The 72,089-nt window shown below is 45.9% G+C and overlaps 1 protein-coding gene and 1 long non-coding RNA gene across 2 annotated transcripts; one reads left to right on the top strand and one right to left on the bottom strand.

Annotated features, from left to right (window-relative positions):
- The first annotated feature begins 27,685 nt into the window (after nt 1–27,685).
- Nucleotides 27,686–29,535, top strand: LOC121003269. The gene is made up of 2 exons (XR_005779450.1): nt 27,686–29,373; nt 29,405–29,535. It is a non-coding gene; the product is annotated as an uncharacterized LOC121003269 (long non-coding RNA).
- A 1,093-nt stretch (nt 29,536–30,628) lies between these two features.
- Nucleotides 30,629–54,091, bottom strand: CABLES2 (Cdk5 and Abl enzyme substrate 2). Its single transcript, XM_040434972.1, has 10 exons — nt 53,668–54,091; nt 44,262–44,333; nt 42,944–43,036; nt 42,786–42,863; nt 40,672–40,780; nt 38,035–38,191; nt 37,216–37,316; nt 36,325–36,431; nt 35,992–36,196; nt 30,629–34,081 (listed from the first exon to the last, which is right to left on the bottom strand). Exons 1-10 carry the CDS (start codon nt 54,048–54,050, stop codon nt 33,941–33,943), a joined length of 1,446 nt encoding a protein of 481 aa, XP_040290906.1. The 5' UTR covers nt 54,051–54,091; the 3' UTR covers nt 30,629–33,940.
- Between the last annotated feature and the right edge of the window lie 17,998 nt (nt 54,092–72,089).

Here is a 72,089-nt window from a genome sequence, read left to right as displayed (position 1 = left end):
GTTTTGGCGGTTGAAGTGTCTAGCAGGGGATCAAGAGTGAAGTTTAAGTCGCCTCCCAGTATGATTGGACCATCGGCAAAGAGCTTTAGCTTATCCAGTCCGTCCAGTAACCATGGGACCTGTGCATGATTGGGAGCTTATATGTTTGCTAGAGTTAGTTTAGTCATGTAGATTTGAGCCCTCAAGAACAGTATTCTACCCTCTGAGTCTGCATATTGTTGTATAACTTTAAGTGGTAAAGAGCGGTGGATCGCAATGGAGACCCCTTTGGAGGCCGAGGTAGCGTGGCATGAGTGGTACCAGCTGCTGAAGTGTCTAGTAGGTAGTTTGGGGATTTTGTTTTGTTTAAAGTGGGTCTCCTGTAGAAAGATAATGGATGCTTTAAGTTTCCTGAGTATGTCTAAGACATGGTATCTCTTGTTGGGGGGTATTCAGCCCACGTACATTAAATGTGGCGTATCTGATCTCCCCCATGTCCGCGGGAACTCCTATCACCCAATGTATGTAATGAAGTTGGGGAACAAGTAGGTAAATGAGAGGTGGATGAGGAAACTATAGTGATAGAGGGGAAAGGAGTTGAAAATAAAGAGAGGGAAGGGAGGGAGAGAAGAGGATTGGGTAGACTTCTGTGCCCTGCGGAGAGGGATTGTAGGAGGAGAAGGAAGAGAGTGTGTTAGTGCCAGAGGGGGGGGGGGGGGGGGGGGAAAGTACACAGACAGTTAAGAGGATTTAGCGAGTGAGCAGGGGGGGAGGGTAATGCTCAAGCTCGGAGTTGTACCTTGACCTGTGGTGTACAATCATATAGCATCCAATATAACAGGCATCCTCAAACTGCGGCCCTCCAGCTGTTGCAAAACTACAACTCCCAGCATGCCCGAACAGCCTACAGGTATCAGCCTACAGCAGGGCATTGTGGGAGTTGTAGTTTTACAACAGCTGGAGGGCCGCAGTTTGAGGATGCCTGCAATATAACAAGCAAAAATCGCCATAATAAGGCAACACATGCAACAAGGGTAATGGTAAAACGAAGAGGGTACGAGCCACTATATGAACGGGCCAGACTCTGGGATGAGTCTCCTATGCCAATTTTCAGCTAATTGCCAAGTGGCCAGCAAAGCCCATACACACAGTGGCCTGTATTACCAGTGATCTCTACAGTCAGGTAACGCGTTATGAAGTGGGACACAATTGGGAGAGAGCACCATCACCAACTAGATCATGACCATATATTCATTAAAATAACAGACATATTCCTTGGACAGAGTCAGTTTGGGTCATTTCCTTCCGCCGGTGCTCCATCTCAGATTTAGCACTGCCGTGGCCTCGTATGAGTCATTCCAGAGGGTTGTAACAAAAGGAGTTTCGGAAACCACAGCGAGCAAAGATGGGGAGGGGGTAACAGATGCAAGAGTAACCAACCGCTATTAGGCCCTCCCGGGGGATAAACCTATATTGGTAACCAGACTGGGGTGAGGGGAAGTATTCGTCGACCTAGGGTCAGCCGCTTGATAGATATGGAGTGTAAACTTTCTCTCCCTCTCAGGCAGTGGTCATTGGCAGAGCAAGTTGGGTTTGATGGAAACCGCAGCAGCAAGTTAAGAGACAAAACCTTGAGGTCAGCGATGTGGCGGATTAGCAATAGAGGAGTACTTCTTGGATCATTGAGGTTTCGGGCGGTAGATCTGCCATGTCCATAACTGGGGACCAGGATGGTACTTCTACAGGATCTATTTCCAGAGTGGCCCACACATCTTCAAGGTCTGACGGGGTTCTTAGAACAATGCGCCTGCCATTCTTCATTATGGATATTCCGAATGGAAAGAGCCATGCGTACTGAAGAACCTTCTCTCTCAGCTTGTCTAGTAGAGGTCGCAGCAAGCGCCGTTTCTGGAGTGTTGAGGGTGCAATGTCCTGATAGAGGGAGATTTCTTCTCCTGCATAATGGGTAGGACTCTTTTCCCTGGCCGACCGGAGAATAGCAGCTGTGTCTACAAGCAGGCCACAGATAACATCTCATGGCGGCTCATTTGGTTTGGATTTCGGGCGAAAAGCTCTATGTATGCGCTCAATCACTATCATCTTAGCGCGATCTGGACCCAACAGATCAGTGAGGATCTCCCGCGCCACTTTAGGGAGTGCGTCTCCTGCCCATGTTTCAGGGATCCCTTTGAATCTAATGTTTTTGCATCTGCTTCTGTTTTCCTGGTCCTCAACCAGTGTGAGAGTAGTATGCGCTTCTAGTTGTTGCGTTCTAGATGCCAGTACTGAGGCGTGGGATACTAGCACCTGGGATGTCGTCTCCAGGGCCTCCGTCCGGAAACCGAGAGCATGTAAGTCCGTTTTTATGTCTGCTAGGTCAGCTCTCACCGGTTTAAGGGCCTGGGATAAAGCTTTCTTCAGGACGGCCGTAGTGAGCATTTCGTCCAGTGCTTGATCTTCGTCATTGCTGAGGTGGTGTTAGTCTTCTGACTCATGCTGAAGAGCAGGCTCCAGCACCATCTTGGTTTGAGTAGTGTGAGATTGCATGTTTCTCTTAGTGAAGAGTTTAGTCACTGCAGCCTGATGCATCGTCTGCTTCACAGCACCCTCTCCGCCTCTAGGCTGATAGCGACCTATTTTGCTCATATTTAGGCGACTAAAGAGGAATTAAGAGGCTATATGAAGGTACGTGGCGTGAGAGCTCTGTCTCACACAGCCATTCCAGTCCTCGGTCAGGCTCCGCCCCCAGGGATGTTATATATTTTTTTGTCCCAGAGTTTTAGTATCCATAATTGAAGAGTCCTGAAATGAAATTGGGCCCAAGGAACCAATGTCATGCAGGACGTCAAAGCCCCCAGGAGGCTCATTGCCTCTCTGATGTTACATAAATTTTTTCCTCTGGAATTTTTTAATTTTTTCTTCCAGCCCTAAAACTCTTTCTTTTGGCAGAAAAGAGGATTGATTTTGAGAGTCTAGGAGGATACCTAAAAATGTTATCTTGTTTTGGGGAAGAAGACATGATTTTTTTATATTAATGATCCAACCCAGCTGTTCTAAAAGGGATAGAAAGGATCTTAAGTCCCTTTCTAATTTTTCTTTTGAATCTGCTAATAACAGAAAGTCATCTAGGTATGGGATTATTACTACAGCTTGCTTCCTTAAATGGGCCACTACTTCCACTATTATTTTGGTGAATATTTTTGGTGCTGTGGAAATGCCAAAAGGCAGAGCTTTGAACTGAAAATGATGCACCTTCCCTGTTGTGTCTTAACGCAAACCTCAGGAATTTTTGTGATTTCTTTCTGGTATGTGATAATATGCGTCTTTGAGATTTACAGAACACATTAAAGAACCTAGGCTTATTAAAGGGATAGTTGATGTAAGGCATTCAATTAATTTTTTTTTGTAGAGTACGGTATGTTTTTGTTGAGTTGTTTTAAATGTATTATTGTCTTGAATGTTCTATCTGGTTTGGACACTAGTAACAATGTGAAGTAAAACCCCTGTTTTTCTTGAGGGGGGAACCTGCGTTATAACCCCCAGGTTCAACATTTCTTGAACCCCTTTCCAGAGTCTCTTTTTTTGTAGAATGGAAGGGGGCGTTGTTATTACAAATTTCTTTGGGGGAAGGGATGTAAACTCTATCTTGTATCCTTCGGCAATTATGTCTAGAATCCAAGGGTTTCATGTGATTTTTTTCCCCATTGGATTAGGAACTTTGATAGCCTTCCCCCGACTCTGGCGTCATTTATTTTCAGTATTTCTATTCTGGGGATTTAAAAGGAAACCCCTGCCTCTTCCACCTTTGGGGTAACTCCATCTTCCCGTTTTCCCTTTTCCCCTATAGGACCTATCTTTTGACCCATAGGAACGAAAGGGAAAGTTTTTTCTTTGGGGTTGCTCTTTAGGGAACGCTTTTTTATTGTCGGTTGCCTTTTCCAGTATTTTATCTAGAACAGGGCCAAATACATATTCCCCAGAGAAAGGAATGGAGCAGAGTTTCAATTTATAGGCAAATATAACAACTTTACAATTAACTCACTTTATCTGCAGTGCCTGGTTTATCAGATTTGACTGAGGGTCACATGACCTGTGATGTCCGCTTCTCTCCCCGCTCTGATAAAGTTCGCCTGTAAACGAAACGTCACTGTGCTGGCCACGCCCCCTTCACTGCCGGGCTGTCTGCTCTCTCCTAGGATTCTTAACCCCTTCAGCTGCACAGACTGGGTAGCTGCAGGCAATGACAATTCTGGGCACAGGAGCCAGACTAGAGAGAGCATTGCACAAGAAGGTAGGGGGAAGATCCTGTGTGTATTAGCAATGTCATTATACAGGTGGGACAAGTTTTGAGAATGACATAAATATTGGAAATTGGAAAAGTTGCTGCTTAAGTTTTTATAATAGCAATTTGCATATACTCCAGAATGTTATGAAGAGTGATCAGATGAATTGCATAGTCCTTCTTTGCCATGAAAATTAACTTAATCCCCAAAAAAACTTTCCACTGCATTTCATTGCTGTCATTAACCGCCTCACGTCCGCCCATAGGATATAAACGTCCTATGGGTGGACGTCTATTTCTGACAGCACGTTTTAAAACGTCCTGTCAGAAATAGCAGCTGCACGCTAATCGTGCAGCTGCTGATCGGGTTGCCCGCTGTCAGTGACAGCAGGGCAACCCAGAGAGGAGGCAGGGACAGTGCCCAGGTGTCCCTGCCTTCACGATCGCTGCAGACACAGCGCTCACCGAGCGCTGTGTCTGCAGAGCAGGAAGCGCTGTGCGCTTCCTGTTCCGGCCCGGCGGTCATGTGACCGCCGTGACCGGAGTGTGCAGGAGCTGTGTGAGGTCTCTCAGAGACCTCGATCAGCCCTGCACTGAGGCTGTACAGCGCAGGATTGCTGCTGTACAGCCTCTATAGGGGTGCATTTGTCCTGTAACTGGGGCTACTATCTCAGCCCCAGTTACAGGAGAAAACAGTGTAAAAAAAAATAAAAAGTGAAGTAAATGTCCCCCAGAGGTCTTGTATGACCTTATGGGGGACGAAAAGTGTAAAATAAAATAAAAATAAAATAAAGGGTTGAAAAAATAAAATAAAAAAAAGTTTCACATGTAAAAAAAAAAAAAAACCCAAGTAAGGAATAAAAAAAAAAAATTAAAGATAGAAAAAATAAAATAAAATAGACATATTTAGTATTGCCGCGTCCGTAAAAACCAGCTCTATAAAAATATCACATGACCTAACCCCTCGGGTGAACACCGTAAAAAATAAATAAAAAAAAACTGTGTCAAAACAAGCAATTTTTGTCACCTTGCATGACAAAAGGTGCAACACCAAGTGATCAAAAACGCGTATGTCCCACAAAATGGTACCAATAAAACCGTCACCTCATCCCTCATGGTTTCAAAAATGCTATTATTGTGTTAAAGTGAAACAAATAAAAAAAAGTATACATATTAGGTATTGCCGCGTCCGTAAAAACCAGCTCTATAAAAATATCACATGACCTAACCCCTCGGGTGAACACCGTAAAAAAAAAAAGAAAAAAAAAAAAAGGGTCAAAACAAGCAATTTTTGTCACCTTGCATCACAAAAGGTGCAACACCAAGTGATCAAAAACGCGTATGTCCCACAAAATGGTACCAATAAAACCGTCACCTCATCCCGCAAAAAATGAGCCCCTACATAAGAAAATCTCTCAAAAAATAAAAAAAATATAGCTCTCAGAACATGGACACATTAAAACATAATTTTTTGGTTTCAAAAATGCTATTATTGTGTAAAACTTTAATAAATGAGAAAAAGTATACATATTAGGTATCGCCACGTCCGTAACAATCTGCTCTATAAAAATGTCACTTGACTGAACCCCTCAGGTGAACGCTGTAAAAATAAATAAATAGAAACTGTGCTAAAACAACCAATTTTTTGGTCACCTTGCCCCATAAAGTGTTATAATGAATGATCAAAAAATCATATGTACCCAAAAATAGTACTAATAAAACTGGCACCTTATCCCCTAGTTTCCAAAATGGGGTCACTTCTTGGGAGTTTCTACTGTAAGGGTGCATCAGGGGGCTTCAAATGGGACATGGCATCTAAAAACCATGTGGAGTTCCTTTCCTTCTGCGCCCTGCCGTGTGCCCATACAGCAGTTTACGACCACATGTGGGGTGTTTCTGTAAACCGCAGAATCTGGGTAATAAATATTGAGTTTTGTTTGGCTGTTAACCATCGATGTGTTAAAGAAAAAAATTGATTCAAATGGAAAATCTGCCAAAAAAGTGAAATTTAAAAATTTGATCTCCATTTTCCTTTAATTCTTGTGGAACGCCTAAAGGGTTAACAAAGTTTGTAAAATCGGTTTTGAATACCTTGAGGGGTGTAGTTTCTACAATGGGGTCATTTATGGGGGTATCCACTATGTAGGCCCCACAAAGTGACTTCAGACCTGAACTGGTCCTTATAAAGTGGGTTTTGGCAATTTTCTTAAAAATTTGAAGAATTGCTTCTAAACTTCTAAGCCTTCTAACGTCCTAAAAAAATAAAATGACATTTCCAAAATGATGCCAACATAAAGTAGACATATGGGGAATGTTAAATAATAAATATTTTATGAGGTATCACTTTCTGTTTTAAAAGCAGAGAAATTGAAATTTAGAAAATTGCGAATTTTTCAAATTTTTGGGTAAATTTGGGATTTTTTCATAAATAAAGGTGAAATATTTTGACTCAAATTTATGACTATCATGAAGTACAATGTGTCACGAGAAAACAATCTCTGAATGACTTGGATAAATAAAGGCGTTCCAAAGTTATTACCACATAAAGTGAGATATGTCAGTTTTGCAAAATTTGGCCTGGTCAGGAAGGGGGCAAAGGGCCCAGATGGGAAGTGGTTAAAGGACCTGCTGAGATCATTTCAGTAATCGTCTTGTTAACTCAGGTGAGAATGTTGACAAGCACAAGGCTGGAGATCATTATGTCAGGTTGATTGGGTTAAAATGGCAGACTTGACATGTTAAAAGGAGGGTGATGCTTGAAATCATTGTTCTTCCATTGTTAACCATGGTGACCTGCAAAGAAACGCGTGCAGCCATCATTGCATTGCATAAAAATGGCTTCACAGGCAAGGATATTGTGGCTACTAAGATTGCACCTCAATCAACAATTTATAGGATCATCAAGAACTTCAAGGAAAGAGGTTCAATTCTTGTTAAGAAGGCTTCAGGACGTCCAAGAAAGTCCAGCGAGCGCCAGGATCGTCTCCTAAAGAGGATTCAGCTACGGGATCGGAGTACCACCAGTGCAGAGCTTGCTCAGGAATGGCAGCAGGCAGGTGTGAGCACATCTGCACGCACAGGCGAAGACCTTTGGAAGATGGCCTGGTGTCAAGAAGGGCAGCAAAGCAGCCGCTTCTCTCCAAAAAAAACATCAGGGACAGATTGATCTTCTGCAGAAAGTTTGGTGAATGGACTGCTGAGGACTGGGGCAAAGTCATATTCTCCGATGAAGCCTCTTTCCAATTGTTTGGGGCATCTGGAAAAAGGCTTGTCCGGAGAGGAAAAGGTGAGCGCTACCATCAGTCCTGTGTCATGCCAACAGTAAAGCATCCTGAGACCATTCATGTGTGGGGTTGCTTCTCATCCAAGGGAGTGGGCTCACTCACAATTTTGCCCAAAAACACAGCCATGAATAAAGAATAGTACCAAAACACCCTCCATCAGCAACTTCTTACAACAATCCAACAACAGTTTGGTGAAGAACAATGCATTTTCCAGCACGATGGAGCACCGTGCCATAAGGCAAAAGTGATAACTAAGTGGCTCGGGGACCAAAACATTGACATTTTGGGTCCATGCCTGGAAACTCCCCAGATCTTAATCCCATTGAGAACCTGTGGTCAATCCTCAAGAGGCGGGTGGACAAACAAAAACCCAGTAATTCTGACAAACTCCAAGAAGTGATTATGAAAGAATGGGTTGCTATCAGTCAGGAATTGGCCCAGAAGTTGATTGAGAGCATGCCCAGTCGAATTGCAGAGGTCCTGAAAAAGAAGGGCCAACACTGCAAATACTGACTCTTTGCATAAATGTCATGTAATTGTCGATAAAAGCCTTTGAAACGTATGAAGTGCGTGTAATTATATTTCACTACATCACAGAAACAACTGAAACAAAGATCTAAAAGCAGTTTAGCAGCAAACTTTGTGAAAACTAATATTTGTGTCATTCTCAAAACTTTTGGCCACGACTGTACACTTACAAGTTGCTGTTGATTCTCCCAGCATTCAGGGCAGCTCTTGTATCCACTCCCTTAGCAGTGTCATTATACAGCTGGGACTTGTAGTCCTACACATACAACATGCTGCTGATTCTCCTAGCAGGCAGACATGTCACTCAGGGCAGCACTTGTATTCATTCCCTTAGCAGAGCAGGGGGAGGGGCAGAGATTTTTTTTATTGCATGTAAACAAAGGGCCAGAAAAGAACCAGGGAAATGAGGAAATATATATATATATACATATATATATATATATATATATATATATGCACTGCTCAAAAAAATTGAGGGAACACAAAAATAACACATCCTAGATCTGAATTAATTAAATATTTTTCTGAAATACTTTGTTCTTTACATAGTTGAATGTGCTGACAACAAAATCACACAAAAATAAAAAAATGGAAATCAAATTTTTCAACCCATGGAGGTCTGGATTTGGAGTCACACTCAAAATTAAAGTGGAAAAACACACTACAGGCTGATCCAACTTTGATGTAATGTCCTTAAAACAAGTCAAAATGAGGCTCAGTAGTGTGTGTGGCCTCCACGTGCCTGTATCACCTCCCTACAACGCCTGTGCATGCTCCTGATGAGGTGGCGGACGGTCTCCTGAGGGATCTCCTCCCAGACCAGGACTAAAGCATCTGCCAACTCCTGGACAGTCTGTCGTGCAACGTGACGTTGGTGGATAGAGCGAGACATGATGTCCCAGATGTGCTCAATTGGATTCAGGTCTGGGGAACGGGCGGGCCAGTCCATAGCATCAATGCCTTCGTCTTGCAGGAACTGCTGACACACTCCAGCCACATAAAGTCTAGCATTGTCTTGCAATAGGAGGAACCCAGGGCCAACCGCACCAGCATATGGTCTCACAAGGGGTCTGAGGATCTCATCTCGGTACCTAATGGCAGTCAGGCTACCTCTGGCGAGCACATGGAGGGCTGTGCGGCCCTCCAAAGAAATGCCACCCCACACCATTACTGACCAATGCCAAACCGGTCATGCTGGAGGATGTTGCAGACAGCAGAACGTTCTCCACGGCGTCTCAAGACTCTGTCACATGTGCTCAGTGTGAACCTGCTTTCATCTGTGAAGAGCACAGGGCGCCAGTGGCGAATTTGCCAATCTTGGTGTTCTCTGGCAAATGCCAAACGTTCTGCACGGTGTTGGGCTGTAAGCACAACCCCCACCTGTGGACGTCGGGCCCTCATATCACCCTCATGGAGTCTGTTTCTGAATTCTCTTGAAATTCCTAGACGTTTCTCCGGATCCGACCATTCGTCTAAAATAATTTCCTTTATATTTTCATTTATGGGGAAGGCTCTTGAGCTTTTTATTTTTAATCCTCCAAACATTTCATCCTGGATTGTTTGGGGTTTTTGTACCTCCTCAATTCCCATTGTAGTTCTAACAGCTTTTAGTACATCCGCCATTTCTTGCGAGGAAAAGTAGAATATTTTTGCGTCTTCCACTATTTCCCATTGGATTAGTAGAACTACAGGTAACAGTACTCTGCTAGTCAATTGCACAAAGATATAAGCAAACACTGAAAGAATAAATGCTTGGTGGTCATACTTACTGCAAATGCAGCTAGAAGCTCTTTGCGAATATAATTGATCAAAAATATTTCGGGCCCATCTACCGGTCGTCAAGGTTGCTTCTAATCAGATCGGTCCTACTCTAACATGCCTCTCCTGGGCTTACAGCCTACAATCTGGGCAAAGTAGTACCAAGCTGCATCCTACGCATGCCTCTTCCAGGCTGTGAGCCTGCAGTATGGGCTGGGTAGAATACAGCTGTACAAGCTATCTGATTAAAATAGCACATGGTAAGCCCAGGAGAGGCATGTTAGAGTAGGACCCATCTGATTAGAAGCGACCTTGACGACCGGTAGATGGGCCCGAAATATTTTTGATCAATTATATTCGCAAAGAGCTTCTAGCTGCATTTGCAGTAAGTATGACCACCAAGCATTTATTCTTTCAGTGTTTGCTTATATCTTTGTGCAATTGACTAGCAGAGTGCTGTTACCTGTAGTTCTACTAATCCAAGTGTGTTTTAGCCAAGGTAGCGTGCACCTGCGTTCTTATATTCACTTATTGTGGAGGTGCTGGTTCGTTTATTTTTTCCACTATTTCCCCCTCAGAAATAGAATCCTCATCCACTTTATGAGCAGAAGGTCCCCCTTCATTCATTTCATCTTCAGATTCGGAGGAAGAAGGGACATAGGAGGAGGAGGGTCCTGACGGGTGTCCTTTTAAAGAGCTTAAAGTGGATTTTACTTAGTCTCTTATTAATGACTTAATTTCCTCCAACATAGATGGTTGTTCCTCTTTCATCACTTGAGAAATACAATCTTTACATAATTTTTTTGAATACGACTCCGGGAGTCTTTTAAAGCATGAGATGCACTTGACACTTTTTCTGGGTCTTTTTTGTGCCTCCTTAGATGCCTCTTGAAGAGAGAGGAGCAATCAGCCACCAACAACCTTACATATAAAAAGTGGGATCTAGAATCTTATCTAGAGGTGTACACTAGTTGAGACTTTAGTACATTATTCCCCTAGGGGGACTTACTGTCACCGGAGCAGGAGTGTCCAGCTCTAATTGCTGATCTGCTGCCGACATGTTTGTGGATGTGATCCTCCGCCTCGGATCAGAATCCAAATGTGGCTTACTGCAAATGAACTTGCCGCCACCGCTTTATTTCTGGAACGCCTCCCTGCGTTCCACCATCACCGAAAGTGACGACCGACGCTTAGATCACGTGGGGGAGAGTTCTGGCTTGATTCTGCTTAAGGTCATATGAGAGCAAGGAAGACGCGCGCACACGCGATATACGTGCCGGACACAGGCAATTGATCAACAGATACGAGGTCCCCCCCCCCTTCCCCCTCCTTCCTCTGCTCAGCATTAGAATAATACCGCCGGCGAGCAGAGGAGTACTTTACAGCCGAATAAAAATCATAGGAGGCCTGGCCCCCGATGACCACCGCTGCCAGGTACTTTGGTTCACCTCTCTTCAGAGAGGTCCTTTCTCTGCCCTGTCTGCTGTAGGGGCAGGAAAACACTGAAGAGGATGAAGGGCAGGGGCAATTTAACCTCTCTGTGTCCTGCCCCTACAGAGGTCAGGGGTCAATCTCCTCCTGCCATCATGGTGGTGAATTAGGAAAAATATATTTACAGAGGGCAACAAAAAGGAAACGAATTCCCTCATATTTCTAAAGCATTGGCCTAACTGCCTGCCTAACGTAAAAAAACCAAAAAAAAAACACACACACCTCAACTAAATCAAAATAAGGGTGGGGAAAAACCTTGGGGTGTTATCATGGGCTTGCAGAAAACCCATTACCAGCAAGTGTAATTGTTGTTTTCCCTTCCCCTATGACAGCACATATGAGAGAAGAACCCAGGAAAGGACCCTACTGTCTGAAAAACAGTTATGTTATCAGAGATAACATAAGACACATTTTTTTTTCTTTTTTTAATTTAAAGTTTAACCTAAAAATTGAAACCCCAACCAAATGCTCATTGAGGCAGAGATAAAACTAGAGCTCAGTCTAAAACCGCCGGGAAGAGCTACCCATTTACTTGTGAAACACAGGAGGAGGCCGCATGCCCAGCCAAAAGATGGCCAAGCAAAGAGGCCAATGGTTTGCACCAAAACACCTGGACTAAAAAACAGCATGCACCCTCAGAGCCCTATAAACTTAGTGCACCATGGAACCAACTCTACTCCAACAGACAGATGAACCGGAGAATTGAATTGACGCAACTGACTTTTGCAATGTATGGTACCCTGTATGCTGCCAAAGGTTCTCAGTGCTGTCCCCTAGTGCTGAAGGACTGTTTTGCTCCGCCATTGCCAATTTATAACATGCTTGTTGTGCCCTCTTCTACCTCCACCCCCCCCCCCCCCCGCCCAAAAAAAAAAAAAAGCGCCGAAATCTTGCGATGCGCGAGCTAGCGCATGCGTAGTTTGTTCCCTGTGCTGATGCCAGCACAGGGAATGAACATGATGCCGACACTGAGCATGCGCTAGCTTGCGCATCGCGAGATTTCGGCGCTCCAGCTCTGTGACATCAGCCAGCAAGGAGGAGATTCGGAGGACGCGGGGCGGTGCTGGGCTCCTTTCCGCTTGACTCATCTCCGGACACAGGACACATATCAGGTTCATTTGCATATTGATCAAAACAGTTTTTAACACAATAAAAGCGCAGAGAGCTGTGGGGACTGGGTATTGCAGATGAGCTAGTGGCCATCTAGCAGCCCATGTCCCCAGCTCTATGCACAAAATCCTGGTGACAGGTTTCCCTTAATTACTGTTTGTGTATGTCTATGTTCTGTGTAACCTACTTGTAATAATCATTTTCTGCTGTGGTTCCCACAGAATCTTTGGTTACGGACCCGATGGATTTCAGAGCGAGAGAACGCACTTGGCAAACTCGCCTTGCAGAGGTTTTTAGAGATGTGAATTCTTCAGATGTGTGTGGCGCTCAGAGAAATGTTAGCGAACTCCAGGGTAAGCTTAGGGGATTGTTCCACCGTAGGATGAAAAAATGGTGGAACAAGGCTTTCTAGGAAAACCATGTCCAGCGGAAGCTCATTCCTAGGGGCTTGCGGATCCAGGCTTTCCCGTCGTTCCCAGTCCTAGATGAGAGCTTCATTGAAAAATGGGAAGAAATCTGCACCAATAGCTCCTTGCAATTGATGGAACTCCTTATTGATCTGGATACCAAGGCCCTGAGTTCACTGGATCAGGAAATTATGTTGATACAGGGCCAACTGAGAGAGACCCTCACTAATGAGGAATGGGCCTCTTTCAATCAACAGCTGGAACAGTTAGACATATGGGAAAAGGAGATTGAAGCCATGAAAACAAAAAAATTTGATAGGGACTCCAATGACGTGCAATCCAATAGAGTGTATCGTTGGAGACGTACACAATCAACACATACACTGTCCCGAACAGCGTCTATATCCTCAATATCAACAGTGAGTGACGGTGAAAACCATGCTGATTTCGGTGTAACTACACGGTGGAGAGGAAAGAACAAGAGGAGATGGGATAACAAGGGACAACCGAACAAGATGAGGCAAGATGATAGAAAAGAGGGTGCACAGAGCAGTAACAGTTTGAAGGTAATTAATTTATCTGATCATCATCTCTCTGACACGGATATGTCCGTGTTACAGAAAGGATTGACCTTTTCACCCTGTTCTCTCCCTGATATATTCACAGCGGTAAAGGACCTCCATCTTTTTGGATGCCTACTGGTTTTTTAAAAATGGTTCCATGTTTCTGAGGAGGATCCTGTTTTTAACACATCAGCTGAGAAGGAGGCCCTCAATGCCTTGGAGAGCCTCTTACAAAAACAACTGATACATCAGGTGAGATTCCCATAATATTGAGGAAACGCTCAGAAAAATTTCCCCCCTTGACTGTCTGCCCAGCTGTGGATCTCTTTGTGAAATCTGTCACTAATGAACTCCACAAGCTACCCCGAAACAATATACGGAACAACTTGACATTTAAACAACGTGCAAGTTTGAGAAAACTACAGTCCCTTCCGGACGTAGTTTTCAAACCGGCAGACAAGGGCGGCAACATAGTTATCTGGCCTCATAAAATGTACGAGTCAGAGGTCCACCGCCAACTTAGAGATGTATCCTGCTATAAAAAAAACTCACGTTTAACCCTCTCCTGAATAGAGCAGTTGACGATGGCATAATCTCCAAACAACTACAGGAAGCATTAACTATGAATGGTCCCACAATACCGACTTTGTATCTCCTATCAAAAGTTCAAAAAAAAGTGTGAAGAGGCCCCCGGGCAGGCCCATTATATCTGGCTGTGGGGGACCATTTGAAAAGGTGTGTAAATTCCTGGATTACAAATTGAAACCAATGGTTGAGTGTCTTCCCTCATACACACGAGACACCGCTGATTTACTCGAGAAAATTGATGGGGTCCACTTAGACACGGACATGTTACTTGTAACATGTGATGTAGAGTCTCTCTACACTAACATCAGACATGTGGACGGAATAAAAGCTACATCTTATTTTCTGTCTATGAGTGATAATGATAGTGTGATGACAGGATATCTCACAGACCTACTGTGGTTTGTGTTAACACACAACTTCTTTACATTTAATGGCTCCTTCTACCTGCAGCTCCAGGGCACGGCTATGGGGGCGGCCTTTGCGCCCTCGTATGCCAACCTGTTCCTGGGGCTGTGGGAGAGGGAGCTATTCATGTCAGATCATGGTGTGTCGATGGACCGGGTCATCTTTTGGACCAGGTACATCGACGACATCCTCTTGATCTGGCATGGATCATCGGATGGACTTAAAACCTTCATTGACGAACTTAACAATAACGGATATAATATCCATTTAACATACAAGTACGACCTCAAGACAGTGGACTTTTTGGATGTTAAGATTAAAGTCGATGACTTTGGTTATTTGCAGACGGATGTACACAGGAAGGAAACATCTGTGAACGCCCTGTTGCACGCCTCCTCGTCACACCCCAAACAGACCATCAAGGCAATCCCGACCGGTCAATTCATCCGAATAAGAAGGATTTGTTCCAGTGACGCTGATTTCGAACAAGCAGACACTTTGAAAAATCGGTTCCTTGAAAGGGGATATAGCAAGAGGTCCATCAAGAAGGCGTATAACAGGGCCAGACACAAACCACGGGAGAGCCTGGTGCATCTGAAGCCAAAGAACCAACCTACTGAAATGGTAAGATACATCACCAAATACCACTCACAGTGGAAAGATATGTACCAAACGTTGAAAAGGTTCTGGCCCATCCTTAGGACGGACCCAATTTTGGAACAATTCTTGTCCCCCACTCCATCACTGGTTGCAAGGAGATCAAGAAATTTGAGAGATGACCTGGTAAAATCATATTATACTCCAGGTGAGGCAGGGGCAATTTTTGGGTCGAGTAGACCCAAAGGGGGCTGCTATCAATGCGGTAAATGTGTGGCGTGTCCCAATGTGGAGAGGGCCACGGATTTTCTAAATTCAGCCCAGACAAAAACATATAAGATCAAGCACAGTATATCATGCACTACAAAAGCAGTGATATATTATGCAACCTGCCCGTGCCAAAAGATCTATGTAGGTCTCACTACCAGAGAATTAAAAGTGAGGGTTAGAGAACATGTTTGGGACATAGTGAAAGCAAGAGATACTGAAGATCTGGTTAATTTAAAACAGATTCCCAAACACTTCAAGAAACACCATAAGGGCAACCCATCCCTTTTGAGGGTATGTGGCATTGATCACGTGGATTTGGGGTGGCAATATAGCCAAAACCCTGGCTCAACGTGAGACCAGGTGGATCTGGACCCTGGACACCATGCAACCCAAGACCCTCAATGAGGTCCTGGGCTTCGCTCCTTTTCTCTGAGTGCCACACACTCTTGTTCTTAATACATAATTTTTAAGCATTGGTATCCTTGTTTTTTGATTGTCAATTATTTTGTGATTACTTATATATGTGTTTTTATATTCTTTAGTATACCTGGTGCTCTACTCACCTGTGCCCCTTACCATATGGAGCTTGTAGGATATATTGGGATGAGAAAATTCCTTCTGGACATCCACTGACATGGAAATCCCGGTCACTCAACTCTGTATTGCATATAGGATATATTGAGACGTTTGTCGATTTGGAGAATTTACTGTATATTTTATTATTATATATTCTTTATGTATTTGTGCACGACGCTCACTGTCACATACATTCTACACATGTAATTATATTTTGTCTGTGTATTATAATTTATAGTAGTCACATACTCACTCATTTGTTTGTTTTCAGTACTCACTGTGCCCCATCGCGGCTAGCTCCCATCCCACTAGTTTTCTCTTAGGGGGGATGCTGTCCGTCTTTGGACGTGACTTACTGGCAATTTGACCCTAAAATGAATGCACTTTATTTTTTCAACACATTTTGATTATGCTTGACTCCTTTTGTATTGATTCCTTGCTCACCTACTTAATCATGTATAACAGAATATACTATATATTGGTTGTTCACTTATATCTAATCATGTATGACAGAATTTGCTATACATTATGTATTATGTGACACTTTTATAATTTTTCACTTTGTTAGGATTTTTCTATATATATTAACTATCTGCCATCCCAGTGCAATAATAGTATACATTGAATATGCTGAGTACTTTGATTGTGAGGGATTCCCATGTTAATGGACGCATTTGCCTTACTAGCTAAGTGCTGCAATTAATGACTTACTTTGTCTGAAGAACCTTCCTGGGGGAGTGGCTTACCATCTGTGACGCGACGGAGCACATGACTGGCCGTCACGTGACCGACGCATCACGTGGGCGGAGAGAGGTATGTGGCCTCGTGACTGGCCATCAGGGGGCCGCGCCTACCTCCCTGCCTTCTTGTGGGCGTTTACAGATACGCCATTGGCCATCGCGGCTCTGACGCGCCATATGGGTGGGGCAAGGGGTGCGGCCGGCTAACTGGCCATTGGCCGGCTGCGCTACTTTGCCCGCCCTTAACTTTCCCTCCTCCCAATGTCCTGATTACAATGGGGCGTTCCTAGATCAATTCGATATGTGATACAGGTGTGTAGGGCTCTTTATAAGAAGCGCATTCACAAGGAGAGCCTCACCCCCAGAGGAAGGCATCTGCCGAAACGCGCGTTGGGGTTACGTGGCTCTCCTGAGGTGTAGATCTCCATATTTATGGGTATGTACAGTCATGGCCAAAAGTTTTGAGAATTACATAAATATTGGAAATTGGAAAAGTTGCTGCTTAAGTTTTTAATAGCAATTTGTATATACTCCAGAATGTTATGAAGAGTGATCAGATGAATTGCATAGTCCTTCTTTGCCATTAAAATTAACTTAAATCCCAAGAGATCATTTCAGTAATCGTCTTGTTAACTCAGGTGAGAATGTTGACGAGCACAAGGCTGGAGATCATTATGTCAGGCTGATTGGGTTAAAATGGCAGACTTGACATGTTAAAAGGAGGGTGATGCTTGAAATCATTGTTCTTCCATTGTTAACCATGGTGACCTGCAAAGAAACACGTGCAGCCATCATTGCGTTGCATAAAAATGGCTTCACAGGCAAGGATATTGTGGCTACTAAGATTGTACCTCAATCAACAATTTATAGGATCATCAAGAACTTCAAGGAAAGAGGTTCAATTCTTGTTAAGAAGGCTTCAGGGCATCCAAGAAAGTCCAGCAAGCGCCAGGATCGGCTCCTAAAGAGGATTCAGCTGCGGGATCGGAGTGCCACCAGTACAGAGCTTGCTCAGGAATGGCAGCAGGCAGGTGTGAGCGCATCTGCACGCACAGTGAGGCGAAGACTTTTGGAAGATGGCCTGGTGTCAAGAAGGGCAGCAAAGAAGCCACTTCTCTCCAAAAAAAAACATCAGTGACAGATTGATCTGCAGAAAGTATGGTGAATGGACTGCTGAGGACTGGGGCAAAGTCATATTCTCCGATGAAGCCTCTTTCCGATTGTTTGGGGCATCTGTTAAAAGGCTTGTCCGGAGAAGAAAAGGTGAGCGCTACCATCAGTCCTGTGTCATGCCAACAGTAAAGCATCCTGAGACCATTCATGTGTGGGGTTGCTTCTCATCCAAGGGAGTGGGCTCACTCACAATTTTGCCCAAAAACACAGCCATGAATAAAGAATGGTACCAAAACACCCTCCAACAGCAACTTCTTCCAACAATCCAACAACAGTTTGGTGAAGAACAATGCATTTTCCAGCATGATGGAGCACCGTGCCATAAGGCAAAAGTGATAACTAAGTGGCTCGGGGACCAAAACGTTGACATTATGGGTCCATGGCCTGGAAACTCCGCAGATCTTAATCCCATTGAGAACTTGTGGTCAATCCTCAAGAGGCGGGTGGACAAACAAAAACCCACTAATTCTGACAAACTCCAAAAAGTGATTATGAAAGAATGGGTTGCTATCAGTCAGGAATTGGCCCAGAAGTTGATTGAGAGCATGCCCAGTCGAATTGCAGAGGTCCTGAAAAAGAAGGGCCAACACTGCAAATACTGACTCTTTGCATAAATGTCATGTAATTGTCGATAAAAGCCTTTGAAACGTATGAAGTGCGTGTAATTATATTTCACTACATCACAGAAACAACTGAAACAAAGATCTAAAAGCAGTTTAGCAGCAAACTTTGTGAAAACTAATATTTGTGTCATTCTCAAAACTTTTGGCCACGACTGTAGATATGCTATATTGTTGTGGACTTTGAGGGATGTGTTCATTGGCTCTAGGTGCTCAGCTATACCCACTTGGGTTATCCACAGGTTGATGTTCACTGTGCACCTGAGCCAGTTTTGCATGTATTTGGAGGTTTGATATGGTGACTTCTTATGCACTTGCACTTTGTATGTATTTTAAGGTTTAAGCTGTCACCACAACTACAATTGTGGTATTTGACCATTGATATAGTGACTTATTATGCACTTGCACTTTAACCTTCTGCTGGCTGTCATATGGTCCCAAAATTTGGAACCATCAGACATCCATATGCCGCGGTGTAATCTGCAACCACTTTTTTGATATGGTGTTTTGCCACTCAGCATTTGCACTTTAGCACTTTCATATCTGTGGTTACAGTTATACATACAGAAATCAGTGAGGTACTGCACTCTTTTTCTAAAGCCTTTTGTACATTGCATACTCCAAAGCCCCCCCCATGTCTCATTTGTGTTAACATGTCTCCTCAGATGTAGCCAATTTTTATCTGTTGTCTCATGTCTCGTTTGTGTGTCATTAATTCAGTAAAGGATTTATTTTTGATGATATACCCGTTTAATCTCAGTTTATTCTTGTTGGTTGGTATCCATTATAAAAGTAGAAAAAATTTAAATTAGCAAATTTTTCACATTTTTGGTAAATTTGGATTTTTTTTTATAAATAAAAATACTTTTTTTTTTTACTCAATTTTACTACTGTCATGAAGTACAATATGTGATGAGAAAACAATCTCAGAATGGCCTGGATAAGTAAAAGCGTTTTAAAGTTATCACCACATAAAGTGACATGTCAGATTTGCAAAAAATGGTCTGGTCCTTAAAGGGGTTGTCCGGGATCAAACATTTTTTTTTAAAACTGCTTACTCACTGTTAGTAGCCAAATCTATCTTCCTAAGATGTTTCTAGGTAGCTTTTGCACTGCTGCATGGCTCCTACAGTCCCCAGCAGACTGTTTACATAGCTGTTTATGTATGCCATCACTTCCTGCTGCAAAGCATTGTGGCTCCCAGTGCAGCTCAGCAGCTCCTGGTTTCTACAGTGTAAGATCCCCTCCCTGTATCCGCCCCCTCATACATATTCAGCCTCCTCCACATCAGCCACGCCTCCATAGATCCGCCCCCCTCTTACATATTCCTCCCCCATAATCTCCTCCTTGCTCTGTCTCTTGCACATGTCATGTGCTCAGTGTTTGCAGACAGTGAACTAACACACAGGGAGCAGCTCCATCTTTCCACAATGGTATCTCATTTTTAGTTTTATGTGTGCATTCATCATTACAATAACCAATTATTAGTAATATATCTTAGCATTGCTAATGTTTTACAATTTCCCTAGTTTTGCTCTGCTACAGAGTAAGGCTATTTTCACACTCACGTTTGGTGTGGATCCATCATGGATGGATCCGCACTGATAATACAAATTGCTGCATCCGCTCAGAATGGATCAGTTTGTATTATCTTTACCTTAGCCAATATGGATCCATCTTGAACACCATTAAAAGTCATTGGGAGATGGATCCATTTTCTATTGTGCCAGATTGTGTCATAAAAAACAGATCTGTCCCCATTGACTTGAGCACTTGGCAGCTGTAGACATCTCTGTTGGTCCCATGTTCATATGTGCCCGCATTGCTGAGAAAAGTGATGTGAGGAAGGCCTAACATTGTGTGTCAGGACGGATCCGTCTGGCTCAGTTTGGTTATGCGGACACCAAAACACAGCCAGCAGCGTTTTGTTGTCTGCCTCTAATGTGAAATGGAGGCAGAACGGAGCCAAACTGATGCATTCTGAGCAGATCAATTCAGAATGTATTAGGGCAAAACTGATCTGTTTTGGAGACCTCTTGTGAGATCTAAATCTCCTGTCTGAAAGAAGTCTTTTATTGAGGATCGCATTGGTGGATCCGCAATATATGTGCACTGTTCCATTTGCATTATGATTCACCGATGCAGACCCAATCCGCAAATCATGAGATTTGGAATGGGGCACTACGGAGTGTTTCCTGGGGTTCCATTCGATTCCTCTGCACAGAAAAAGGATAAAACTTGCTCTATCTTTTTGCTGAACGGATGAATCTTGGACCCATTCAAGTGAATGGGTCCATGATCTGTATGTGGCTGGCCCACGGTCGGTGCACGTGCATTGTGGACCTTAATTTGCGGTCAACAGCACGGGCACGTGAATAAGCCCTTATGCGGCAGTTAAAAAACACGAATGCTGCCTGTGTGCTGTCATAAATTTGTCTAAAAAAACAGTCCATCAGGGCTCATGTACATATAATAAACATTGGTGGCGCAGTGCGCCCCCCCTCAATATAATAAACATTGGTGGCGCAGTGCGCCCCCCCTCAATAGAACAAACATTGGTGGCTCAGTGCGCCCCCCCTCAATAGAATAAACATTGGTGGCGCAGTGCGCCCCCCTCAATAGAATAAACATTGGTGGCGCAGTGCGCCCCCCCTCAATAGAATAAACATTGGTGGTGCAGTGCGCCCCCCCTCAATAGAATAAACATTGGTGGCGCAGTGCGCCCCCCCTCAATAGAATAAACATTGGTGGCGCAGTGGGCAGTGCCAATGAGGGTTAAAAAAATAAAAAAATAATTCACTCACCTCCTCCAATTGATCGTCTCCTGGTCTTTCTCTAGAACCTGTCAAAGGACCTGTGGTGACATCACTGTGCTCATCACATGATCCATCACCATGGTAATGGACCATGTGATGAGGTCAATGACGTCACCACAGGTCCTGAAGAAAAAAACAGGAGATCGGCAGCTACGCGATCAACTGGAGGAGGTGAGTTAATTTTTTTTAACCCTCATTGGCACTTCCCACTGTGCCACCAACGTTTATTATACTGGGGGGGGGGGGGGGCGCGCACTGTGCCACCAACGTTTATTACACTGGGAGGGCGCACTGTGCCACCGTTTATTACACTGGGGGGGGGGGGGCGCGCACTGTGCCACCAACGTTTATTACACTGGGGGGGCGCACTGTGCCACCAACGTTTATTACACTGGGGGGGCGCACTGTGCCACCAACATTTATTACACTGGGGGGGCGCACTGTGCCACCGTTTATTATACTGGGGGGGGGGGCGCACTGTGCCACCAACGTTTATTATACTGGGGGGGGGGGGGGGCCCTGTGCCCCCAACGTTTATTATACTGGGGGGGGGGGGGGGGGCGCACTGTGCCACCAACGTTTCTTATACAAATACAGGAGGCGGGTGCCGGAATCAAATAGCCGGCACCCGACCTCTATGACAGGGAGCTGCGATCAGCTACAATTAACCCCTCAGGTACCGCACCTGAAGGGTTAACTCAACTGCAGCTGATCGCAGCTCCCTGTCACAGAGGTCGGGTGCCGGTCATTTGATTCCGGCACCCGCCTCCTGTATTTGTATTACAGGTCATTTTTCTTCATTGGTGGCGCAGTGGTCACAGCCCTCCCCCCCCTCCCGTCTCTTCTTATTGGCAGCGGCGAGGGCAGCAGCACAGGGGGAGAGAGAGACTTAGGTCCATAGCAACCAGGACGCCTTTGTTAGGCGTCCGGTTGCCATGGCAACGATCGCGCCGTTGCAATAGCAGCAGCAGGGGCGCGATGGTAGAGAGAGGGAGCTCCCTCCTTCTCAACCACATAGATCTGGATGCCGCGGGTGTTAGCTGTTACAGTTACAGCTAACGCTCTCTGCTGATGGCAGCGGCTTCGTTCCTGAGCCGCTGCCATCAATATCGGCACTGGACTGGAGGGGCGGAGGTTAGCCAGGAGAGTTACTGCCCCTCCTAGACTTTTGAATAATTAATGAGGCTGTCAGTGACGTCACCGGGCTCCCGGAGCAGCGGAAGAGGAAGCTTTCCTCCTCTGCAAGGGACCCGGTACGTCACTGACTGAAAGAAATCTGTTACTTCCTGCCATAAAGGTTTTTGGTAAAAAGGGTACTTTAGAAACATGCTGAAAAGGTAGGACATGGGTGTATGTAAAGTGTGTGCATGTGCAATTTTATTAAACAATGGTCCCTAATCCCGGACAACCCCTTTAAAGGGAACCTGTCATGTGGATATTTGATTATAATCTAACTAATTATATACAATCATTAACTACTAAAAAGTACCTTAGATGTATTCACTTAGTGGTGTGACAGAAGGTTACCTCATAATATACACACAAAGATGTCGCATGCTAATGAGCTGATTTGAGTCCGGCGTGAGGTCATTGAGTCCAGCCACTCCCCTGCCCACCTGCTGCTGATTCCTATGGAAACAAACGGTCATTCAGCAGCAGGTGGGCGGGGAGAGTCAGGAGCTCATGAATATTCATGACTCATCATTATCAGCTGGAGCTTTTAAATACAAGATGTTGGCAGATTGACTGGGTCAATTAAAGAAAGTGACCCAGCATTGTGCTAAGAGAATCAGTCACTTATTTATGTTGCCCTTAGTTAGGACACCATAAAACTGGTGACAGGTTCCCTTTAAGGTGAAAAATGACCCGGTCCTTAAGGGGCTGTGTCACTTAACCCCTTAAGGACACAGCCTTTTTACACCTTAGGACCAGGCCATTTTTTGCAAATCTGACCAGAGCCCCTTTAAGTGCTGATAACTTTAAAACGCTTTGACTTATCCAGGCCGTTCTGAGATTGTTTTTTCGTCACATATTGTACTTCATGACACTGGTAAAATGAAGTAAAAAAAAAATTTTTTTTTGCACCAAAAAATACCTAATTTAACAAAAATTTGGAAAAATTTGCAAATTTCAACGTTTCAGTTTCTCTACTTCTGTAATACATAGTAATACCCCCAAAAATTGTGATGACTTTACATTCCCCATATGTCTAGTTCATGTTTGAATTGTTTTGGGAATGATATTTTATTTTTTGGGGATGTTATAAGGCTTAGAAGTTTAGAAGCAAATCTTGAAATTTTTCAGAAATTTACAAAAACTCAATTTTTAGGGACCAGTTCAGGTCTCAAGTCACTTTGCGAGGCTTACATAATAGAAACCACCCAAAAATGACCCCATCTAAGAAACTACACCCCTCAAGGTATTAAAAACGGATTTTACAAACTTCGTTAACCCTTTAGGTGTTGCACAAGAGTTATTGGCAAATGGGGATGAAATTTGAGAATTTCATTTTTTTGCCTAATTTTCCATTTTAACCCATTTTTTCCCACTAACAAAGCAAGGGTTAACAGCCAAACAAGACTATCTTTATTGCCCTGACTCTGCCGTTTACATAAACACCCAATATGTGGCTGTAAACTACTGTATGGCCACACAGCGGGGCGTAGATTGAAAGGTGGGCCGTTTGGTTTTTGGAAGACAGATTTTGCTGGACTGGTTTATTTACACCATGTCCCATTTGAAGCCCCCCTGATGCACCCCTAGAGTAGAAACTCCATAAAAGTGACCCCATCTAAGAAACTACACCCCTAAAGGTATTCAAAACTGATTTTACAAACGTTGTTAACCCTTTAGGTGTTGCACAAGATTTAATGGAAAATAGATACAATTTCAAAATTTCACTTTTTGGGCAGATTTTCCATTTTAATATTTTTTTTCCAGTTACAAAGCAAGGGTTAACAGCCAAACAAAACTCATTATTTATGGCCCTGATTCTGTAGTTTACAGAAACACCCCATATGTGGTCGTAAACTGCTGTACGGGCACACGGCAGGGCGCAGAAGGAAAGGAATGCCATACGGTTTTTGGAAGGCAGATTTTGCTGGACTGTTTTTTTTTTACACCATGTCCCATTTGAAGCCCCCCTGATGCACCCCTAGAGTAGAAACTCCAAAAAAGTGACCCCATTGTAGAAACTACGGGATAGGGTGGCAGTATTGTTGGTACTAGTTTAGGGTACATATGATTTTTGGTTGCTCTATTACACTTTTTGTGAGGCAAGGTAACAAAAAATAGCTTTTTTGGCCCTGTTTTTTTTTTTTTATTTACAACATTCATCTGACAGGTTAGATCATGTGGTAATTTTATAGAGCAGGTTGTCACGGACGCAGCGATACCTAATATGTATGCTTTTTTTTTTTTTATGTAAGTTTTACACAATGATTTCATTTTGAAAACAAAGAAAATGTTTTAGTGTCTCCATAGTCTAAGAGCCATAGTTTTTTCAGTTTTTGGGCGATTATCTTAAGTAGGGTCTAATTTTTTGCGGGATAAGATGACGGTTTGATTGGCACTATTTTGGGGTGCATATGACTTTTGATCACTTGCTATTACACTTTTTGTGACGTAAGATGACAGAAAATAGCTTTTTTTACACCGTTTTTATTTTTAATTTTTTACTGTGGTCATCTGAGGGGTTAGATCATGTGATATTTTTATAGACCCGGTCGATACGGACGCGGCGATACCTAATATGTATACTTTTTTTTAATTTATGGAAGTTTTACACAAGGATTTCATTTTTGAAACAAAAAAAAAAAACATGTTTTAGTGTTTCCATAGTCTAAGAGCCATAGTTTTTTCAGTTTTGGGGCGATTATCTTGGGTAGGGTATGATTTTTGTGGTATGAGATGACGGCTTGATTGTTACAATTTTGGCGTACATGCGACTTTTTTGATCACTTTTATTACCTTTTTTTGGGAAGTAAGGTGGGCAAAATTTCAATTTCATCATAGTTTTTTATTTTTTATGGCGTTCACCGTTCGGGTAAAGTAACATGACCGTTTTATAGATCAGGTCGTTACGGACGCGGCGATACCAAACATGTGTAGGGAATTTTATTTTTTTCATTTTTAATCAGTGATAAATGTGTTTTTTGATTTTTACTTTTTTTTTTTACCCAGACCCACTTAGTTCTTGAAGATCCAGTGGGTCTGATGTCTGTATAATACAGTACAGTACAATATATATTGTTCTGTACTGTATTTTACTTACACTGAACAGATCTATGCTTTTAGCACAGATCTGTTCAGCACCATGGACAGCAGGACGCCTGAGCAGGCGTCCTGTTGCCATGGGAACCTTCCCCGTCTGCTCAGAACTTCGCAGACGGGGAAGGGTAAGGAGGGGATCTGTCGGGGGGCTCTCTCCCTCTCCATCGGGGGGCTGCAAAGGCACTGTAGCCCCCCGATGGGAGAGGGAGGGAGCTCCCTCTTACTGTTAACTTTTTCCATACAGCGGTCCGTACGGACCGCTGTATGGAAAGGGTTAAACGGCTGACATCGCATCGCAGATGTCAGCCGTTTATACCAGGGTGCCAGCAATGTGCTGGCACCCTGGTATACCCACTAGAAGCCAACGATTATACAAGGGGAGGCGGGCGGGGGATCGCGATCCCGCCTGCCGCACCGCCCCCACCCCTCCCCCTGCACCTCCCACGGGGCCAAAATCACTCAGGGGTGCAGGGGGGGGGATACAGATATAATTTGGACATTATAAAGTTTCTGATCCTCGCGGTCAGGGACCGCGGGGATCAGAAACTGCAAAAAGCGCATCAAACCGCAGGTCTGAATTGACCTGCGGTTTGTTGCGATCGCCGACATGGGGGGGTCACGGGACCCCCCCGCGCATTTAGCCTAGGTGCCTGCTCAATGATTTGAGCAGGCACCTTGTTCCGATCACTGCCGGCCGGGCGGCAGTGATCGGAACAACACATGACGTACCGGTACGTCATGTGTCCTTAAGTACCAGGACATCATGACGTACCGGTACGTCATGTGTCCTTAAGAGGTTAAGCAAGTGGCATTTATCATGTAAAGAAAGTTAATACAAGGCACTTACTAATGTATTGAGATTGTCCATATTGTCTCCTTTGCTAGCTTGATTCATTTTTCCATCACACTATGCACTGCTGGTTTCCATGGTTACAGATCACCCTGCAATCCAGCAGTGGTGCTAGTGCTTGCACATAATAAAAAAAAGTTGCTGGCCTCTCTGGTGGAAGCATGCATAGGCTAGTGCTTTTTCCTATAGTATGCAAGCACAACCACCACTGATGGATTGCAGGGTGGTCATAACCATGGAAACCAGCAGTGTAAAATGTGATGGAAAATATGGGCAATAACAATACATTACTAAATGGCTTGTATTAAGGCCTCTTTCACACTTGCGTTGTCCGGATCCGTCATGTACTCCATTTGCCGGAGGTGCCCACCGGATCCGTAACACCGCAAGTGAACTGAAAGCATTTGAAGACTGATCCGTCTTCAAAATGCGTTCAGTGTTACTATGGCACCCAGGACGCTATTAAAGTCCTGGCTGCCATAGTAGTAGTGGGGAGCGGGGGAGCAGTATACTTACCGTCCGTGCGGCTCCCAGGGCGCTCCAGAATGACGTCAGAGTGTCCCATGAGCATGGATGACGTGATCCATGCGACGCGTCATCCATGCGTGTGGGGCGCCCTGACGTCACTCTGAACCGCCCCGGGAGCCGCACGGACGGTAAGTATACTGCTCCCCCGCTCCCCACTACACTTTACCATGGCAAACAGGACTTTAGCGTCCTGGCAGCCATTCAGAAAAAGCTAAACGTCGGATCCGGTAATGCGCCGAAACGACGTTTAGCTTAAGGCCGGATCAGGATTAACGCCTTTCAATGGGCATTAATTCCGGATCCGGCCTTGCGGCAAGTGTTCAGGATTTTTGACCGGAGCAAAAAGCGCAGCATGCTGCAGTATTTTCTCCGGCCAAAAAACGTTCCGGTCCTGAACTGAAGACATCCTGAACGGATTTCTCTCCATTCAGAATGCATTGGGATAATCCTGATCAGGATTCTTCCGGCATAGAGCCCCGACGACGGAACTCTATGCCGGAAGAAAAGAACAACGCAAGTGTGAAAGAGCCCTTACCTACTCTACATGATAAATGCTGTTTGCAACACAACCCATTTAAGCAAATGTGTTGAAGAATAAATAAGGGGGAAAATGAAATGCATCAAGGGCTTATATTACCAGAATATGCAAGTGTCTTGCTGAAAGTCCCCTTTAAAACACAAATTCAGTTTGTTGAAGGGGTTGCCCTCTTTGTAGGTAAATCAAGGGGTTCATTCTTCAGGACCCCCCTTCTCTAATACCCAAAGTGAAGTGTGACATAAATGGGCCATTGATCTCTATGGGTTCTGCGTAATGCTTCAGAGAGTACAGAAAAGGAAAACTCAAATCACTTTATTCACATCAATGTTGTCACAAATGCATCGTCCATAGGAACACACTGGAATGAAATTACAAACAAGGTGCTTCGTATTCATTTGCTGGAAAACGCGTACAGTTATACGTGAGATACAAAGTCAACAAAGATTTCATTGGCATTATGGAGGACCCATCGCCTGCCCAGGGAGGAGGTGGCGGAATTATGGGCAAAAGCCATTCTCATAAATCCCCCCCCCCCCCCCCCCCCCGATAAGGCCACGGGTCACTTTTCATCAGATTTTCACACACAAACAAAACTGACGCAAAATTGGCAACTGGAAAATAAAAAAAAATTATACATTTACCTGAATATCAAAAAATATCATCGGTTCCTGGTTTCACCCAGAAGTAACTACACGCGCATAGCCTACATAAATGACAACGATGAAAAGTCTACAGTAATAGGCATCTCCAGCCTCCACCGCCAGAAATTACCTCGTTAGCGCACAGCCGACCAATCAGGAAGAGGAGACGCTCAATGCTTTATTGCTGGGAACAGTGGCTGATACAGTTATCCTCACGTTCACCGTGGCACAGTCTGGTCCAGGCAGGAACAACAATGCAGCTTATGCCATTTGAAAAGTCAAGTTTGCAAAAAACATTAAAGCTCATCTTTAAAAATAAAATAAAATCCATGGCTGGTGAAAAAAATATAAATTACTGCTTTATAATACAAACATGAAAATTGTTCCATAAATAACGGGTACGGTCTACATTTGGTCTGGCTGGGTGCAACACACCAATTCTACCACACGATGGCAGTATTCCACCATTAAACGTTTCACCAAACAGACAATGAGAAGAAAGCTCTAATACTTCTGCTGATCTAAAGTAGGATGGAAATCAAAACGGCAACTTGACTGGGTACGTTTTAGACAACTGCCCCCCATGTAAGCTGTGGAGATTGTGACAAAAAAAATAAAATAAATAGACCTAAAAAAGGTAATATTGCTGCGCTACTATTATGAGCTATGGCAATATACAGAAGGGTAGAGAAAGCGGGCACTACTACTTCTTGTGCTAGTAATAGCACCTATATATGAATTACATAAAAAAAAAAAAATAATAATAAAAAGTGCATGCTTTCCGCAAGGAGCTGTAATAGACCACATCCACCACTTGGTGGCCAGTTGTGTCCCCACAAACACAATTTATTTTTTTTATTCATTTAAAGGGAAATAACCTAGCAAAGAAAAGTGTGTGCAAATAAAATGAAATATTGCATGGCAAATAATACTTATCACAGTGATGATAAATATGGACGTTTACCTGCACAAGATCTAGGCACCCATTCTGCACAATGAGAACTAGAACCATTACTGTGCCATGAGCTGCTGTGTCACTGGGATACACTTCTAACTATCTGGGAGGGTGGGCAGCCAGCGATCATCATCCACACTACTCAATGCATACAGCACACATGTGCTGAAATAATTCTCTAATATAGAGGTTTCCTTTCATACAAACTGTGCAGCAATGCCAGCTTCATCATAAGGGGCCATCACAGTGTGAAGGTATACTTGGAGTTGTAGTCTCCCAACAGCTCCGACCTATAGGTAGATTGTTTATCTGTACCACCTCCAGGGATAATGAAGGGTCACCAGCCAGCAGGCTGTTTGGTAACACGCACACGGATCTAATGGTGCCGGGTTGTCCAGCAGGGTGTACCCATGTACACTGTATGAACTTCCAGTCACCTGCACATCCTCATCAATGAGAAACGTGAACACGGGGGAGGAGAAGGTGAACAGCAGTCACCTTATGTCCTACTAATAAATATGCACACATCTATAAGGCCTCATGCACACAACCAAATGCATTTTCCAAAAAATACAGATGACGTCCATGTTGCAGTCAGTTTTTTTTTTTTGCAGACCCATTGCTTCAATAGGCCCGTGGACTGCATTTTGTGGCCGAGAATAGGGCATGTTGTATCCTTTGCAGAACGGACATTCAGATCAGTGTGTCCATTCTGCAAAAGACAGAACATTACCTATTCTCGGCTGCGAAATGCAGACTATGGACCCTTTGAAGAGGTCATCTGCATTTTCCACATCGCAAAATATACAGGATCATGCCCGTGAGGCCTAAATCACATTGGTGTGGATCTGCACCAGTCCAGATCCAGTGCTGTGGGCTGAACATGGCCCGCTCGCTGTGGAAGAAACCATTGAGATGACTTCAGGTAGTAACATCCTTTCTATCACTGCTGCTGATTTATATATAAGAAGAAAAAAAAAAGCATAAAGAACATTCCGTTATAGTGCATACACCACGTACCGCAAAGGCGGGCAGCCTCAGTTGTGGCCTAGTGTAGATAGAGCCATGTTTACCATTTGGCACTACACTCACGGCAGCTCTACAAAGTTGTATTATATATATACACACACACTTTACTGTTTCCACAATCTCCGCTTGCAGCCAGTGAATGGGAACACCCTGATCATGCCTAGCTGAAGCAGGGCTTTGCAGAGTTTGTTCCATGTGGATGTCCCTTCAAGCTACTGTAAAATAAGGAGCTAGCTGTCACCTTTCTACCCCTGTCTTGCTTCTTTCTTATGAAGGTATGCGACTCCTTCTTTGGCTTCTTGTTGTCTGTGTAGGAGGGACCTAAAACAACCCTGTCTCTTCATTCTTCACACTCTTAGGCTCCATTCACACGTCCGCAAAATGGGTCCGCATCCTTTCCGCAATTTTGCGGAATGGATGCGGACAGCACACAGTGTGCTGTCTGCAGCCGCAATTGCGGAGCGCGGCCCCGATTTTGGGTCCGCAGCTCCGCAAAAAGATAGAGCATGTCCTATTCTTGTCCGCAGCTTGCGGACAAGAATAGGCATTTCAATGGGGATGCTGGGCTGGTGTGTTGCGGACCCGCAATTTGCGGGTCCGCAACACACCACGGACATGTGAATGCAGCCTTATACAGCTAAAAGAACTAAAAGTGTGCATGGACCTGTACAATGCCTTGTGGAAAACCACGGGTCCATATTACCTACTCATAAGCACTCCAGGATCCATGTTGGGTGCCTCTGCAAGACACAGTCATCCCTAAAATGAATGCTTCCAATGACGTACTACCAACCTTCATGCCATGAAAACCTCTGCTGCCTCTGTAAAAAATAATTAAAAAAATGTAGACACAGAATTATAGCTATAAGCATCATACTATAGATTTGTAGGACACCAATCCACAATACACCCATGTGTCGGAGGTCTAAATGGGACCACTGTTGGATTTAGAGCTCCATGTACTCCAATGGTAGTCACCCAGGCTAAATGTAAAGGGACTGCTAAGCAACTTGCTCTCATGGTCAGCAGAGTAAATCTGTGCAAGATGAATTTGTACCTTCCCAGTGCGGCTGCTGCCAATGTGAGCAGGTGATGGATGCACTTTAACAGGTTAGAAACCCAATGAAATAAATAAAATAAATCCCGATACCAGATCAGGGTAAATTCAGGCACATCTCTCTAAAAATAAAAAGTATGCATATTATGTTAAAAAGTTGTTTTTTTCCTTTTTGGATTGAGACTACTTGGAAGCTATAGAAATCTCCGAGCACCGGCTCCACGCAGAAGAACCCGAGGAGCACTGCTCCTTATTGCCCACCATGTCTAAGCTTTAGATTGTATCTTGGCTCATGTACATTACCATGCACATATTCAGCATCTTTGAGATGAAAGAACCTCCTCATGGAGCATTTCCACTTAAAACCAGACATCTCCACTTAGTCATCCATTTGTGACTGAAGTTATGTCTGTTAATGGGAAAGCCAATATGGCTGCCTTTACAGCTCATATAAGCTTCGTCACTCAGCTTTTTCAGACTCTTGAATCCACTTATGTGCACACAAAAGTATACCGCGATGGGGGTGGATCAATGATCCCAGAATAATTTCCATCCGTAAGCGTGACGGATTAGATCCGGATGCGTTCAGTGAAACTCGCACCATTTTGCAAGCAAGTTCGGTCAGTTTTGTCTGCGATTGCATTAAGTTGTTCAGTTTTTTTACGTGAGAGTGCAATGCGTTTTTCACGCGCGTGATAAAAAAAACTGAACGTTTACAAATAACATCTAGCGGCCATCAGTGAAAAATTAATTGCATCCGCACTTGCTTCCGGATGCAATGCATTTTTCACTGAAGCCCCATTCACTTCTATGGAGCCAGGTCTGCGTGAAAAACGCAGAATATAGAACATGCTGTGTAATTCGCGCAATGCAGAACGGATGCCTTAAAAAAAAAAAAAAAAAAAAAACGCTCATGTACACAGACCCATTGAAATGAATGGGTCAGGATTTAGTGCGGATGCAATGCGTTGCACCCACGCGGAAAACGTGCTCGTGTGAAAGAGGCCCAAGTCTGGTCAAGCTGGGTGACAGCACCTACAACTGTAGCAATGCAGCCATGTTGTAAAAACTAAGAACTGGAGGATCCCGCTGCAATGGCTGGGACCAGACATAGCTCTGATCCCAGATGGTTTAGATGCTGCAATCGATAGATGTGCAATTACTAAGACGGTTGATAGCATGACTGACACCCTTCATCCCAGCAAATGTGGGCTGTTGATGGATTGTAATGACAACCTGAGGCCTAAGAAACAAGCTCAAGACCTGCTATCTATGGAAGCCACTTAGGCCATGAAATGTTTAAAGGGGTTTTCTGGGAGTTTTACACCGATGACCTATTCTTTGGATGGTTCATCAGTATCTGATTGGTGGGAGTCTGACACCCAGGACCCCTGTCAATCAGCTGTTTGAGAAGGCACCGATGCGCACAGTAGTGCCGCAGCGTTCTCACAGCTTTTCCTAGGCCATCTGAACATCACATTCATCTGTCACATGGCCTAGTAGCACCGCCCCATTGAATTGAATGGGGCTGAGTTGTGATACCCTGCACAGCCGCTATATTACGTACGGCACTGTGCTTGGTGAGCTGAGAGAAGCAAGACTTCTGTCTCCGCAGTTGTAGAAGCACCTGCGGAGACAGACCGGGCTGGATATTTAGCCCAGCCACTACAATTTCATGCCTGCCCAATTAACAGAGAAAGGGCAGCAGCTCTGCACAGACTCCGCTACCCAGAAGTGTAGTTGCTGGTGCAGGCAGGAAATTGTCAAAGCCGGGCTAGGGCTACACAGTGACTGCTGTTGTGGCCAGATACATCGCTACTCCGCAATCCTGGCTGTGACAGCTGTCACGTGACCAGTGTCACCATGTAGCCCTAGCTCAAATGCTAATTTCTGGAATGTGTTATGGAGGAGAGTGTGAGTAAGAAGGTTACCCCACAATAGGATGCATTCATTTAAAGTGCCATATGGGCATCGTGTACAATTCCACAATGCACTTACATCAGCACTACTCCTACTAACCCCTTCTGCTGCAGGTAGTTGTAGAATGGAAAAAAAAAAGTAGTGGGGGCCCCCCTGTGATGTCCATGTGGATTAGGGCTTCTAGATAGGACAACCTCTTTAACCCCCTTAACAAAGAATGACATAAATACATCATCTATATCATTCTGATTATGCAGCTGGGCCGGTGCCATCACCGCGGAACCCACTGCAATGGCTGGGACCAGACATGTCTCTGATCCCAGATGGTTTAGATGCTGCAATCGATAGCTACTCATGGGCGTATATCCACTGACAAATCCTGGTTATAGGGCGTAATGCTCTGTAACATGGTCACTCGCCCTTAACATCCTCAATGCCAGAGTGATTTGTGAGACATTACAAAGGCACTGAAGGGTTAATTGTGCTTGTTTCTGATCTCTCAGAATAATAAAGCCCCTCTTTACTGACACGAAACCTCCCTTCCCTGTCCTTTTGAGGTGTCACAAAACACTTCATGTATAGGAAACCAATCCTATTCATCTAAGTCACTCAGATCATAAAAAATAAAAAAAATCTGAATATTCAGAATTAAAATGGGTTAAAAAAATAAAATAAAAAAATCTGGACTGGTATAAAGGAAGAGCGTTTCTACAATGTGCAACTATGCAAAAATCAGACGTATATATCAGATCCGGATCCTCTGCTCTGGTAGCCACTACTCCCGGCTACGGCTGTGCTTTCCATGGTGCAATACATACGCTGTAGTAACGTACTGCTCCGCTGCAGTGGTAAAAGAACGCTGAGCTTCACAGATGCATTTCCGAGATTTAACAAAAGAGGGCAGGAGGTCCCGGACAACTGTTTGAACCCTGGAACGGAGCGTAGTCTCTGCCTGGATTTCATCTACTGCTGCTTGGTCAAGCGCCGGTAATGAGGCAATACTTGGGCCTCAGGGAGGTAGAGTGCTAGCTCCATGGCCACTAGCACAGTCAGCTCAAATGCAACCAGGTCCCGTCTGTTAGATCGAAAGCGTTCTTCTAATTTCTGGAATGTGTTAAGGAGGAGAGTGTGAGTAAGAAGGTTACCCCACAATAGGATGCATTCATTTAAAGTGCCATATGGGCATCGTGTACAATTCCACAATGCACTTACATCAGCACTACTCCTACTAACCCCTTCTGCTGCAGGTAGTTGTAGAATGGAAAATAAATGGTTGACAGTAGTGGGGGGCCCCCCTGTGATGTCCATGTGGATTGGGATTTATAGATAGGACAACCTCTTTAACCCCCTTAACAAAGAATGACATACATCATCTATATCATTCTGATTATGCAGCTGGGCCCGTGCCATCACCGCGGAACCTGCTGCAATGGCTGGGACCAGACATGGCTCTGATGGTTTAGATGCTGCAATCGATAGATGTGCAATTACTAAGACGGTTGATAGCATGTCTGACACCCTTCATCCCAGCAAATGTTGGGTGTTGATGAATTGTAATGACAACCTGAGGCCTATGAAACAAGCTCAAGACCTGCTATCTATGGAAGCCAATTAGGCCATGAAATGTTTAAAGGGGCCTAGTAGCAGCACTGCCCCATTGAATTGAATGGGGCAGAGTTGTGATACCCTGCACAGCCGCTACATACGTACGGCACTGTGCTTGGTGAGCTGAGAGAAGCAAGACTTCTGTCTCCGCAGTTGTAGAAGCACCTGCGGAGACAGACCGGGCTGGATATTTAGTCCAGCCACTCCAATTTCATGCCTGCCCAATTAACAGAGAAAGGGCAGCAGCTCTGCTTTGGAGCAGTAACTGCACAGACTCCGCTACCCAGAAGTGTAGTTGCTGCTCCGCAGCTGAAGCAGAGCTTTTGCCCTCGCTCGACTAATCAGAGCAGTGGTGCAGGCAGGAAATTGTCAAAGCCGGGCTAGGGCTACACAGTGAGTCAGTGACTGCTGTCGTGGCCAGGAACATTGCTACTCCACAATCCTGGCTGTGACAGCTGTCACGTGACCAGTGTCACCACGTAGCCCTAGCCTAAATCTTGTCAATACTTCTTCACCTGAAACAGCTGCCCACCTGTGAAGTCGTGCTGAGGAGATGAATCAGTTAGTTAAAGGGGTTGTCCCATTTCAGCAATAGCATTTGTTATGTAGAGGAAGTTAATACAAGGCACTTACTATAATGTATTGTGATTGTCCATATTGCCTCCTTTGCTGGCTGGATTCATTTTTCCATCACATTATAAACTGCTCATTTCCATGGTTACGACCACCCTGCAAACCATCACGAAAAAGCGCTGGCATTTGCGCACTCCCACTGCGCCTTTTCCTATAGTGTGCAATGTGATGTGGTCCTAACTATGGAAACGAGCCGTGTATAATGTGGTGGAAAAATGAATCCAGCCAGCAAAGGAGGCAATATGGACAATCACAATACATTAGTAAGTGCCTTGTATTAACTTCCTCTACATAACAAATGTTATTTGCTGAAGTGAGACAACCCCTTTAAAAATCAATTTGCTGATCTCTTAACTATAAAAAAAAATAAAAAAAATAAAAAGCATTTTGAGAACTGTGGCTTGTCTTGTACCACCAGAAATGGTGCATGTGCAGCTATCTTCAGTACGACTTCCACAAACAGCTGAGCAAGCATGCTCGCCTATTTCTGGTAGTCACACAGAACCAAAGAAAGGAAGCCACATTACCATTCTAGAGGTGCAAGATGGAGTCCTGTTCTCAAAAAAAGGAGCTGGTCCTAGAGATGGAATCTGCACCTATTGGACAGTCATAGCGTATCTTGTGGATATGCCATAAGCGCCCAGATGGGACAACCCATTTAAGGGAAGCTCTAACAGAAGAGTACAAAGGTGCCCAATTAAGTTTGAATCAGAGCTAGACAATAGCTTGCCACGTCCATCCATCCCGGAGGCCCAATATGACCCCTCTATACTTACATCTAGAAGATGCTTCAGCTCAGGCTTCTTGAAGTCACTACTGATTTTGGCAGCCAGGAGTACACAGGCTCCTGCACACAGCTTGCGGTTCTGCTTGTTTACCCTCCTTTGCAGGACTAGCTTCTCAAAGTAAACATAGGACATGGCCACTGTGACTGGCTCCATGTTACACTCCTGTGCCACATTCCTCATTTCACGTTTCAAGCTGGAGACAGAGAAAAGTGGGGGGAAAAAAAATAATTAAATCTATAAAATCATGGAATATGTAACAAGTGTAAAGATGGCAGCAGAACTCTGGCAGACAGCAGCTTACAATCTAATTTATCACCTCACCTTCTGATCTTGCTCAGAGTCAGCTTTACATTAGGAAACTTCTCCTTAAACATCTCGTTCATGTCTTTCTTCAAGTCACACGGTTTCACATATTCAATAACTGTTGTCTGAAAAAGAAGACACATATTATAATACAGAGAGATAGGACAGGTGTACCATGGGGCATGTAGTAAAGACAAGATTACACTGCACAAGCATATCCAAGTGTAGTGTTTCTCAATCTGTGGTACCCATACCCAAGGCGGTACGTGCCACTGTTCCAGGAGGTTTGCAGCAGGTCCCCAATGAGGAGTTAGACCTTCAAGGCTTTATCAACCTTTTGCTGCTATTTTGTGGGCGGCAGCATTCCTTTTCCACTAAATTGCTGCTTTAATTGTATTGTGGATAGTGGCATAGAGTAAGCATTGAATGGCAGTGTACGGCATTAACTGGACACTGAATGGCGGCATTCATTACTGTAATAACCATGTCAGGGCTTAAACGGAGCTCTGTATTGGGGGTACTAGGTAGACATTGTGGGGGGAAACTGTTAAGAGTGACATCAACTTTCTCTTTTTTTTTTCCTTTCTTTCTTATCATGTTGATTGATTTATGGCTGCGGTGGAATACTTCTGCTCAAGTTCTAGGGGGTAATTTGATAAAATTCCTTTGACTAGGTAGTACACAGCTTGGAAAGGCTTCTTGCACCCATCATCAAAAAGTCTCTGACCAGTAATTGGGAGCGCTGCTACTCATCGGCTCAGTCCCTTACATGCAATCTAATGGGCAGTAGGAAGATGCCAGCTGCTTTTAAGGTGGCAGTGTCCCCCTTCCCCCTTATCTACTGGTCCCTGGGGTGCTGCACAGATTGCACATGTGAAATGCCCACCCCTGGATATGAAGGAAAATTACCATATAGGAAGCAAAGATGAGAACACGCTTGTGTTTTCCACAGGACCACTGAGGATCATCCAGGATATCAGGATTGTATTCGGTGCTGTCCGTCTCTGTGCCTAAAACAGTAAAAAATATAAAGACACTGAGTGCGAGAGGAAAACTAGGACTCACTAAGGTTTATTCAGTATTAGACACGGGATGTACAGAAGGAAAAAAAATGAAATCTGAGGAAAGACAGATTTGATATGCCTGGCAAGCAATGGAATTACATAAACAGGAACCTATAGTGATTGGCCAGTATATTAGCTAGGCAACTGTGCTCTTTAATACAAGGGAATATATATATATATATATATATATATATATATATATATATATATATATATATATATATATATATATACTTAATTACATCTAGCAACCAGAGCTCCTTTGGAAAATGAAAGGTGGGATCTGATTGGTTGCTATGGGCAACTAAGCCAGTTTTTCTTTATACCAGTTTTGATAAATCTCCCCTATAAATTTTACTTTGCAATGGAAGTCAAATTCAGCACTATGCAACTCTCTCAAGCAATATAGTCTGAGCATATATAGGTAAGTGGCTGCTTCTCCTTTAGAAAAATACATAGAAAAGCTAAAAAAGCATAACTAAAAGGACCCCTGGCCCAGGACGTGGCTCTCTAGGAACATGTATGTGCATGCGGTACAGGGTAAGAGTATAGAACTCTTTAAGACTTGCCCCAAATATAATAACCTTCCTAATAATAGCTGCTTGGGTTGTGAGTCCATGATGGAAAGACTGTAACCTGCAGTGCAGGCAGCAGAGGTATTTACCATGGTCGACTCCTGAGGACACTGGAGTAAATCGGGCATTTGCGAAGGTCCGTTTAGAAGTGTCAGGGGGAACCAGCTTGACCTGTGATGGTTGGCTGTCTTCTTTTTGGCTGACAAGGGCGTTTGTTGGGTATAAAAATTTTGCATAAGAAACAACCTAGAAAAAATAAAAAATAAAATAGCTGAAACAAACAAATCCTGAACAGTGAAATAGCCTATGAACTCTTCCCAAACAGTGGTGGATGCAAACCGTATGCTTCTTCACTGGTCAGAAATGTATAGTACAAAACACCCCACGGATAACTGTGCCCACGTACAACGATCTCATCCAGCAAATATCTACAACCAGCTCGAAGCAGGTCCTTTATTATACTGCCAGCAGGTATCTGCCTTCACTTTACACTGGCCATGTTGGAATTCAGTAGGGATGTCCCGATACCATTTTTTTAAGACTGAGTACGAGTACCGATACTTTTATTTAAGTACTCACCGATACCAATTACCGATACTAATTTTAACAATAAAATACACACACATGTATTTTCTGACCACTGACCAACCAAAAGGCCCAAAAACAGAACTATAACATTCCAAGGAGACATTATACTGTATGGGGGCCACAAAGAGACGTTATACTGTATGGGGCAGCCACAAGGAGATGTTATACTGTATGGGGGCCACAAAGAGACGTTACACTGTATGGGGCAGCCACAAGGAGATGTTATACTGTATGGGGCAGCCACAAGGAGACGTTACACTGTATGGGGGCAGCCACAAGGAGACGTTACACTGTATGGGGCGGCCACAAGGAGACGTTACACTGTATGGGGCGGCCACAAGGAGACGTTACACTGTATGGGGCGGCCACAAGGAGACGTTACACTGTATGGGGCGGCCACAAGGAGACGTTACACTGTATGGGGCGGCCACAAGGAGACGTTACACTGTATGGGGCGGCCACAAGGAGACGTTACACTGTATGGGGCGGCCACAAGGAGACGTTACACTGTATGGGGGCGGCCACAAGGAGACGTTACACTGTATGGGGCGGCCACAAGGAGACGTTACACTGTATGGGGCGGCCACAAGGAGACGTTACACTGTATGGGGCGGCCACAAGGAGACGTTACACTGTATGGGACGGCCACAAGGAGACGTTACACTGTATGGGACGGCCACAAGGAGACGTTATACTGTATGGGACGGCCACAAGGAGACGCTACTGTAAGGAGTCAGGAAAACAATTTTTGAAGCCCCCCCTCCTCAGTATAATAGTCTTGTGGCCATCATACAGTAATGTATATTTCTTCTTGCCCTAATGCCTGCTTTTAGAGATCAATGTGCAGCTTGCAGGCAGAAAGGGAGGGACCAGGGCCATAGAAGACAGACACTATCACCTTTGGAGGGACTGGCTCCTGGCAAACACAGCTCTGCTGCAGTGAATGCAGTGGAGCAGACTGATGTAATTACAATGTATAGTTATTGCAGGGACTCAGAGAATCGTCTGAGAGTTTATTAGTTAAAAGAATCGAATGAGTCAGAGACTGTGTCACCGAGTCCCTGCCAGGCTTCCTGCTCTGCTACATGCACCCTGTACACACACAGCTCCACTACATGCTATGCTAATAATGCCCCCCCTTCCCCCCGGACGGACTTACAGGGAGCCGCAGAGCAGGAAGCCTGGCAGGGACTCGGTGACACGGTCTGTGACTCATTGGATTCTTTTAACTAATAAACTGTCAGACGATTCTCTGAGTCCCTGCACTACGCTCCCTGTGCTGTGAGTCTCTGATTGGTTGGAGGGCGGGGAGGGGAGGGGCGGGGCTAGCTTCCACTCTAGGCTCCTATTACACAGTGCCTGCTGCTGCCTCTGAAGCTGTTAGCTGTGCGAGGTGCAGGGGCCACGGACTGACACAGACACATAGAAGCGGCGCACAGGTATCGGCAGTGGTATCGGGGACATTTGCACGAGTACATGTACTCGTGCAAATGCCCGGTATCGGTCCCGATACCGATACTGGTATCGGGACATCCCTAGAATTCAGCAGTGTATTCTCATCTTAGTCCACTGATGATAAGCAGTGCCATGTATGTATGGCAGCCACTCATCCCTCATGGTTCCATTCAGATTACATTTCATAGTTAGATAGCTTGATAAAGACCAGAGATGGTTGAAACGTTGCTATCCCTATGCTGCTGTTACCAATAAAGTAACCAGCTTGTTCACCAGAACTGAGGAGTGCTGTGGATTTTCTTCTTTATCTGTATACCTATGGGACCCTCAGCCAGGATCCTCATCCGCGAGCACCGACCTATCTAGGTTTCTATTGGCAACTGTCCCTATATTGGGACCTGGAGTGCTGCTTAACCCTCTTTTTCACTTTACACTGGCCATGTTGGAATTCAGCAGTGTATTCTCATCTTAGTCCACTGATGATAAGCAGAGCCATGTATGTATGGCAGCCACTCATCCCTCATGGTTCCATTCAGATTACATTTCATAGTTGGTCAGATTGGATATGTGAGTTACAGGGGGGGGGGAAAAGAGGGATATTAACTTCTGTCTGTAGTTACTTAATAGGTTTTAGGGATGGTACTGCTGAGATTATTGACAGTCCTCAAAAATTCAATCCTTACCTCCCCCTCGACCCCCAGCTCCACACCTTCCATTCCAAACTCTGGGTCTGTGATGGAGGGGGCCCCCCCAGATGGGTGTCGCTGCTTTGTCCCTTCCACCCGCAGATCACTGTAACAAAGCATAAAGCAGCATTAAAACCATCTACATCCCCTACAAGCTGCGTACACCAGTCTAACCCATTAGCAGCCTGGATCCTGTGCGGTCTGACAGTGCAGCCGTCATCCATATCTTCTGACAATAGCTTTGTTATGAGGTATAATGCAGTCTCCACTGCCACAAACAACCCCTTCCTCCCTGCCCTTCCACTAATTATGGACAGGACGTAATACACAAAGGCCAAAGTTTAATTATAAAAGGCTTTCAAGTCCATACCACAGTAGGAAAATTTCACAAGTGACAGGTAAATGCTGTAAACATATACAGGGGGCTGGATCTCGCAGGCTGTCACGGAAGGCAGCCACAATGCCTCAGGAAGGCATTGGACTGCCTTCCCTGCCATCTAGTCCTCGTCACAGCAGCGCGGGGACCCGATGGCTGCTTCCTCCCTGCACGGACACCGCAAGTGCTGCAGTCAGCGGTGACTGCAGCACATCAAGGGTTAATGTGCAGGCATCGGTGATGTCACCGATGGCGGCACATGCAGCAGGGGTCCGGCTATCAGTGACTGCCGGACACCTGCCGCGGATCGGAAGGGCGCATCTCCTGCACCCGCCTGATCACCGCGCCGTACAAGTACGGCGCTGGTCCTTAAGTCACGGACATCTGCGCCGTACATGTATGGCGCAGGTCCTTAAGGGGTTAAATATTTACAATATGAGGACCTTCTCAAGATGGCTCCTCTGCCAGTTCTCTGAGGCCAAAACTGCTTTCCCTCACTTCTCACACTGTAGCCAGCAGCTCCCTGCCAGCCAATCAGATTGGATTACTGAGAGACACGCCGGTCTGTTTTCTTAGCCAGAGACAGACAAGCCCTAGCAACTCTTTTAAGGAAGCAGTGGAAAGGGACAGAGGACATTAATGAAAGCTGTTATTATAAGGTAATTACAGATCTTTTGGCAATCATTGACAGACTAACTCAGGTATACATACCTAGCTCTAATAAACTAGCAAAAAAAAATAAAAAATGACAGTTACATTTTAAATGAGAGGACTGAAATCCTCTGTTCAGCTAAGATTCTTTTCTTTGTTCTTAGGCTACTTTCAGACTAGCGTTTTTTGCGAATCCGTCATGGATCTGCAAAAACGCTTCAGATACAATAATACAACTGCATGAATCAGTCATGATCCGGTTGTATTATGTCTTATATAGCCATGATGGATCAGTCATGAACTCCATTGAAATCCAAGGGGGGGATGGATCCATCCCAACTGACTTACATTGTGTCAGGACGGATCCATCTTGCTCTGCACCACAACGCAGACAGAAAAATGCTGCCTGCAACCAAACGGAACGCATTTTGGTGCATTCCGTTTCTTTCAGTTCAGTTTTGTCCCCATTGACAATGAATGGGGACAAAACTGAAGTGTTTTCTTCCGCTATTGAGATCCTATGACAGATCTCAATAGCGGAATTAAAAACGCTAATGTGAAAGTAGCCTTATTTACTTATTATTACTAAGGCTCTGTTCATACTGGTGTCATGGTTTGATGGGCGCCAATTGTTCTTCACGGACTTCACTGACTTATTACGGGGTCAGTCAGGATTTCGTCGGTTTTGATGGGAAGAATAGCAATGCATGCTGAACTGCAGCTTCTGACAGAAGTGTGAACCCAACCTTATAATACAGTTGCATGACCACACAAACCCCATTGCTATCTGGAGGGCATCTGACATTAATTTGTGTAACATGTCAGGATGAAAGCACTGGCTCTCATTTGTAACAACTCCATCTACAAATATAAGTGCCATATATAGTGTGTGTAATATAGTGTGTAAAATATAACTAAAATAGTGTGCAATATAACTATATATAAGATATGTAATAGAACTAATAGTCTAATATAATATAGTGTATGTCACAACTGTATATAGTGTGTGTAATATATCTGTATATAGCCAATATAATATAACTGCCAATGCACTAACACTAAAACCAAGTATAGAAGCAGTTACCTCATCCGCAGGCTCTCCCCATATGGAAGAATGGAGAACGCAGCGCACAGGGATCTCTTGGAGCAGATTAGGACAATTCTAGGAAAGATACAGGTCACAGGTAAGATGACAGTGACATCATACAAATCTTATAAAGGCAGTGCCCGTGTCATAAATACCTGCTGTTGCGAGTGTCATAGTGCCTCATGCTTTTGATGAAGTGTGTCTTCTTTAAGACGGACGGTAGGGGGGACTCGGGGACATGCTTGGACCTGCAAAGACAACACAACCGTGAGCCGCACTGCTTGTATAGGCTGGTTAGGCTATTTTCACACTCGCGGCAGTGTGATCCGGCAAGCAGTTCCGTCGTCTGAACTGCCTGCCAAATCCGCCGATCTGGATGTGACAAAGCATTTGTGAGACGCATCCGGATGCGGATCCGTCTCACAAATGCATTGCAAGAATGGATCCGTCTCTCAGCTTGTCATCGTCTCGTATCATTTTTCACATTTTTACCGGTCTGCACATGCGCAGACCGGAAGGACGATCCAGCATTCTGGTATTTTGAATGCCAGATCCGGCACTAATACACTCCTATGGCGGAAAATGCCAGATCCGGCAATCAGGCAAGTCTTCCGTTTTTTTGCCAGAGATAAAACCGTAGCATGCTGCGGTTTTATCCTTTGCCTGATCAGTCAAAACGACTGAACTAAAGACATCCTGATGCATCCTGAACGGATTACTCTCCATTCAGAATGCATGCGGATATGCCTGATCAGTTCTTTTCCGGTATAGAGCCCCTAGGACGGAACTCTATGCCAGAAAAGAAAACCGCTAGTGTGAAAGTACCCTTACTGTGATGGTAGATGAGAGAAGGATCCTGCAGATAAGCAGAGCAGCTAATAGCACACTGCGCTGTGCAGGGGGTAAGACACAACATAAACTGAAATTCCAGGCAAAGAAGTCTGCAGCTCGGGAGACTGGACAATAAAACCATTTACCAGGCAGTGTTATCACGAGCAGCCTAAAGGCGGCGAACACAGTAGTAGAACGTTTCAACCAAAACGAGCGCTCATCAGCTGAAATTCAGCAACGAAAGATCGTTTAACCGACTGATGATAGACAATTATCGTTAGAAAAGAAGCCGGCCACGTTTAACATGTTCATACGATAGTCGGACAAAAGATCTTTCTTTGAATGAACATTCCCAGGAAGATCTTTTGTCCATCGCCCATGGATGGGCCGCCTGAACAACTGGAACCGCCAACATGGACTGCTTCCAAAGAAAGCTCCTCGGAGCACTGCCTGGCTGTGATCTAGGGGTAGAATTCTGGAAATCTCTATAGGTTCAGCATTTGAAGGGGGTCATGGAGGGGTTACCCCCTGCACATGTATTAGTCTGGAGTTCCTTAGTAATAAAATATTAGTGAGGTGTTAGCATGCTGAGGAACACATTCATTAGTGGTGTTAGGCTGGAGTCCTGAGACGCAGCACTACCTCTGCACTGGTGTGAACTCTGCAATATCCTGGAGAAGCTCTAGGGAGCAGCGCTGAGACAGGTGACGTCGCCTGCAAGATGGAGGCAGTTATCAGAATGGCACGAGAACAGATGAGCGCACAGCGTCTCTGAAGCCTGGCAGTAGTGCACTCGTATTAGGCCTTTACCATTACACATCAATGAGCAGAGGTCCTCAAAACGTCCATTGCATCTGTTAGAAATGTAGGGTGACAACCAGTATTGCCTCACCCGCGATACTAGGGAGGCTCATCCCCCAACACTGGATGTTTTCATCCCTCCACGGGGAGAAGCCGCAGCGGCTGTGAAGGGAGCCAGGTAAGTAGAATCAGTGTGAGGGGCCCGGGCATTTCCAGGCTCTGATAACCCCTTTAAGGCTACTTTCACACTAGCGGCAGGCTGTTCACCCTGTCGGATCCATCCTGCCACTATTTTGCCGTGCCGCCGCTCCATCCCCATTGACTATAATGGGGACGGGGGCGGAGCTCCGGCGCAGCACGGCGAGAGGCCGCCGGACTAAAAGTACTGCATGTCCAACGGCCTCTCGCCGTGCTGCACCAGAGCTCCGCCCCCATTACAGTCAATAGGGATGGAGCGGCGGTCCGGCAAAATAGCGGCAGGACGGATCCGACAGGGTGAACAGCCTGTCCGATCTGTCCTGCCGCTTAGTGTGAAAGTACCCTAAGCATGTTCCACCCCAGAGCATCTGAAGAGAATGCAAAATAAAACTGGCAGCCATTACCTGTCAATATCATTGCTTGCTGCATGATGGACCACGTGGCAAATAATTCAATTCTGCCCAGGATTAGGGGAAATTTTTATTTATTTTTTCCACCCAGAAATGGTGTCACTTTTTAATGCAATATTTAAGTGAAGTGGAACGAGCCAAATTGCCTTTGCCAGGATTTTCACATACCTTGCTAGGGCAGCAACCAAAACTTTGCTCAGGGTGAAGGAAAGCAGCGCTGCGCCCCTGGTAGTGTCTCTCCCATAGTTAAAGGTCCCAGACTTTGCATAATAACTTTATAAATTACCGGTAATTTCTACTGTAAAAAAAACATTTCCCAAACTCTGGTTCGCTTCCAAGGTTCGGTTTGGGAAATGTTTTTTTACAGTAGAAATTAATTTCTGAAGTTATTATGCGAAGTCTCGCATTTTGTCTAGGGAGCAATCATTAGGAGAAATAAAACGGCTGCCGTCCTATTGGTACACACAAAACCTGTCCTAATCACACAGGAGAACAAGTTACTTCACACCACTGAGGTCTCATCGGAGCCAATACTGTACGGAACGCTCGCTCCGTACAGTATTCAAAAAAGTATTATGCAAATTGACTTCGGATGCTTCATCCAAAGTCGATTGGCTCATCCCTAGTGAAGTGGGATGTGATCAATCTAGCCACCCCACACACTGACATTATTGTATAGAACCGCGTCAGAACAATAATACGTAGTCTGCCCCGTTTACAAGCGATCATGCAGGTCTATGAAGGAGCAGGTGGCTGGAGATTTATCTAACCCAGATTAATTATCCATTTACTCTGAGCTTATAAAACATGACCCTCGTCAGCTGCTCCCACAGAGCCATTAGCAGCTGCTTTCATGGACTGCCTCGCACTTTGATGAGCTGCAGCTTCAGTGGGAATTAGGTCTGATCGTTCATCACTTTCATGGCACTGAGAAGGACACGGGAGAGGAGCCGCTTGTATACAGCCCCCTTTTCCTCCTCACAGGCACTGTGGTCCGTTGTGTTGGCACAGTTACACCATGGTGGTATATTTTGAGCAGCTTAGAGTAGTATAATTTGGGCACTGTATACTGGTAGTATTAAATGGCTCTGTACAGCGGTAATATAAATATCTACTGCATGGTGGTATTAGCTAGGACTTCCTTGGTTTTATTTTTGTATTGAACGTCATGCTCTCTCCACTAAAAAAAATAAAAAAAAAAAAAAATGTATAGCAGACCACAAAAAAATAAAAAAAAAGTGTAGAAGGATTACAGGCTATGGACACCTTTTACATGGAAGAAAATAAAAATTTTCACAAGTTTCAGCAGAAGCGCTGAGCAATTTAATCATTAATTAGTTTGTCCTTTTAGCTCTAGGTGATGCTGTTTATTTGAAAACTGAATAATGTACTTTTTTGGGGCCTGGAGCAGTATATCAGCGCAGTCGGTGTAGTCTGTCCAGTCCCTGCCATCTGTGCCATTAATCCTGGTGTGCGGGCCAGGGACTGAAGAGACACTGCAATATGCTGGAGCTGGCACTGACAGAAGCCTGGCTGCTGATGTAACAAGCAGGATCGGAGATAACCGAGATCCTGGCTCCTCAACCCTCTAGATGTCGCAGTCAGCAGCTTGTAGCTCAGTCATCTAGTTAGCAGTTAAAAGTTTAAAAAGTTGTACAAAAGTTATTCCTTCAGTTTTTGTCCCGATTAGTTTGCAGCCTGCTCCTAGTTTTAAAAACTCTTCTCATGTGGATATGTTCCCCCAGCAATACATGCAGAATGTAAGGTCTGTGTGTCCAGGATGCTGCTGTCCTCACCAGCTCTCATGTATGAGGACAGCTTCATCCCTGGGATGCTTTCTCCATCTACAGCTGATATGTAATGATGTTCACTGATGCTGAGGAGATTGTGATTTCCCTCCCTCTGCAGTGGGTGCACCGTTTTTCTCTACACTTGTACATGGCCTATTTAATTCCCCCTTTGCAAACTGTCTTGTGTCATCTGCTGCCCTCGTTGGATACACCCATCGGGTCACCTACAGGTAGTCATTGGGCCCACCTGCATACACTCAATGTATTACCCCACTGTGCTTTATTGTACTTGTCTTTAAAGGGGTTCTCCAGGAATTAAGAAAATTAAAATACTTAAATATTAGTTTATTATAAATATATTCCCAAATACCTTTCGTTAGTTATAATGGCTTATTTTGTCTAGGGAGCAATCATTAGGAGAAATAAAACGGCTGCCGTCCTATTGGTACACACACCACTGAGGTAAACAGCCGCCTCATCCTCCTCTCTGCTCTGCTTGTCAGGGATTATAATCCTGAATACAGCTGATAATATCTTCAGATTAATCTCTGTAGGAATGGAGTTTATGAGGAGACATGAAGTACAGAGAGGAGAGTGAGGATGTGGTAATGAGCAGCAGCACTTGTATGCAGTCTCCATAACCACAGTCTGTCCTGTCCATCCTCTCTGTACTTATGTCTCCTCAAAACCTCCATAGCTTCAGCTGAAGAGGTTATCAGCTGTGTGAAGGATCATGAACCCTGACAAGTAGAGCAGAGAGGAAGATGAGGCAGCTCTTTACCTCAGTGTTCTGATGTAACTTGTCCTCCTGGGTGATTAGGACAGGTTTTGTGTGTAATAATAGTATAATTTTATTTCTCCTAATGATTGCTCCCTAGACAAAACAAGCCATTATAACTAATGAAAAGGTATTTATTTTAGGGATAAATAAAGTAGTATTTAAAGGGCTCTGTCACCCAGATCAAGTCTACCCTACCAGGCATATGCAGACAAAAAAAAAAACATACCTTTATTTCTCATGTCGGAATTCGAGCAGTTGGAGGCGGGCTTATGCCTTCCGAGCACTGGTTCTGCGACGCCCCCATTCATTGCTAATGCTGTCCTTCTGCACCTAATCACCCCCCCCCCCCATTTCTTTTGATTGAGATCCCGCGCCTGTGCACTTGCGCACCTATTTTCCGCTCTTCCAGGCTTGTGTGTGACTGCGCGTGTGCACTAGACATACACACAAGCCTGGAAGAACAGAAAATATCCAGGAAGCGAGTGTGAAGGATCTCAGTGCTAGACCGATGGGTCTAGCGCTGTCAATCAAAAGACATGGGGGCGTGATTAGGTGCAGAAGGCCAGCATTAGCAATGAACGGGATCGTCGCAGAAGCAGTGCTCGGAAGGCATAAGCCCGCCTCCAAGTGCTCGAATTCCACATTAGCATATTTTTAAAAGTTGCTTTTTCTGCCTAAATGGACTGCCGACATGAGAAAACCATATTACTTACCTGTAATTTCCTTCACATGAATCCTCCATGACAGCATGCCATGAGAGATAACCCGCCTCCATCCAGGAAGAATAAATTAGACCCTCCACCGGCTCCTCCTCAGTGTCTTTCTGAACTGACAGCCTAGAGAGGAAGCAACACGCGAAACGCGCGTCGGGGTGTGGACGGGTGGTGCATTTCAGTGGTGGGAATCTCTTCTCGGGTCAGTACAGTGCTTATGATTATGACTTACATGCTATCCAGGAATTTAATTTAGTGCTGTGACTTTCTCACACATCATCTGTGTACTCAGCTTGGTGAATTTCTGTTTGCCATTTAGACAGCCTTTGTGGCGATTCTATTATATGGTATCTATGTATTTAGTCTTGTTATTTATTAATTGTTCACTGGTGTGATTTATTCTTTTACTATGGATGTATGTAGCTTGGGTATCTATTAGGTACTAAACTTGGCTGCAGATATCAAAAGTCTCACAGCATTTTCTGAGCTAGCTATATATTATATTAGGAGTAGCTTATTTACCGACCATGATAAACTTGCACTAGGACTTTATTATCCTGTCGACAGTCATGTACCAGCAGTCATTTTTTACTTAAAGGGACACTGACAGGCCAAAACAGCATATATAGTTAGATATATCTCATTACAGGTCTTATACAGTCTTTTAAAAGCATATAAGTATCCCCCCTGTCCACCTTATAAAGAGCGAAATATAAAGTTTTATAACCTGCTTCTCCTGTCAGCAATCTGCCCAAGGGGCGGCGTTTCATGTGAAAATGCACCCAGCTGCAGCTGCCTCGAAGACGCAGGCTGGTGTGTGTACGCAGGCGCGATCTAACGGCACGGCGGGACGCAGGCACAGAAGATTGGGCATGAACGATGCCCGGAGGATTGAATTGCGCAGGCGCAGGATCGGGACTGGGGAGAGTTCTAGCCGCCGCCCAGCGAAGTGAATAATGATGAGCTGGGCGGGGCTTAAGAACGGCAGTTGGGAAGGCTGGCTGGGCGCATTTTCACATGAAACGCCGCCCCTTGGGCAGATTGCTGAACGGAGAAGCAGGTTGTAAAACTTTATATTTCGCTCTTTATAAGGTGGACAGGGGGGATACTTATATGCTTTTAAAAGACTGTATAAGACCTGTAATGTGATATATCTAACTATATATGCTGTTTTGGCCTGTCAGTGTCCCTTTAATATTTTAAATGTTGTGTATTGTCAATCAAGTGAACAAATATTATGAAGTGATGTACTAATAAAATATATTTTTTGATATGTATATGGTGTTGATATAGTTCTTTACATGGAGACTCGTGCATCTTTGCAGGTTGTATAGCTGAGTGATATACGTGTCGCTTAATGTATAACTCCTTTTGGGAAATAATCTTTTGGTTGTGACAGCCTCCTAGAGAGTCCCTTTTTTTCTTTTGGGGGGGGGGGGGGGGGGGCGCTAGATCCATGCCGTCATGGAGGATTCATGAAATGGAAATTACCAGTAAGTAATATGGTTTTCTCATGTCGGCAGTCATACCATGAGATACATCAGATTAAGGGCTCATGCACACGAACGTATTAGGTTAAATAAATTAGGTTAAATAAATTGTGAATCGTGTGGTTTTTATTTTTTCTGTTATGGCATTCACCGCATAGGAGTTTTTTTTAATATATTTTAATAGTTTGGACTTTTTAGACGTGGCGATATGTAATACGTTTATTTATTGTTTATATATTTTACATGTAAAATTGGTAAAGGGGGTGATTTATACTTAATAATTTGGAGTTTTTTTTTTTTACTTTTATTTATTTAATAACTATTAGCCCCCCTTAGGGACTAGAACCTAGGATCTTTTAATCCCTTGTCCTATTAGGGCTCGTTCACACGAACGCGTGCTGCCTGTTGCCGTATTGCGGACCGCATTTGTGGATCCGCAATACACGGGCACCGTTCCGTGTGCATTCCGGATCATAATAGATGCGGACCCATTCACTTCAATGGGTCCGCAAATTTGGAGATACGGAACGGAACACTACGGAGTGCTTCCTGGGGTTCCGTTACGTGCCCCCCGCACCGCAAAAAGATAGGGCATGCTCTTTTTGCGGAACGGAGGGATCGCGGACCCATTCAAGTGAATGGGTCCACGATCCCCATGCGGCTGCCCCACGGTTGGTGCCCATGCATTGCGGACCGCAATTTGCGGTCCACAGCATGGGCACGGGCTTCACACGGTCGTGTGAACGAGCCCTTAGGGTTAATAGAACTTCACACTCTCCCTGCTGCCCTGTGCATAGTGCACACAGCAGCAGGGAGCTTACCATGGCAGCCAGGGCTTCAGTAGCGCCCTGGCTGCCATGGTAACCGATCGGAGCCCCAGGATTACACTGCTGGGGCTCCGATCACAAGCTGCCACTGCCACACCAATGAGAAGGGGAGGGGACCCTGTGGCCACTGCCACCAATGATTTTAATACTGGTTAATACTGTGGGGTGGGGGGCGCACTGCGCCACCAATGAGAATTAACCTTTAATACAGATACAGGAGGAGAGTACCGCTGGCACCCGCCTCCTGTATTTGTATTAAAGGTTATCATTGGTGGCACAGTGGCCAGGCACCTGCTCTGCTTGACACCTAGGAGGAGGAAGCTGCTGCCGTTCGCCGAGCTCACTTGCTCAGACGGCACAGCAGTGTACTCTCTCCCACGTCCCGCCTCCTACTTTAATTAATAGTGGCACATTCATTGGTGGCAGTGGTGCAGGCAGCTTTAGAGTACGCTCATTTCATTGGGCTCAGCGCGGCCGCATCATAGGAGGGAAGGACTCTCTCCCTCCTTCTCCACTGTCTGCGCGCGCGCCGAGCGCCATAAGAGGAGGGTCTAGTATTGAAAAAAATTAACATCCCGATACCGAATCTATACTGGCATAAAAGTATCGATTGGGTATCGAAAGTTTGATACCTGAAACAACCCTTGTCGTAACCATGGAAAGGAGCAGTGTATAATGTGATGGAAAAATAAATCCAGCCAGCAAAGGAAGCAATATGGACAATCACAATACATTAGTAAGTGCCTTGTATTAACTTTCTCTACATGATAAATGCCACTTACTGAAGTGAGACAACCCCTTCAATTCCCAGAGAACCCCTTTAAGCAATGGGCCAGGTCTAGTTACTGGAAGGAAGCAGCACACATACATGGAGAGGACTGAGGGAATCCATGGCACGGCCACCTTCACAGGCTGCAATTTTACTCTGAAAAAAGTCTGATGTGCATCAATCTGCACTGGCTTTCCCTGCACATGGAGAGCCCTCGAACCACAGGATAGAAGATAATTGTCTGACGGCTGGGACCCCCACTGATCACAAGCAGTAATGTTACTATGAATCCCCCTGTGTGAATGGAGTGATAGCATGTGTGACACCGCTCCATGGGACTGCCAGAGACCGCCGTGATCCTGATCGGTGGGGGTCCTTGTGATCGTATCAGCTATCATGTGGATAGCTGATAAATGTTGTGCTGGGAAACCCCCCTTAAGGGCTCATGCACACGAACGTATTTTCTTTCTGTGTCGGTTCTGTTTTTTTTGTGGACCGTATGTGGAACCATTCACTTCAAGGGGTCCGTAAAAACAACGGAAGGCACTCGTGGTTCCGTTTCCATATTTCCGTTCCGCAAAAAAGTAGTGCATGTCTTATTATTGTCCGCAAATCACGGTCCGAGGCCCCATTCAAGTCAATGGGTCCGCAAGAAATACGGAACGCACACGGAACACATCCGTATGTCATCCATATTTTGCGGATCCATATTGTAGAAATGCTATGCCCAGCCCATATTGTTCATGTGTTTGGTGATTAATAAGTTACTGTTTCTGTTTCCAATCCGCAAAAAAATTTATCAAATACGGAAACCATAAAGGATATGTTTTGTGTAATAACGGAACGGAAGAGGACTTAAATCAGAGAAAAAAAAATAAAAAATCAGATATGGAACAGATCCGCGAAAAACGGACCGCAAAACAACAGCGGTCATGTGCATGAGCCCTAACACACGGTCAGAGCCTATCTGGGCAGCGTCCCAAACACAAGGACACAATAAAAGAATAGCACAAGTCCTCCACTGGGTAAAGGCCCTGATCTGTGCCCGACAGCTGCCATGATCTATTTACAGGGTAATACATAGGACGGGCTCAGGTATAATAAGCATGGGCACTTGAGATTGGTCCACCATTGCGCATTAGGGTAGGTTCACACCTCCGTTTAAAGGGGTTTTCCAGGAGTTTTACATTGATGACCTATCCTCAGGATAGGTCATCAGTATCTGATCGGCGGGCATCCGCTGATCAGCCAAGAAGGCACCGGTGGTCACAGTAGTGCCACTGACTTCTCTCTGCTTTACCTTGGCCGAGTGACATCTTCATTGGTCACGTGGCCTAGGAACAGCTCAGCCCCATGGAAGTGAATGGGGCCGAGCTGCGATACCAAGCACAGCCTCTATACAATGTATGGCACTGTGCTTGGGGAGCACGGAGAATGCGTGGGCACTACTGCCCCCCAGTGCCTTCTCAAATAGCTGGTCTGTGGGGGGGGGGGGGCTCAGATACAGATGTGAACCTAACCATAAAAAGGGTTATCCAGGCTCCAGATACTGATGACCTATCACCCCCACCAACCAGATGTCCTCTGCCAGAACTACCACTCTGAAGAGAGCTGGGCACAGCGGCTGTGCCAGGTTACAGCAGCTACCACTGAAGTGCTGTATTGTGCAATGTGGATGACACCGATCGCTGCACGGATCAGACATGTGACGCCATCCTGCTGACCAGTAATGGGATCCCAAACACAGGAGGACCATGGAGGGGGGGTCCTCAGTCACCTCATTACAGAGGAGAGACCCCCGATTGTCAGATCCAGTGCCTGATACCCCCTCTCGACTTCAGTCTGCCAGGGTGGAGGCAGAGCATGGTCACTTACACACCACCTTCCTGTACATGATCTGTCTATAGTGTACTCCCTCTATAGCGCCCCCTAGCTAGTTTCAGTCATGTCTCCAAGATATGGCAATGAGACCTCAGAGCCACATGAAGGAGATCTCCACTAGGACCCAGGGTGACATCTCTATGAAGGGGGTCTGACTCTGCAGTCAATGTCATTAGACCCCATTTACATCAGGATATGGTGCAGAACCTCAGCCTGGCACCAGCAGTGGCCACTATGGGTGCAGATGCCACTAACAGACATGATCAGAGGGTGATGAGTAAAGGTAGAATTCCCCTTTAAATCAGCAGGGGTTCCCCAGGAGGAGTTTCGGGTGGGGGAGGGCTCCCCCACTATTCCGGGGGTGTGTCCCGCTAGAGAAGTTTCTCACCTCTGTTTCTCCACGCTGGGGCCGCCTAGAGAAGGGGGCACCGCGGTAGCAGCCGGGGTGCCGAGGCCGCTCTTCCCCTCCGGCATAGGAGGCTCCCGGGAGAGCACAAGCCGGGGCCCGTTAGTCGGCAGGAGTCGCGGAGACGGGGAGAGCGGCGTCGGCTCCAGCACATCCCGGGTGCAGGCAGGCTCCCATGTCGGCAGCGGTGCGGGACACAAGGGCCGTCCGTCCAAGGAGATGTTATTGAGGAAGAACAGGGCGGCCTGCCTACGCCTGGAGTCACTTCCGCGCTTCCTTCTTTGTGGTACGTGGCCATGAGACAACTCTCCGGAACGGCCTCCGGTGCCTGTCACACCGGTGGAGCCGCAGGTAGCCGCGGCCATTCTCTAAGTGAGGCCCCCGGCCCGGGGGGGAACGGCCAGTCTGCCGCCGTTCCGCTCACTCTCATAGCCCATTGGCTGGTGCCAGGGTAACGACAACAGACTCGTTTACTGATTGGAAGAGAAGCCTGTCAATCATGTTTGTATAGAACTAGGCGGGGAGGTCACATGTCACCGGAAGACAAATGCCTGTGGATGTGGTGTCAGTGTTCCGACCTCATTAGTATACTAATTTATTCAATAGGTGGGGCGTGGCTGGAACCAGAAAGTTGGCAATGGCAATGTGAGGGGACTTTCACACTAGTTCCGTTCCGTCCTAGGGGCTCAATACCGGAAAATAACTGATCAGTTTTATCCTAATGTAATCCGTTCAGGATGTCTTCAGTTCAGTCACTGAACGGCGTTTTGGACGGAGGAAATAATGGTATTATCTCCGTCCAAAATTGCGGATCATTTGCCGGATCCGGCGTTAATTTACATTTAAAAATACCGTAATGCCGGATCCGATGCGCAGACCGGTAAAAAAGGGAAAGAAAAATATATAACGGATCCGTTTCTCCAGATGACATCCGGAGAGACGGATCTGCTTGCCGGATCACTCTGCCGCAAGTGTGAAAGTAGCCTTACAGCGAGGCTGGGTGGGTAAGCAGCCAATCAGAGCACTGCTCTCATGTCTAGGAGGAATAGTGAAAAGAAACCTGCAATCTTATTGGTTGCCATGAGCGATTACTTTAATTTAGAGGGATAAATCTACATTTGTTGTAGCTGGTAAACTCAGCGTAGAAAAACGGGAGAAAACCAGTGTGGCACAGATGAGATGCCGGTAAAGAAAGCCAGGGGGAGACCAGTCCAACCAGTAGGACCTTGTGATGTCACAGGTAATATAATCTAAAAATAAGGACTAATCCTAATGATGGTGTTAACAGAACGGTGAGGCGAATGGTCACTTTAGAATTTAGGCTTCCAATATCACATGACCCTGTGACATCACAAGGTCCTACTGGTCAGACTCGTCTCCCCTGGCTTTCTTTACTGGTGAATCATCTGGGCCATACTGGTTTTCTCCTGTTTTCCTTCCTTATTTTCTATGTAAATGGTCTGACCGGCTTTCATTTCCTATCATCTACGGTCCGCGGCTTCATGAACAAACAGATTCATATTCCTGTTTTTCTGTTGATATTTATACACTCTTGTGTCTCCCTCCCCTAAATTTTGTTGTTTCTTTTTGTATTTTTACTATAAGTTTGTTACAGGTGATTTCGCGCCCCTGTGAGACCTATGAAGGAGCTGCAGTTTTGGGGATCGGTGAACCTTTTCTCCCGAGGGCCAGCGCCCCTTCATCTGCTTCTTCCTATATTTTCTTCATCCAAACCCCCAGAGACTGTCCACTTATGGCCAAGTCTTAGGTCCGGCACAGGCTTCGGAGTTCAATGTGTGAAACTCACAGCGAGATACTGAGGATAGGTCATCAGTAGTAAAATCCCGGAAATCCCTTTTAATAGATTTCAGGTCTCACAGGGACACACATTATAATGGTGTGCAACAGGTGCATTGCTAGGGTCTCAAAAGAAAGATCAGAGGCCCAAGCCCCAATGCATTTTGCCCAATGCTCTAAGTCGACCAACTGCTGCCCCCCCCAAAATACTATCCTGAAGAAAAATGAGTGCCATACAGATAATCTTCCCCATAGTAATAGTGCTCCTCATAGTCCCACCAATAGTAATTCCCTTCTAGAATGCCCTCATTAGTAATACTGCCCCCTACAGTGCCCGCAACAATGATAGTGCTCCCCAAGAGTGCCCCATTACAGGGCTCCAGATGGCGACCAAAATGGTCTCCAATGCGACTTAGAATTCATGTTCTTATCAGCAGCGCAGTGGAAGAGTCTCTCCCTCCCCCCTGTGCTGCCGCGGCCAATAAGAAGAGGGACAGGGGGGGGGAGGGGCTGTGGCCACTGTGCCACCAATGAAGATAACTGACCTGTTAATACAAATACAGGAGGCGGATGCCGGAATCAAATAGCGGCACCCGACCTCTATGACAGGGAGCGGCACCTAAGGGGTTAACTGCCGCTGATCGCAGCTCTCTGTCATAGAGGTCGGGTGTCGGCTATTTGATTCCGGCACCCGCCTCCTGTATTTGTATTAACAGGTCAGTTATCTTCATTGGTGGCGCAGTGCGCCCCCCCTCCAACAACCCAGTATAATAAACATTGAGTGCGGCCCCCCCAGTATAATAAACATTGAGTGCGCCCCCCCCCCCCAGTATAATAAACATTGAGTGCGGCCCCCCAGTATAATAAACATTGAGTGTGGCCCCCCCCAGTATAATAAACATTGAGTGCGGCCCCCCCAGTATAATAAACATTGAGTGCGGCCCCCCCAACACCCCAGTATAATAAACATTGAGTGCGGCCCCCCCAACACCCCAGTATAATAAGCATTGAGTGCGGCCCCCCCAGTATAATAAGCATTGAGTGCGGCCCCCCCAGTATAATAAACATTGAGTGCGGCCCCCCCAGTATAATAAACATTGAGTGCGGCCCCCCCAGTATAATAAACATTGAGTGCGGCCCCCCCAGTATAATAAACATTGTGCGGCCCCCCCCAGTATAATAAACATTGAGTGCGGCCCCCCCAGTATAATAAACATTGAGTGCGGCCCCCCCAGTATAATAAACATTGAGTGCGGCCCCCCCAGTATAATAAACATTGAGTGCGGCCCCCCCCCAGTATAATAAACATTGAGTGCGGCCCCCCCCCCAGTATAATAAACATTGAGTGCGGCCCCCCCCCCCCCAGTATAATAAACATTGAGTGCGCCCCCCCCAGTATAATAAACATTGAGTGTGCCCCCCCCAGTATAATAAACATTGAGTGCGGCCCCCCCAGTATAATAAACATTGAGTGCGGCCCCCCCCCCAGTATAATAAACATTGAGTGCGCCCCCCCCAGTATAATAAACATTGAGTGTGCCCCCCCCAGTATAATAAACATTGAGTGCGGCCCCCCCAGTATAATAAACATTGAGTGCGGCCCCCCCAGTATAATAAACATTGAGTGCCCCCCCCCCCCCCCCAGTATAATAAACATTTGTGGCGCAGTGGGAAGTGCCAATGAGGGTTAAAAAAAATAATAATAAATTAACTCACCTCCTCCAATTGATCGCGTAGCTGCCGGTCTCCTGTTTTTCTTCAGGACCTGTGGTGACGTCACTGAGCTCCATCACATGGTCCATTACCATGGTGATGGATCATGTGATGAGCACAGTGATGTCACCACAGGTCTTTTGACAGGTCCTGAAGAAAGAACAGGAGACTGGCTGCTACGCGATCAATTGGAGGAGGTGAGTTAATTTATTTTATTTTTTTTAACCCTCATTGGCACTGCCCACCAATGTTTATATGTTTATTATACTAGGGAGGGGGGGGGGGGGGCGCACTGCGCCACCAATGTTTATATGTTTATTATATTAGGGAGGGGGGGCGCACTGCGCCACCAATGTTTATTATGTTGGGGGGGGGCGCACTGCGCCACCAATGTTTATTATATTGGGGTGTATATAATGTTTATTATATTGACCTACTACGCATTCTGTATTAAAGAATGCTATTATTTTCCCTTATAACCATGTTGTTATAAGGGAAAGTAATACAGTGAATAGACTTTCATCCTACCAACCATGCGTGAAAATCGCACGGTTCAACCGGAAGGATGGATCCGGTATTTTGAATGCCGGATACTGCACTAATACATTCCTATGGGGAAAAATGCAGAATCCGGCATTCAGGCAAATCTTCAGTTTTTTTCACCAGAGATAAAACCGTAGAATGCTGCGGTTTTATCTTTTGCCTGATCAGTCAAAAAGACTGACCTGAAGACATATTTTCCGGTATAGAGCCCCTGTGACGGAACTCTATGCCGGAAATGAAAAACGCTAGTGTGAAAGTACCCTAAAATATTAAGTTTAAACCCCCCCTTTCCCAATTTTACATATAAAATATATAAACAATAAATAAACATATTACATAGCGCTGTGTCCGAAAAGTCCAAACTATTAAATTATTAAAAAATATCTCCTATGCGGTGAGCATTCGCCATTTTTAGTCACCTTGTCACCCCAAAAAATAGGATAGGACTTGAGTTACCTGAGTTAGTCTGGCAGTCCACCCACAACCCAATACTGGACCTGTTGAATTTTGTATGACCCCAGCTGTTGAGTGGGCATCTGCCTCTCCTTGCTTCCTTGTTGCTCTCTAGCTTGGAGCTGTAGGTACTTGATGGGCAGAGGCCGACTGCGCTCTGCCCCGATGCCAGCTCTTCCGCTGGGGTAGCCTGTGGAAAGTCAGCCTCTGGAGAAGAGGATAGAGGAGGGCAGAGGCCAACTGCGCTCTGCCCAGATGCCAGCTCTTCCGCTGGGGTACCCTGTGGGATGTCCGGCTCTGGAGAAGAGGATAGGGGAGGGCAGAGGCTGACTGCGCTCTGCCCAGATGCCAGCTCTTCTGCTGGGGTAGCCTGTGGGGAGTCAGGCTCTGGATAAGAGGATAGAGGAGGGCAGAGGCTGACTGCGCTCTGCCCAGATGCCAGCTCTTCTGCTGGGGTAGCCTGTGGGGAGTCAGGCTCTGGATAAGAGGATAGAGGAGGGCAGAGGCCAACTGCGCTCTGCCCAGATGCCAGCTCTTCCGCTGGGGTAGCCTGTGGGATGTCCGGCTCTGGAGAAGAGGATAGGGGAGGGCAGAGGCCAACTGCGCTCTGCCCAGATGCCAGCTCTTCCGCTGGGGTAGCCTGTGGGATGTCCGGCTCTGGAGAAGAGGATAGGGGAGGGCAGAGGCTGCCTGCGCTCTGCCCAGATGCCAGCTCTTCTACTGGGATGTGGTCAGGGAATCCTATCCCCAGGACCTTGTTGCAGATCGGCTGTGGAGAGGAGGAATCGCTTACCTCCTCCACCTGGCATTCCTGCAGGGTTGGTGGGGGATCTGAACCGGTCGTCCAGCATCTCTGTAGGGCCGGTGGAGAGTTCCCTACTTTGGGAGTTGGTAGGGAAGCAGGGGGTATCGCTGGCAAGTCTTCCCAGTTGCAGGAGGGCAGATCTGGCTCTGCTTGTCGAGTAGGTTGGGGATGAATGGAGCTGAGCAGGTGTTGGTAGGTCTGCTCCAGCTCCCACTCCCTTGTTACCAGGTGGGTCATGTCTTTGCTCACCTCCCTTCCGTCAGCATAAACATGCATGCCCATCCGGTAGTCGTAGATATCCCAAAACCTAAACTCCTCCGTGCTGCCAAGATCAATGTCCTCCTCCAAGGCATCCCATAGTAACCCCGGTCCATCAAACTCCTCACCCTCGGGTCTGTCGTGCTCAGCCATCCAGGGGGAATGTTGAATGACATGCCACCTTAGGGCCTGGTAAGCGTCCTCTAGCCTAAGCTCCTTACATACCAGGTTCTGGAGCTCTGTTACCCAGTCATCCAGGGGCTGCTCTCCCAAGAGACCCATCCGCATCGCCACACGCTTCTGTAGCCGCTGCTCATAACTTGGGAGACTCTCACCTCGCCGCAGCTGGGCATTTTCCAAGGCATCATACCAGACTTCCTTTCTGTCTGCATCCCTGTAGTCTGCAGCTGCCTCCTCCTCCTCGTCATAGAACGTTGTCCGAAGACTAGCCGATTCCATCCTGCTGTAGCCAGGGGCGCTGTACGGATACTAGCGTTGCCCTCAATTTAGTAAATCCACAAACGGTGTCTCCGAGCTGCTTCTCCTCACACTAGGACGCCATCCCACTGCTGCCACCAAATGTAATGGGTACCTCCGTTGATAGCTGCTCCTAGTGCTTTCCGAGGACTCCAAGCACTCCACTTGACACCGTACGCACTGCAGACCCCACGAACCGCCGAAGCTTGGTTGAGGTCTCACCGTCTCCTACCCACCCTGGACCTACGACAAGGCTCCAGGCTCCAGTGGGTGAACCTCTCCTAAAACCAGAGAGCAGGAACAGCTCTTGAAAGAGCTAGTAGCTATAGCCAGGGGAGTATAGCAAATCTCCCAGTGTATAGCAATCCCCCACGTCGATCAGTTACCCAAACATCAGCCTCAACATGATAAAGGGTAAAACAGGAACACTTTATTGAGGGCTACCCGCCCATATTTATGCAGGTCCCCATCTGGTGGACACGCCCCTAGGGGACCAGAATGAAGACTGTGACACAGGACAGATATGCAGCACTGCAGGATACACAGAGACAATACATCCCCACAATGCATCATGGTTTCCATTTCATCCACCATGACGGCCCACATTGAGATTGACCCTTGACCTCTGTAGGGGCAGGAACACATAGAGAGTTTAAATTCCCCCCACCCCTCCACCTCCTCAGTGCTTTCCTGCCCCTACAGGGGCCAACATGTAGAGAGAGCCCTCCTTCCAGGAGGGTAGTAGCTTTATTCTCTTACAGGAATCTCCTGCTGGCCTCCCACGGCAGGGGCTAAGGCTGGCCAGCTTGGAGCAACAAGGACCCTCGTCTTAGCTTATGCTGAGGCCTGCGGTCCTTCCCTACCTCAGACTTCCTTCCCTCCTCTGGGTAATAGTCGGGGGTGCCGGCTTCACAAGGCGCCTCGCGCGGCGCTTGGCGTCCTTCCTCTCAGGTGACCGGCAGGAGGAGTGGTGCGGCGCTTGATGCGCATTAGAGGCGGGCCGGGCGGCGCACGTACCTTTTTTCTACTGCTTGATGACGTCAGACGCCGGGACAAGAATTTAAAAAAGCGCGGTTGTCAGCCTTTGCCTGCTGCACCGCGATGTCTGAAGCACCTACTCCTCGCCAGGAAGGCGCTGATCCTTCGGCCATCAGTACAGTGAGTCCCCTCTGGGGGGAAATTGTATTTTGAATTTTACTTCTGTTCCAATTCTAAGCATCGTATATCTGGTTGCTTCCTCCAGGGCAGCAAAGAAACTAAAACTAAAGCAAAGCTCTCAAAGTGCTGTGCATGCTCAAGAAGGTTACCTGAAAATTACAAAAAAAGGCTGTGCAAGCCTTGTACTGCCGAAATATGGAAGGAAGAGCAACCAGATATTCTGTCCGAAATGAAAACTTTTATTACGGACGAAATCAGATCTTCTTTGGCCACTATGTCTGTCCCCGCTAGTGTCCCCAACCCTCCCAAGAAACGCAAACTGTCGGTCGTCTCCTCATCTGAGGGCGAGGATGTAGAGGAAGCTTCCGTCACATCCAGACAGATTCCTGCTGAGGACCCCTTGTCAGAGGGGGAAATTTTGGAGGAGAACAAAAAATATTTTTTCTCCACAGACGAGATGGAGGATTTACTCAGAGCAGTCAGGTCCACAATGGGAATTGAGGATACCCCTAGACCCCGGACCGTCCAGGATGAAATGTTTGGCGGCCTTAGATCCAAGACTTCCATCGTCTTCCCTATAAACGAGAATATACGGGAAATGATTATGGAGGAGTGGTCAGATCCTGAGAAGAGATTAGGTGTCCCCAAGGAGTTCAGGAACCGACTCTGCTTTGATCCAGCAGAAAGCAAAATATATAATCAGACCCCCAAAGTCGACATACAGGTGGCTAAGGTTGTAAAGAAAACCGCTCTTCCCTTTGAGGATTCCTCCCAACTGGGTGATCCAATGGACAGAAAGGCAGACGGGCTCCTAAAAAGATCCTGGGAGTCAGCAATGTTTGGGGTAAAAGCAAACATTGCAGCAACTTCAGTAGCCAGGGCTATGTATATATGGCTGGGGGAATTGGACGAACACCTAAAAAATAAGACCCCAAGAGAAGAAATCAGGGAGTCTATTCCACTCCTTCGTTCCGCCACAGCATTCTTAGCGGATGCCTCTGCGGAATCCATCCGTTTCTCAGCCAAAGACGCTGCTCTCTCTAACGCAGCCAGGCGAGCATTATGGATGAAAGCATGGTCAGGGGACAAGGCTTCCAAAGCCAAACTCTGTTCTATCCCATTTTCTGGGGAGTTTGTCTTTGGTCCCACTCTAGATAAGATTTTAGAGGGAGCGGCGGATAAGAAGAAGGGATTTCCGGAGGACAAGGAGTCTAGAAAGAAGCCCTTTCGTCAGTTCCAGCCCCAGCAGAGATCCTACAGGGGGAAAGGAAAAACTGGCAGGTGGAGCTATCCCAAAGGGGGAAGAGGGAGAGGCTTCATTCTCAATCCCCAAAACCGTCAAAATAAACAGCAATGACGCCAGAGATGGGGGGAGACTGAAGGGGTTCTTACCATCTTGGGAGAAGATCACCTCAAATCCCTGGGTTCTAAACGTAGTCTCTCAAGGCTACAAGATAGAATTCACATCAATCCCCCCAAGAAGATTCTGCATCTCATCCCAGAACAAAACAGAGCTTCCAAAAATATGGCAGGGCGTCCGAGACCTCTTAGATCTAGGGGTAATTCAGAGGGTCCCGCAACTAGAACAAAGGAGAGGTTTCTACTCCAACCTCTTCCTAGTAAAGAAACCAGACCAATCCCTGCGAACCATCATAAATCTAAAACCTCTAAACAGATCCATCTTATACAGGAAATTCAGGATGGAAACCATCACATCCACTATTCCCCTAATCCAGAAAGGAGCGTTTATGTCGTCAATCGACCTCAAAGACGCATACTACCATATTCCTATTCATCATCTTTCTCAAAAGTACTTAAGATTCTCCCTAAAAGGGCCGGACGGCTTGATCCACCATTTTCAATATGTCGCCCTCCCTTTCGGCATCTCCTCGGCCCCCAGGGTCTTCACAAAGGTGGTAGTGGAAATGGTGGCCTATCTTCGTCAGGAAGGTATAACAATTATCCCATACCTAGACGACTTCCTTATTCTTGGCAATACAGAAGCCGAAAATCTGTCTGCAACTCGGAGATTCTCAGAGTTGCTAAAAGATCTGGGTTGGATCATAAATATAAAAAAATCCACTCTGATCCCATCCAGAAGAATAAGATTCCTAGGCGTAGAACTGGACTCAGCCCTGTCAAAGACCTTTCTTCCCCAGGACAAAACAGTGGCGCTAGTAGAGAAGATCCGAATGTTTCAGAGTTCTCACAGGTGCTCCATCAGACGGTCCATGAGTCTTCTCGGAAGTCTAACTGCCTGCATCCCCTCGGTTGCCTGGTGCCAAAGCCACACAAGGGTAATCCAGAGTTGGATCCTAAGTGTATGGGATGGAAGACAGACAAACCTAGACAAAAATGTATGGATTCCTCAGTCCGTAAAATCGGATCTAAGCTGGTGGAAAGAAAGAAGAAGACTGCTCGGAGGTCTACAGTGGCGGAACTACCCGGCCGTTCAGGTAATAACAGACGCAAGTCTGGAAGGCTGGGGAGCAAAAATAGGAGACCATCTTCTACAGGGTACTTGGCCAGAAAACATAAGAAAAAGATCCTCCAATTACAGAGAGCTGTACGCTGTCCTCGAAACATTAACAAAAGGAGAAGACCTACTGAGGGGTCATCATCTAAAGATTCTATCCGACAATACCACAACTGTGGCATACCTACGACACCAAGGAGGGACAAGGTCACGCCTGTTGGGCGCTGTAGCAATGAAAATCTTCTCCTGGGCAGAAGAGAACACCCTGTCGCTCTCCGCCATCCATTTAAAGGGCTGCGAAAACACAGTAGCAGACTACCTGAGCAGGGAAAAAATAGATCCAGGGGAATGGTCCCTGAACCGAAAGATCTTCCAGAGGATCTCAAAAAGATGGGGTCATCCGGAAGTAGACTTATTCGCTTCAAGAAAAAATACGCAGGTAGAATGCTTTTGCTCCCTAAACCAGGAGGACGGCCCGTGGGCAATAGACGCCCTATCAATTCAGTGGAATTGGAGATTGGCTTATGCATTTCCCCCGATACCACTATTACCGCGAGTCATCCAGAAGCTTCTAGGAGAACCAACTACTCTCATCCTAATAGCCCCCCTATGGCCAAAGAGGAGCTGGTTCTCTACTCTAAGACAGCTAACGCTGGAGGATCCCTGGGAAATTCCTTTTCAGAGAGACATCCTAGTCCAGGGCCCACTTCTGCATTCAGACCCAGGAATCTTCAGACTGGCAGCCTGGATCCTGAGAGCGAAACCTTAAAGAACAGAGGCCTGTCAGATAAGGTGATTCTTACGCTCAAGGCCAGTAGAAAAAAAAGTGACATCTTCCATCTATTTAAAGATATGGAAAAGATACTGTTCCTGGTTAGGAATTGATCACCCGGACACCTCTTCTCCTCCCATCAACAAGATTCTGGACTTCCTCCAGAGCGGTCTGGAATTAGGTCTGAGACCTAGTACTCTGAAAGTACAAATATCAGCCCTCAGTACCTTCTACGACTGCAGCTTAGCCAATCACAGATGGGTCAGGAGGTTTATTAGAGCAGCTTCAAGGTTAAGACCCACCCTTAAATCTAGAGCTCCAACTTGGGACTTGAACATCGTCCTAGAAGGCCTAACAAAGCCTCCATTTGTACCGTTATCAGAGATCTCCTTAAAACACCTTTCTCTGAAGACTGCTTTCCTGATAGCAATTATGTCAGCCAGACGTATTGGAGAACTTCAGGCCCTCTCCTGCAGGGAACCATATCTCCAAATCTGTAATGATCACATCCGCCTAACGCTCGACCCTGGGTTCCTCCCTAAAGTAGTCTCCTCCTTCCACCAGGAACAGGAGATCTTTCTACCTTCTATCACTAGGTCCGAAGTTGCAGGGTCTAGTGATAACATGTACCTCTTAGACGTTAAGGATACAGTAATTCAATACCTAGAGGCTACCAGGGCTCTTAGGATAGATAATAATCTCCTAGTTCAGTTCTCTGGAAAAAATAAAGGGAAGAAGCTAGCTAAATCCTCCATAGCTAGATGGATCAGGTCCACCATCGAGTGTTGCTACAGGATACAGGACAAGCCCAGTCCCGGCAATATTAAAGCCCATTCCACTAGGGCCACTGCCTCCTCTTGGGCTGAAAAAAGAGGCGTCTCACTAGACCAGATTTGTAGGGCCGCAACCTGGGCTAGCACAAACACCTTTGTAAGACACTATCGCCTTAATCTTCCAGACTCGAATGAGGCTCTTTTTGGTCGGAAGATTATACAGGCCATATCCCCACCCATGTAGTCATTTGATACATCTCAATGTGGGCCGTCATGGTGGATGAAATGGAAAAACCGCAATTAGACTTACCGGTAATTCCGTTTCCTTGAATCCACCATGACGGCCCCGTACTATTCCCATCCCAAAAAAAAAAAAAAACACATATCATATATGTGTAATAAAAATATATATATATATATATATATATATATATATATATATATATATATAAAATACGAGTTTAAGGGTATGAATCAATATCTTTTACTCTCTTTTCCACCTTTCGGATAATTTGTAAAGCACTGAGGAGGTGGAGGGGTGGGGGGAATTTAAACTCTCTATGTGTTCCTGCCCCTACAGAGGTCAAGGGTCAATCTCAATGTGGGCCGTCATGGTGGATTCAAGGAAACGGAATTACCGGTAAGTCTAATTGCGGTTTTTCCTCCTCTCTGCCCTGGAGACACCCGAGGAGTAATCCAATTATCTCTCAAGACAAAGGGAAATCACCAATACACATGTGGGGACAACAGAACAGAAATCACCATTTAAACATACAATGTCACAACCCTTTTCAATACACAGACATTTAACATCCCAAAATGGCACGAATTAGACCAGGAGTTCAAGTTCAAGTCCTTTGTGAACAAATGAGGCCTGGCTGATGAGAGGGCCCATAATCCTGGGGCAAGAGGCCAGCAGCCAGGCCCCTCCAAAACCCAGTGGCGAGGTTGGTTTCGCCACAGGACTGTTCTATTATGGGCCGAACGTTTCATAAAATGCGAAATGCACGCGGCTAATTTTTGGTGTTTTTTATTTTTTATTTTTTTTGCACGGTATTGAGTATCGCAATACTTTTTTATGGTGACGAAAGCGAATCAAAACTTTGGTATTGAAACAACCCTACACCGATCTGATCGGTGTAGCGTTGTGACGATACCAAAATTTTGATTCGGTTTTGATTTGGCGACTAAAAATTTAATTTGGCTCCTAAATTTTTCAGTTCAGGAGCCAATGGCTACTAGGTATTTTTTTTAGTCTGGAGGACTGCATTAGTAGAAGAGCCCTCCAGTAGAAATAAGGCCCCCTATTGTTTCCGCAGTGGTAATAATGCTCTCTTCAGACCCCTCAGTAGTAATAATGCCCTCCGTAGTGCTCTTAGTAGCAACAATGCGAATCTATAAGTCCCTTCTATAATGCTCGCCCTAAAGTGCCCCAGTATTTATATCGCCCCCCTACTGTTATAATGCCCCTACAGTGCCCCCAGTAGTTATACTGCCCCCTACTGTTATAATGCCCCTACAGTGCCTCCAGTAGTTTTACTGCTCCCTACTGTTATAATGCCCCTACAGTGCCCCCAGTAGTTATACTGCCCCCTACTGTTATAATGCTCACCCTGAAGCTCCCCCAGTATTTATAATGCCCCCTGTAGTTATATTCTTCCGTTTAGTGTCCTCAGAAATTATAATTTCTCAACCCCTCCACCATACAGTCCCACGTAAATAACATGATTTCCCTCCCTCCGCCATGTAAATACCATCACACCATCTCTCCTGCCCCCTCCAATATACAGTCCCACGTAAATAACATCATCCCCTCCACAGCCGCCTTCAACATATAGTCCCATGTAAATAACATCACCCTGCCCCAGCAACCTCCAACATGCATTCCCATGTAAATAACATCACCCCCCTCAACTTTCAGTCCCATGTAAATAACATCACCCCACTGTCCCATGTAAATAACTTCCCTCCCTTCAGCCCTAACATACAGTCCCAGTTAAATAACTACATCTCCCAGCATTGCTCTGCCTCTCCTTTCACTTACCTCTCCTCATGTAGCAGATCTCACCACAGCTTCTTCCCAGGACTTCTCTTCACTGCTGATCCGTCCTCACATGATGGTGACATCATCACAGGTCCTTTTCAGCTACTGCATTTAGAACTGATCCCATGACCTGTGATGTCACCACAGGTCCTTCAGCTCTTGCAGGGCATTAGATTAAATTGTATTGCCTTCCTGAGGACGGCAATACAGTTCTATCTATCTGGCAGGCAGTACATTCAGGGCCTGGGACAAAACATCAGGGGCCCAGGCCCCAAATGTTTTTTTATTTTTTTATAATTGTATATTTATTATTAAATAATACGGAAATTAAAATACACATTTACAATAGAATAATGCACAAAAGTACAAGGTAAGGATGAAACATGAAATACATCACATTCATATTGATTGAGCGTTTGTATCACTCGATAATAGTCAGTTAAGAAAAATGAGAGACCGAGCAGAAATATAACAATAAAGTGAACTAATGGAGACTGTGTCTATCTGTAATCATTCCGAAGAAGGACTACTAAGCGGTGTATCCTAGACAATAAGACATCAGGTAGTAGCGGGAGACACTCCTTTCACATGAGGTCATCAAGGTTGCCTAGTGGCCCAGTAATTATCCCATAGGTCTCATATGGCGTTGAAGAGTGCCATTTTGTCCTGAAACATAGCAGTGGAATTCTCCATTGTTCGGACCTCCATCACCCTAGCATACAAATCAGAGACCCGTGGTGGTTCGGAGCTTTTCCAAGCTCGGGAGATTAGACAACGAGCGTGTTTTTTTAACTTGAATGGGGACCACATTGAGCAGGAAGGACATAGGATCAGGTCGGATTTCAATTCCAAAAATATCACTCAGGAGGGCGCCTACTCCGGTCCAGTAGGGGCATATCTTGGGGCAGTCTCAGAAAATATGAGGCAATGTACCCCTATGTAAGCCGCATCTCCAGCAATCACCCGGGACTACTGGATTCATTCTATGGAGGAGGTCAGGAGTATGGTACCAGTACATTAAGATTTTATATTGGTTCTCCTGATGAAGTACCGACATAGAGGATTTCGCTGCCCTCCTCCATATAAGGTGCCAGAGTGTGTCCGGTAAGGCCCTCCCCAGATACTCCTCCCACCGCACCATGTAGGAATGCCTTTGAACCCGATCAGGGAAGGGAGTCAGCAATATGGAGTAAATCTCAGAAATTAGACTTTTCGCATGTACCCCTTCCTGCAAAGGCGTTCAAAGAGAGTCGGAAGGGCAACTGTGATCCCTGAAAAAATGGACTGGGCGAAGTGACTAATCTGGATATAAAAGTAATTGGAAGAGGGGGGGGAGATCATATTTGGTCTGCAGGGTAGAAAACGGCAAAAGGTCCCTAGTGAAGGGGTCCCCAATATCAGCAAACCGAAACACCCCCTTCTGAAACCATGGTCTCCTTGTGGACGTGGTAAGACTAGCAGGGAGCGTAGGGTGATACAAAAAGGAGGTCATGGCGGAGTGATTGGAAACCAGAGGGAATTTGCTACTGCACTGCTGCCAGATGCATCTGGTACAAACCATGGGCCCTAGGAGATCCTTGGCTGGTAGAGTCCTGTCAGGTCCGGACCATAGCATGGAGTTAGGATGTACAGGAGCTAGCCAGAGTCTTTCTATCTGCATCCAGACAGAGTATGGGTGCAAGGAAGCCCAGGCTGTGACAGAACGTAGCTGGGCCGCCCAGTAATATTTGGACAGATCCGGTACCCGTAGACCGCCCTAGTGCCTACTAAATAGAAGGACTGACCGCGGGATTCTATGCTTCCTTCCCGCCCATATGAATCTAAGGAGGTGAGATTGAGTGAGTGGATCTCAGATCTTTAATGGGAACTATAATCGGTAAGGTCTCAAAAAGATACAGAAGCTTGGGCAAGATCGTCATTTTAGTCGCAGCAATACGTCCCATGAGAGAGAGTGGGAGAGCATGCCACTTATCCAGAAGACCCCTAATCTCCGCATATATATGTGGGAAGTTAGCTTTGTAAAGCTCCCCATATCGGGGAGTGAGGTCAACACCCAAATATTGCAGGGAGTCCGTCTTCCAATGGAAAGCAAAGTTAACCCTGAGGGAGCCCAGGGCCGTCTGAGAAAGATTAAGAGGGAGGGCCTCAGTTTTATGGGTGTTGACCTTATACCCCGAGAGTCGACCAAACTCCTGTAGGATGGAGTGGAGGTTTGGTAGGGAAATATGAAGCTTGGTAAGGGTAAGGAGGATGTCGTCTGCATATAGCGATCGCTTAAACTCCCTGTCCTTGACCATAACACCTCTGATGTCTGGGCATGCCCTGATCTTGGCCGTCAGGGGTTCGATACACATGGCAAATAGTAGGGGAGACAGGGGGCAGCCTTGTCTCGTTCCATTAGCAATGCGTATGGGTCAAGATTAAGCATGAGGTAGTCTGATTGTCGTTGTGGGGGAGGAGTATAGGCTATGAATGGCCCTAACGAAGGGACCAGAAAGGCCATAAGCCTGCAAGGTAGCAAAAATGAAAGGCCAACCTAAACGGTCGAACGCCTTTTCAGCATCTAAACTAAGAAGTAATGCCTCCTCACCTGAGCGAGATATGACATCTATCAAGTCAATGTTTCTTCGTGTGTTGTCGGCCCCCTGATGGCCCGGAACAAATCCCATGGTCTTTGTGAATCAGGGAGGGGAGAAAGACGTTTAGTTGGGAAGCTAGGGCTTTGGTGTAAATCTTAAGGTCTGAGTTAAGCAAGGCAATGGGCCTAGTTATGGCATTTGTGAGGATCTTTCCCAGGTTTCGGAATCATCGTGAGATAAGAGTGAGACATCGGGGCAGGTACTGCGTTGCGCGCTAGAAAATGATTAAAAAGGGTTACTAAGTGAGGGATTAGTTCAGTCTTAAAAGTCTTATAATATTTGTACGAAAAGCCATCAGGCCCTGGGGATTTACACTCAGGTAGATGGTCCACCACTTCCCCAATCTCTTCCGGCGTGATCGGACTATTAAGGGTGGCAAGGTCGGAAGTAGATAGGGTAGGAAGATGACATGATGCCAAATAAGACCAGAGTGTACTATCTCTCAGTCCCTCATCTGTGGGGAGGGCGGAGGGTAAATTGTACAGGGAAGAGTAGTAGGTCGAGAACCTCTCCGCTATCACTCTGGGGTCATAGTGGATTGTTCCATCAGCCCCTCTAATAGCACTCGGACCCGTTTGAGAGTTGTGATTCCTGAGTTGTCTGGCCAGCAAAGTGTGGGGCTTGTTCCCCCAAGCATAATAACGCTGTTGTGGGTAAAGTAATAACTTGCTGAAACGACCTAAAGCTAGACTCTTCAATTGGGCCCTGGTATCAACAATTCGTCTGAGTGTGCATCGGGAGGGGTGAGCAGCCATCTTGTCTTCTAGTGTTTGCAAGCGGGACGTAAGGGTCTTAACTAAGGCAGTCGAGTCCTTCTTTAATTTTGAGCTTATTGCAATACAATGACCCCTCATGACCGCTTTATGCGCTTCCCTACAAAGGACGGACATCCCCTACTGATCCCTCATTTAGGTCAGAGTACATTTTCAGATGTTCGCGGAGTTCCTCCCTAATGATAGGCTGTTTCAAGAGGGAGTCATTAAGTCTCCAGTGGCAATGGCGAACATGGCCCGACTCACTACTAATGTCCACTAGTACAGGAGCATGGTCTGACCATGTGATTTGACCCATCTCCGCTCCTTCCAATAATCTGAGGGTCGAAATGGTACCAAAGAGGTAATCAATATGGGTGTGTGAACCATGTGGGGCAGAGTAAAAGGAGAAGGACCTATCAGTGGGATAAGTGAGATGCCAGAGGTCATACAGGGAGTATTTCTGCACTAGTTTACGAAAGTCCCTGGCTAAGCGCTGCTGTGTCGAATGTATTGGTCTGCCCGGGAGGGCCAGGCGATTCAGAGAACACTGCATTAAAGTCCCCACCAAGGAGGACTACGGACTTCGAAGAGTCCACTCCCTCAACAAAAACCTTGCGGAAGATTCCACCGAGAAAGCGGATCTGGGACGTGTTTGGTGCATAAATGTTACATAAGGTGATGGGTTTATCCGCTAAACGGCCACGGAGAATAATATAACGCCCCTGTGGATCTATAATTGAAGATTCAATCCTAAGGGGACATCGTGCAGACACCAAGATGGCAACCCCCACCCTCCGACGGCTATGAGTAGCCGAATAAGCGGTAGGTGCGAACTGCCGCAATTTCAGCTCTACAGGCCTCTGTAACTTCAGAAATAAGAACCCAAAAGTCCTCTTTTGTAGGAAAACGGCTAAAATAGCTCGCCCAGGGCTGTGGAGGTTCGGGTGGGGGGTCCATAACAGCAAGTGATGGAGGGCTTGGAGATCTGGCCCAGATGTCAGAAGGGAGAGGAGAGCTGCTGTCCCCTTGGTCCAGCAATGGTGGGGCTGGGGGCTGCTTATTTTGCCAGGGCTCATGCAGGGGGGTCCCAGGAAGGCTAGATGTAGGGTCCCCTGGGGTAATATCTCATCCCCTAAGAGGAGCCACAGTACCTTTACGTGATGCGGTAGGATATAGGTGGGAGGCAAAACGGAAGGAGGAGTTGCCATCAAAATGTCCGCTTTAAGGGATTTCAGTTCCAAAAGCAAGAGTTTCCTCTTGGCGTTGGAGTTGAGCCCCTTGACATTGAAGGTTATGCACCACATCATGTGAGTATGTGATGATACACAATGTATGCAGAGTACAGCTCACCGAGGGAGTCCGTATACGTCAGTGGGTTTGCACTTGTCGGTCAACGGATCAAAGGCAAAACTGAGGTACACGATCTCCACAGGCAAGGAAGTTCAGGCACCTACAACAGGAGAGAGAACACAGGAGGGGGGGGGGGGGGGGAGACAGGACGAGACAACACAAAGACAGACAAACAGATAGCAGTAAACAACTATTCCCAGGGATATAATCCCTGCTAGGGGCAAATAAGAAGCCCCTTTGGGGGTGTAAGTGTCGGAGACCAGCAAATTGAGGCTGGCCAAGGAGCCAACTACAATTATCGGAGAGAAAAGAAAACAAGTAACAACTAGGTGGGCCCTTCAGATAACCCGCACCGTGATGTTGCAACAAGAAAGCAATAACTGGCTTAACA

This window comes from Bufo bufo, chromosome 6 (assembly GCF_905171765.1).
Source record: "Bufo bufo chromosome 6, aBufBuf1.1, whole genome shotgun sequence".
NCBI classification, from domain to species: Eukaryota; Metazoa; Chordata; class Amphibia; order Anura; family Bufonidae; genus Bufo; species Bufo bufo.
This window is presented reverse-complemented; position numbering and strand designations above follow the sequence as displayed.

Coding starts and splice junctions, on each gene's coding strand:
- CABLES2 (XM_040434972.1), bottom strand. CDS start 54,050: ATGGCCGCGGCTACCTGCGGCTCCACCGGTGTGACAGGCACCGGAGGC. Junction 38,192..40,671: donor AGCTGGGGGTCGAGGGGGAG/GTAAGGATTGAA, acceptor TATTTTTTCTAG/GTTGTTTCTTATGCAAAATT. Junction 36,197..36,324: donor ACTCTGAGCAAGATCAGAAG/GTGAGGTGATAA, acceptor CTCTGTCTCCAG/CTTGAAACGTGAAATGAGGA.